Source organism: Glycine max, chromosome 5, assembly GCF_000004515.6.
Source record: "Glycine max cultivar Williams 82 chromosome 5, Glycine_max_v4.0, whole genome shotgun sequence".
Taxonomy (NCBI): domain Eukaryota; kingdom Viridiplantae; phylum Streptophyta; class Magnoliopsida; order Fabales; family Fabaceae; genus Glycine; species Glycine max.
Window position 1 is genome coordinate 5230961 of NC_038241.2, and position 72089 is coordinate 5303049.

The 72089-nt window shown below is 30.3% G+C and overlaps 4 protein-coding genes, 2 long non-coding RNA genes and 1 pseudogene across 7 annotated transcripts in view; 3 read left to right on the forward strand and 4 right to left on the reverse strand.

Annotated features, from left to right (window-relative positions):
* Positions 1-2642, forward strand: part of LOC100786175 (protein YABBY 7) — a 3345-nt gene extending 703 nt beyond the window's left edge. For both annotated transcript variants that reach the window (NM_001357799.1, NM_001357800.1), the window contains exons 2-7: positions 1-3; positions 331-454; positions 1409-1457; positions 1614-1689; positions 2054-2128; positions 2235-2642. The exon at positions 1-3 is cut by the window's left edge and continues 153 nt beyond it. In NM_001357799.1, the coding sequence (NP_001344728.1) occupies positions 1-3; positions 331-454; positions 1409-1457; positions 1614-1689; positions 2054-2128; positions 2235-2303 (396 nt within the window). In that variant the 3' untranslated portion in view covers positions 2304-2642. The remainder of the gene's footprint in view (positions 4-330; positions 455-1408; positions 1458-1613; positions 1690-2053; positions 2129-2234) is intronic.
* Positions 2643-14303: 11661 nt separating this feature from the next.
* On the reverse strand, positions 14304-19030 carry LOC100788318 (monocopper oxidase-like protein SKU5). Its single transcript, XM_003525754.5, has 9 exons — positions 18367-19030; positions 17969-18078; positions 17598-17868; positions 17335-17473; positions 16326-16692; positions 15570-15935; positions 15408-15486; positions 14791-14990; positions 14304-14695 (listed from the first exon to the last, which is right to left on the reverse strand). Exons 1-9 carry the CDS (start codon positions 18523-18525, stop codon positions 14593-14595), a joined length of 1794 nt encoding a protein of 597 aa, XP_003525802.1. The 5' UTR covers positions 18526-19030; the 3' UTR covers positions 14304-14592.
* Positions 19031-25946: 6916 nt separating this feature from the next.
* LOC106798760 (arogenate dehydratase 4, chloroplastic-like) lies at positions 25947-29597 on the reverse strand (annotated as a pseudogene).
* Positions 29598-36091: 6494 nt separating this feature from the next.
* On the forward strand, positions 36092-37593 carry LOC106798706 (uncharacterized). Its single transcript, XR_001388259.3, has 2 exons — positions 36092-36594; positions 37191-37593. It is a non-coding gene; the product is annotated as an uncharacterized lncRNA (long non-coding RNA).
* Positions 37594-39377: 1784 nt separating this feature from the next.
* Positions 39378-44516, reverse strand: LOC100788844 (acid beta-fructofuranosidase). The gene is made up of 7 exons (XM_003525755.5): positions 43639-44516; positions 42981-42989; positions 41059-41915; positions 40654-40815; positions 40327-40562; positions 39983-40070; positions 39378-39865 (listed from the first exon to the last, which is right to left on the reverse strand). Exons 1-7 carry the CDS (start codon positions 44018-44020, stop codon positions 39662-39664), a joined length of 1938 nt encoding a protein of 645 aa, XP_003525803.1. The 5' UTR covers positions 44021-44516; the 3' UTR covers positions 39378-39661.
* LOC102664069 (uncharacterized) lies at positions 41915-44163 on the forward strand. The gene is made up of 2 exons (XR_001388258.3): positions 41915-42829; positions 42960-44163. It is a non-coding gene; the product is annotated as an uncharacterized lncRNA (long non-coding RNA).
* Positions 44517-51465: 6949 nt separating the features above from the next.
* Positions 51466-55963, reverse strand: LOC100789900 (transaldolase). Its single transcript, XM_003525757.5, has 12 exons — positions 55659-55963; positions 55455-55533; positions 55290-55365; positions 55115-55198; positions 54891-54995; positions 54307-54387; positions 54139-54203; positions 53067-53136; positions 52906-52983; positions 52558-52655; positions 52320-52455; positions 51466-51767 (listed from the first exon to the last, which is right to left on the reverse strand). Exons 1-12 carry the CDS (start codon positions 55834-55836, stop codon positions 51621-51623), a joined length of 1197 nt encoding a protein of 398 aa, XP_003525805.1. The 5' UTR covers positions 55837-55963; the 3' UTR covers positions 51466-51620.
* Between the last annotated feature and the right edge of the window lie 16126 nt (positions 55964-72089).

Below are 72089 nucleotides of genomic sequence, written 5' to 3' on the forward strand. Positions count from 1 at the left end.
CTGGTATGTGTATATATACACACACCACCATAGTTTTCTTTTTCTCTTGTTTACTCTTTACCTGTTTGATAAATTAGTGTATGTATGTACGTACTGTTACCCTTTTATATAAATATAAAAGAATTAATTACTGATTAAAGAGCTAAAGATAAAGAGGTGATGATATGTTGATTCTCTCTCACTCTCTCTCTCTCTCTCTCTCTCTCTCTCTCTATATATATATATATATATATATATATATATATATATATATATATATATATATATATATACACACACACACACACACTTTGTTTCTTGCATGGTGGATGATATATTCCATTTCTGCAGGAGGAGATACCAAATCCCTCTCCAAATTTTCTGATGAACCAAACAAATTTAAGTGCATCAAATGAGTTCTCTATGCCTGCTAGGATTGCAGCTGATGAGCTTCCACGACCGATCATGAATAGACGTGAGATATAAAATCTACTCTTTTATTTTATATTATTATTATTATTATTATTATTATTATTATTATTATGATTATATGACTGAAAAGTAGTAACTCAGGTTTCTCTCCTTCAAAACGATGGTGCCCTTTCTTGTTCACCCATGATCTTGTTTCTTTAATAATGAAGTTATCTTTTAGATGAAAGCAACATTTGTCGTATTAAAATGTACTGTAGTTTTTCAAAGAAAAATAAAACATGTTGTTGCTTTTATGGTCAATATTTGACAGGATCGGTTCCTTCGGTAGAAGGAAAAGGGTCTTTTGAGGCTTCATCGCGAAAGTGCCTAAACCCTTCCTTGTTTCCAAACGTACATGCCCTAAAAAAGTTATCAATGATCCTAATACGTAATTAATGACCAGGTCTATATATAGAACATCACCACCCTAATTAAGCCTAGAAAAGGTTCTCAATATCTGGGAAGTTAATGAATGTAAAAGAACAGCAAGTAATACCTAGCTATTAATTTCTGATTCTAGGGCACAGTCTGTGAGGCTGTGTTTCATTTTCACTTTTATCAATAATATTTAATTTCATTTTGATTAATTTTTTTGTTAGAAGCACCGACAGAGATGAAGAGAAACGTAGGTTAACTTTGGTGTTCGTAAGTGGCATGGGGAAAAATAGGTGGTAGAGAGAGAGAAAGACATATATAGGGCAGTTTCTTCTCCCCCGGAATTATAGTTGCTTAAAGCTTTTAACACTGAGTATATCATCAGAATCAGAAGCATATATATATATATATATATATATATATATATATATATATATATATATATATATATATATATGCAGACAGAGCCAGTAATGCTCCATGCCACGAAAATAGAGAATTTAAATTGCAAGAAGAAAATAAATATAGCAACTGAAAGTCAAAGGAAATGATTTTGATATATGACTGGGGTGCCATTGTCCAGCTCCTGAGAAGAGACAGAGAGTCCCCTCAGCGTACAATCGCTTTATCAAGTGAGTATTCATTTCAAAACATTCGTTATTATTATTAATTTTAAATTTTATGAAGAACTTCATATTTATATATTAAATGTGTACATATTTCTGTTATGATTAATTAAAGGCTTTAAAGTTGAAGCAAATTTGAACGGTCCGTGTGTATTTCTGCAGGGACGAGATCCAACGCATCAAGTCTGTCAATCCCGATATAACTCACAGGGAAGCCTTCAGTGCAGCTGCAAAGAATGTATCAATCCTTTCCCCCTGTTAAATAAATAAATAAACAAATATACAGCACTATGGTTCTTTTACGTACTAGGGTTTCAGAACTTTGAACGGTTAATTATTATTTATATTTTCTCTCCAAATTTCGCATGCAAACTTTTATTAATTATCTAATCTATGCCACTATTCACAAATTGGTTTCACAATAATGAAAAAAAAGATGCATTTCTTTCTAGAAGATAACACGTAAGTTTTTTAAAATAATTTTTTGAAGTACAATATTGTGGTATTTCCTCCCACTATTTCTATAATCAAATAAATCAATGATAAGGTTTTTCTAGTTCACTTTGGACTTCTTCTGATGTATTACGTGCTTTGTGTGTCAGTGGGCTCACTTCCCACACATCCACTTTGGTCTCATGCCTGATCAGACTGTGAAGAAGACAAATGTGTGCCAGCAGGTAAAATTATCATGCACCCTCTTCTTGCAAAATGTTGCAGACAAAATAATGCATAACCCTGACTTTGATTTCTGAGTGTGTGGGTGTGTCTTTCTCTTTTGTCCAGGAAGGAGAGGAGGTTCTCATGAAAGATGGGTTTTATGCTTCGGCTAATGTTGGTGTCTCACCCTACTAATTCACCAGTCTATTTTCTCTTTCAAGAAATTATGCAAAGAGGAAAAATTTTCCAAGTTCACCAACCTTTGAAGCTCAGCAACGATCTGATTCCTTAATTAACTTATATATGCATCTATTTATGGCTCAAGGGCGGTTATGTTGATATAACTAAGGACTACTACTACTACTACACTATGATGATTAGCTCTTGGGGTTGTGCATGCATGCATGTAGTTCTCTTCTTATGATTAGACTTTAATTATTAACTTTCATGTTCTTCAATTCCCCAAGTACTACTGCAGCTGATTGCTTATCTAATCAATAATTAATTAGCCATACTTTCAGTTTCTGCCTACAAGTATGTTCCTTTAATTTGTGTATTTTCACCCGGGTAAACTTATATATATTGTTTTATCGGTACGTCAACTTGTTAATTGGACAATCCTAATTAAAGGTACACTCCAATAATGGGGTGTAAGGGTACAAGGAAAAGAAAGATGAAGAGAAAATAAAAGAAGAGAGAAATTGATAAATATAATAAATGAATGATGACATGATGAAAATTGAGAAAAAGAATGAAAAATTGGATAAAATTAAGATATTTGAGTGTATGAATATATAATAGCTTGTGTTATTTATAGATTCTAAGATGTTCTAGATGTAGTTAAAATTTGGATGGAAAGATATAAAGCCATGCCGTTTATCTTTTAATTTACACCATAGTATAAAATATTTCAGGATAATTAAAATGTGCAACCTGCATCCGTAAGTTGAAAAGGATTATTAGATTAACCTGCAAGTTTATTACGGAGATACAGAACCGACGTGGAAGAGAAGTTAATTCTAGACACAAATTGCACGAGATCTAACGTACATTTGGGTTACGTTTTTGTTTTGTCATTGTTTGTTTCTTTCTCGGAAATCCTTTGGTTAGAAAAGAGTAGTCCTCATCTCAGCATTCTTAACGACCAAAAATTAGAGTCTATGACACAACCTGTTTTAGGAATTTTCTGTTTGATGTTTATCAATGCTTTGCCATTACTGGAATTAGGAAAACAGTTGGCTATATTTAGTTATTTAAAAAATTAATCCTAACGTTTGCTTCAAGTTAAATCTAACCGAAGATATTATGCTTCATAACAAAATAAAGTTAGTTCGCTTCTAAAACTTAAGAATTGGAAATGTGGTGTAGGTAAGAATTTAATTAGTTATCAAATTCGATCATTTAAATCAAATAACGTACATTAAAAAAATGATGAAGAACAATTTTTGTAATATTATTGAGAGTATTTTTAATCAGCATAAATGAAATGATTATTTAAAGGATCGAGTACGAGAAGTACTCAAAAGACATCATCAATGCATCATTTTTTACCTGTCATAAAAAAATGGAAAATAAATACAAAATCATATGTAGATGCAATCATCTGCCCATGCCACTTTTCCGGTTAGGAGATATATATCCCTCACCTTGTTCCAGTAACAGGCTCATCAGACCATTCAAACAGAAAATAATAATTAAACAAGCACACTCTTAAAAGGAAGACACCCACAACGAACTTGATTAAATCCAAGGTATGCATGCAGTACATCCTTTACCCTTTTGGCGAAAGGAATTTCTAAATCATTTTGAATAATGATACTTGGATGCCTTTTTCTTTTAAACGCCCTAACAATATTTATTATTTTTCTTTATTATTATTTTTTATCACATCATAATTCCTACGATTAATGTTTATATTTTTTTTCTCACTAGACGTCTAATAGTAGCATTTAGGATGTCCATTCATCCTTTTCATATTTTTTTAACCTTTTAGGTCGGGTTTGCACATTTTGCTATAAAGAATAACCAAACAATCTAAAACATGTTAGTTTAGGATGGGTTTATAAGTCCAAAAAAGGTTAAAATGTTTAAATTTAAAAAAAACTATAAATAAATAATGATAAATATTTAAAACAATATATATTATATAAATCATAATTAAAAAAATTAATGTCATGTAAACAAGTCATCAAGTCATCGGGTTCACGAGTTTAAAAAAAAAATTAAAAAGAAACTCATTATATATGAACCGAAGGCCATTGGTTTGGAATGAATCAGGCTGAATTTTACTTGAACGTACAACAACCAAATCTAGATCAAATATTTGGGTGGGTTGGGTCGAATTTATAAGTTCCCCAAACTAGCAAACACCCCCTACTTTTTCATATTTCCATCTCATTACTTTTGCTGATTTCGACGATTAATAAATTAAGCATTGACTTCAGCACTTCACCTTATTTAGATTTTGCCTAACCCAACTTTATGAAGAAAGTATTTTGACTTTGACAAAACTTGCATTCAACTAATTTCTTATCTTGATAAATTATGAATCATTTAGCCAGCTATGCTGCAATCCAATCTGAGCCTTCAATCCAGCGTTAACTCCAACTTCTTTGGCTAGCAATAGTTTACTGGTAAACAACATTGTACATTTGTACAAGAGTAACATTTAGAAGCACTTTGAAAAAAATCCATACATTTTTAGGAATATTCTAATTCAACCTACATGCTGAGAGCCTAATACATGTTGGCAATTTGGAATTGTAACTGTCATGGCTTATTAGTGGCAAGTAATAATTATAAAACTTTTTGTTTTCCACACCAGGTGACTCTACAAATCAATTTTCATTCATGTGACACTGTACTCATGCGTACAAAAGCATTATACACTATATTTTACATAGTACAAAATATTCTTTGGGACTTATTGGGACATTGTTGTTTGAAGCACATATAAGTTGAGTCTAAATGACTAAGTCTATTGATGGCTCTACTTCTTTGTATAGAATTGGTACCCCTGGTACCGTGATGTTTTCATAAAATTTTACTGCAGACCAAAAAAAAAAAAATCCACCGTGCTCAATATTAATATAATAATTGAGAATGAAGTCATATATATATATATATATATATATATATATATATATATATATATAAAAAGGAACCATAGCATATCCGTTAGACGACAAGTGAAAATACTTCCATTCAATACATGAATATCTAATTTTTTTTTATATTGAAAGATATATTAGTTATTAGTTTGTCATTTTTTTGTTAGTCACCTATATATTTTTTTTTCAACCACCAAATCAATCTTATAAATTTTATATATATGTATCTAATATCTTTTCATTAACATACAATAACTCTGATTCAATGCATACTTATAATAAACTCTATTCATATAAGGGAGAAGATAAAAAACTCTTGTCATGTAACCTAATTATTAGATTTTCTGGAATGTAAAAATGAATATATATATATATATATATATATATATATATATATATATCCGTGTGAGTGAAAATTTTATATTTCCATGAGAGTATTTAAAATAATTTTTAACTTTCATTTTATTCCAACTCATAAAATCATTTATTTAACATTTTTGTTTTTAAATTAAAATAAATTTAGAAACATTCTCAAAAATTAGAAATATTTATCAAACATCTTTAAAAATCAATTAAGATTAAAATAATAAATCATATGTCATTAGTACTACTTGTGCAACAACAGTAGTTGCTGTTGGTTGATATAATGTAATTATCAATTCTTAGCCAAAAAGTCTACGGGTTAGTAGGTTTTACATGTCACAAGTTAATGCTTGGGCCTGGGCGATTAAAATGGGAATCGCCGCTGCGAATCACATTCTAACAAACTAATTAACCATGCATCAAGATTCAAGAGAGTCAAGTTCATCAGTTGATGATTTCTAACTTTATCATTTTCTTACTCACAAGCATACTTTTTTTTAATCTTTGCTATAATTTGTAACCAGGTAATAATTCAAAGATCATTTTTTTTTTAGGAGAAGCGTAATTCAAAGATCATATAATTCCCTAAATATAAAATTTTCCAATTTTAGTATTTGGAACATAGAATACAGGCCTGGTAATAATAAGAACCATCTGTTTTCAAATTTCAAAATGAAAGTTTCTAAAATAACTAATGGTGCGGTTATTTGATTATTTGAGAATATTTTTTGCCTATACTAAGAGTATCATTCAATCGACAATTAAATATTGATCTCTTTTATGATATAGAGATCACTATAACAGATTTTGTTTCTCTTAATCAAGCCTTTTCCCGTACATTTAGCTAGAAATCGAATCTTAAATTTTTTATTTTTAAATTAATCAGGGATCGAAATATTTTCCAATTATGCCTAAATTTGAAAATAAATGGAAGTGTAAATTAATAGTGAAAACTTCATTTTCTGAAATAAAATTTCTAATTTATAATGACTGTATGGTAATATATATATATATATATATCACTCCAAATCGGTCTGGCAACTGGAGCCTGTGCTTGTACATGAAGAACTGTTTTCGTTATTTGTTTGTTACAAAAACCTCCAAAAGTTAGTACAGACGAATCTGTTTGCACGAGCATGGCAGCATGTTGGCACTTAATTTCGAGGAGTCGGTTCAATAGCTGTCAGATAAAACAATGATCCAAAATAAAGAATGTGAAAGAGGTAAAGAACAGAATGGGAACTGCTCGAAGTCCATAGTTCAAATTTGAGTCGTATAAGATTTCTTTTATAATATTATTTTGTTTTATCTTTTTTACATTATATCTAGGGCTGTCAGGAAGATTTAAAAATAATAGATTCAGTTCAATGTTCGAGTTGAGTTTGATATGAATATTTTTTTTTCTCACTCAAAGTTGACTTGATTCAAAGCTTAGCTCATCAAATCAATTCAATTTAAAGTTACAATTAATTTACTAATTTTATTTAGAGAGAGTATAACATTATCTTACGTGTGAAAATAGGAGAACAACTTATAACATCTATCACGTTAAGATTAAGAATAATATATGATTGAGATTGAAATATTTAAAATTTTAAATTAAAATATAATATATTATCAAATATCTAAAAAAGTAATAAAACAACAAATAAATTTATAAAGATCTCAATTATCACTTCATAAAATATCTCAATGAATCTATCACTATCACTATCATTATGATTATCATTGTTATCACCATAATTATCATTATAGCCATCACTATTGTTATCATTGATTATCGTCGTCACCACTACTATTATCGTCAAATGTCACCACCTCCTCCGTTATAATTATCGTCGTCATTGATGTCACCATCGTCGCTAATGATTGTCATGGCGGAAGAGGTGGTGGGAACCATAGTAATGTGTTAACGATGATTGAGATATTTTAAGACAAGATTTGTTCAGTGAATCTTTAAGAAATTTGATATTTATATTAGATTTTAATTTGAATTCTTAGATATTTTAATCTTAATTGCCTATTATTTAATCTTGATCTAATGATTGTTATTAATTGTTTTCATATATGTGTGTGGATTTGCTAACCAATCATTATTGTTTTCTAAGATGAGTGAGTTAGCAAGTTATATCATCAATATATTTTAAGGTATTTTCTAATTATATCTTGTTAACACATTCATACTAAAAAATAAGAGTTTATAAGTTAGCAAATTCCACAAACATATACTAACATCCACATTCTTATATTTTGATATGAATTACACCATTATATATTTTAAGATATTCTCTAATTATAACTTACTAATACATTTACATAAAAAAAAAGTGTGTAGGGCACATATACATATATATGAGTGGTTCATAAATAAAATCCATTCAGAATAAATAAATTAATCAAGTCAAACTATACATAGTTGAAGTTCAGTTCAACTTATTTATTAAATGGATTCAATTTTTAAATCAAATCTAGTTTATTATTTGATTTTTAAACAAAGTTAAACGAATAAAATATTGAATCTCGAATTATGTTCAAATTGTTTCTATTAATTGTAAGCCTTACATCATTCATTTTATCTTAGTTTTTCCTTCTATTTATGTTTCCTTTATGCAAAGCTATTGTACCAATAACTAATATAATTTCTCTTTTAATCAAACATGTTGCTTCTGGGGCATCTGGCAGACAAGTAAAAAACAGTTGTTCGTATGCATCGGATGCTAGGTACTATAACCAAAAGAGTATTAAATCTTGATCCCCAGCAAAAGAATAATTACATAGCACACAGTTGCAATTGTAATCAAGAAAAGGCACATACATAGCCCCACATTCCACAAACGACTGCTAATAGTATTTGGTGCTCCTGTACTTTACTTTTTCTCATCCATTCATCCCCCCAATTGGGTGGGATATTTTCCTAAGAAAGCAAAAATGCACACTTTAGCTCCAACATGTTAACACGCTCAATTCTTTGCGCATGCATCCTAGCCTTTTTTGATGTAAAAGCAAGTGCAATACAATTATATGAAAAGAAGAGAACACAAACCAGTTATTTTCTCTCAAAATTCCAACATATTCAACTATATATGTACGCAAGGCATCACCCACAAGCATTATACAAGCCATATATACCGAGACTGAGACTGTATCTTTTGGTAATAGTTGGGTCCATACTAATTTTATTTCCAATATTATCAAGAGAAGGCGATCCATACTAATAATAATTGAGAAATGCTAGTATATGTTACTACCTGTATGATTTATTTTAACAAAATTCTTCGTTCTTAATATGCTTATTAATAGTTTAATTAAAATCAAAACTTTAAAGTAGGTTTTAGGATAAAATGTGTTCATCTTCTTCAACTTGTTAAAATAATGCTCCTATATACTGTTTGGTATAATGGAACGTATATAGTAAACTTGTTAATTGTGCAAGGTTGATCGAGACTCTGCTTTTCAATTATGTGTTTAAATATTTTTTCTCATTTAAAAAAAATAAAATGAATTTGCATGAACAATATACAAGTGAGAATATGTTTTTTTATATATTTTATTGAATTAATATCTCAATGTTTACGAATAAAAAATGACAAAGGGACGGAGCTATAACATGAGTTTTAACCCATTGTCACCCGTCCTATCAGATAAAAGATTAAGTATATATGTCTCATATTCACACAAATATTCATTAAGGAATGAAGCATCCTCTTAAAAAAAACAAGGAATGAAGTAGCAATTGTACTAATTGACAATTCACTCAAAGTAGATGAATTCATTAACACAAGCAATGAAGTATGAAATAGTTACACTATTCAACATTTAACTCAAAATATTTTAAATCCATTAACATATTAATCAAAATACTCAATTTAGAAGTTAATTTTAAAAGTTTTTTACTTTAATATAATAAATCTAAAAAAAAAAAGCTAAAATACTTTAATCTCATAAGTACGTAAGTAGAAAAAATTGAGAAATTTATGTGTGTGTGTGTTAATTAATGCATAGAAGACAAAGTCGTTGCAGATATCTGTTTAGCTATCCAAATTTAATTAATCCGTTATGGATTGTACACATGATAAATATTTATTTTTATATAATTAAAATTTATAATAGTAAATATTTTAATAATTTTGAACATATAAATTATATTTTGAGTTTATAAAAAATTAAAGTGATAGATTGAAAGAGATAATTAGTTAAGAAAATCAAATCCACATGAAGATAAAATAACGTGGTTTGTGATAATCAAAAAAACATTTTTTAAGGAAGATTTTTTTTTTACTTTAGTTGTTAAATAAAATTAAACATGAAATTAAACAGTTAATTTACTTAGTTGGTCTCTAAACTATTTGAAAATCTTCAAGTTGATTTCTAGAAAAAAAAATTAATTAGGTCTCAAAGGTAGGAGTGTTCATAGGTAAAGTTAATTAATAAACTTGAATTTAACGGCACTGATCCAATCATTTGGTTTAAATTTTTTTAGAATTTGGATCGAATTCAACCAAATTCATTCCTGTACAAGTTTGGTAACAAATTTTGATTTTTGAGCATGTAAATCCAGCCTATTGATTTGACATTTTATTATTATTATTATTATTATTATTATTATTATTATTATTATACGCATATTTTAAATTATAAATATTACTGAATAACAATGGTTACAAAATTTCTTGAGTATTAATTGTTTAGTAACATAAGTTAGCCATGAACTTGTCTAAAAGAATTATTTATTGTTTCACGTAAAAGATTAGTCATACAATAAATAAGTTATAATTATAGAAATAAAATACATGAAGAATGCATTAAGGTTGGTAAGAAAAAAAATAAATTCTAAAAAAATTTAAAATAATTTTAAATGTTCTAACCTGATTAACCTAATTCAAACTCATTTATTTGTTATCAAGTTAGTTTGGATTTGACAACAAAAACACAAACCCAACTAAATTTGGATAATTTTAATCAGGTTAGATAATGAGTTTAGTTCAATCCAACTCAAATCGGTCTTTGAACATGTTTAAATTAAAAAAAAATTCTTTTGATTAGTCTTTTATAAAGATGTAAGTAAGCACGAATCACCTAGTAAATCTGAATTGACCTAAATCAATCCAAATAATTTGAGATGGATAGTTTTTGTATTTGGGTCAGACCTAAATCAAACTGATTAAACCCATTAAGTTTTGGTTGGGTCACGGATTTTAATTTTTGAACCCACTAACACATTAATCTCGCCTGTTGACTCATTAATTTGTATTAAATTATTATTATTATTATATGTAATATATAACATATATTTTTAAATTTTAAAAAAATTAAATATTATTGATCATTGATTACGTAGACTTATCAACCTGAATTGAGTAAAAATCAACGCATCCCTAACCTTTAGGATTAAAGCGATAAGGATTTTATTGATTAAAGTCACTTCAATTGGCTTCTAAAAATATTTCAAATTTATTGGTTTTGTAATGTTCCATTGATTTTGGTAGAAAAAAGTGTTTGAAACTCATCTTCATTATGTTGATTGAAACTCCTTATCTCGGATATGGTATGTTTAACTTTTCATCATCTATGGATAGATAAATAGATAAGAGTTACGAGAGTAAAGTGGGTTGTGAGAGCATCACAAAAATTTCTTTTTAATAAAAAATCTAACAAAAAATAGTTATGTTTGATTTATTTAATAAAAATTTTAGCTTATAAAAAATGCGTTCTAAAAAAGAATATACAAAATTCAATGTTTTGATCGGTTGACCCAACCCAACTCAAATAATTTACAAATGGGTTGAATTTCATTTTTTTCCTTAGAAAACAAACCCAAACCAATTCGTTCATATTTGATTAGATTGAATCATAAATTTGACCAAACTCACTCCAAATTGACCTCTTTACACCCCTAATTTTTTAGCTGTTTAAAACCACTAAAAATGATAATTAATGATAATTTTAAAAACTTAGGAACTTAATTAAAAAATTAATTAATTAAGAATCTAATTTAAAAAAATAGTTTAGAGACATAGTTTAAATTTGATTAGATTGGATCATGAATTTGATCCGCTCACTCCAAAATGATAATTAATGATAATTTTAAAACCTTAGGAACTCAATTAAAAAATTAATTAATTAAGGACCTAATTTAAAAAAATAGTTTAGAGATATACTTAAAATTTTCCAAACAATTTTCGAAATAATTAAGCAATTTAACCACATTAAAATTATTTGACTCAACAAGAAAGATAACAATTATTAAAAATATTTTCATTTTAAAAAAATACTCTCATCAAATAATTAATTCTTAAAAGTACTTTTATCTTCTTAAAAAAAAATACTTTTATCTAATATAGGAGTTTAAGATAATAATGATTCAGATTTATAATAGAAGTAAGTTATGTTTGGTTTTTCGTTTAAGGTGCTCCAAATTTAATTTAAGAGTAAATTCAGTCTTGTGATATTTTTTTATGCATAGTTTTGTGATATATTTAATTACCTTCAAAAATAAGTTTACTTGTTAGAATTTTGCATCAAAACTTAATTTTGTAGAAGAAAGATTTGAATTATTTTTACAAATTTAAATTAATTAAAACTTTAATTTATAAACTGTAATAAAAAAACATGCAACAATGTGGTCTTCCTTTTGACGTTTTCCTTTCTTTTATCACCCAGAAAAGTATTTCAAAATCTTTCCAACTAAGGATCTGAATTGTTTAGTTGGCGATGGCTCCTATATTGGTCCAGTATTAGAATGTTGACAAGGTCGATGGGATAAGTAACGATGTCTCCAAATCTTCGCATGCGATTGATAAAAGGAACGTTAATTTTTTAATTAAATTATTCCTTAAAATGAGGGTTTTAAGAATAAATTTCTAAAATTTTGAAAAAATAATTTTATTATAAATAATATTTTAAAAAATTTATTTTTCATATTTAATTCAAATAAAATATTTTAAAAATGTAATCCAATTCTTTTAAAAATATCCACATTAAAATGAAAAATACTGAATAACTGAGTTATAATATATGTGACGAGAATGACAATTGAAGTAATTAAAATGGTAATAATAAGAATAGAGAAAAAAATTTAATAATGATAGTAATAATAACAAAAATTATGACGATAATAATAATTTATTATTTTAAAAGAATTTAAATAAATTGAATCTTCTCTTTTTAATAGAATTTACATAAAAGTAATTTAATAACTAAAAACATGTTGATGATATTTATATTCTTTCATTTATCATATTGCATAAAATGAGAAAATGGGATAAAATGAATAGTAATGATTTTTGCACCCAAAATAAATTGAGAACTTTTTTTGACAGAAAGAAATTGAAAACTCATGCATGTCTTATTAAAAAGAATGATTACCTTTTATTCTTAAAAGCAATAATTTATTTGGCACAAAAGCAATATTTTTTTAAAAAATAATTAAGGAAGAAGCTATACCAAAAAATTAAGTAGTTGTAGAAAACTGAGACAAATGAGCAGATCTGGTGGAAAATAAATTAGTTGGGTGCTAAATAGAAACCTTTGCCCCTCTTTGTTATATATAAAAAATAATCAGTATGTTAAAAGTTAAAGATTGATAATATTTTAAAATTTTACTAGAAAATAAAGTATTTAATTTGGATGAAGTTTTATATATAAAAAAAAGTGTTAAATGCACAACATAAATATGTAATATTTTGTCATTATTAAGAGTGAAATTAGCAAAAGAGTTGAGAGTTCTAACTACAATAAATATGACAATAAAAATGTAAATTATATTAAAAATATGTACTGTAAAGTGTTTAACGTCATTAAAAAAGTTATTATTTATGATTTTTAACTATAATTTCATTAAAAAGTTATTATTTATATTATTATTCTTAATAAAGAACACTATTAAGGAAGGAATTGTAATAAATGATGAATTAATAGGAAAAAGATTTCATTGTTTTTTTCATTTTTTTACATATTTAAACAATGTGTTACATACATTATATATTTTTTTTACTTTTCTAAATCTTAAAAACTATTGTATACAATTAAGGAAGAAATTGTATAAATTGGAGCTTATGAGTATATTTGTTAAGATATTTCCATAACTTAGCTTATAAACTACTACTTTATTTTGGCAGGAATGCTGAAATAGAGAGGAAGTTGTTGTGACACTGTACTGCCGACAAGATCCGCAAGTGTCGTGCACATATTTACAATTTGTACATGCATGTTAAGCATGGCCTTTTCCTTTCCTTTGTTTTTTCCTCTTTTTTTTAGGGAAAAAATGGTCCTTTTCAATAGATGTAGCAACCTAAATTAAACTTTATCTCTGAAAATTTCCGACGAGTGCTGAAATTGTGATTGAAAATTTATGGAGTGTCACTTTCAACCTCTGAGGGCAATAAAAGTGGTAACGGTCCCTCAAGGACAAAAATTAGTCATAACAAAAATGAAGAATATAGAGGAAAGTGGGGGAGGAAGATTTTCAAAGCTAAATGTAGCATCTACCCAAGCTCAATAAGGCAAATCCAACAAATTTTCTCCATGCAAACTTGCATGTGCAAAATATTCTGTTTGGTCATGTCATTATGTCAATTTGTTATTTTCCTTTTTTTTTTCATTTTTTTTTTTTTAAGATATGCTAGCTAGATCATATCTGTGAAACATCTAGAGAAGCATCAAGCATCTTCATCTGGGTCCATGCATCTTGACCTTGCATGATAGGCTACAAACTACACAAATATAAAGATGAAAGTAGGAGTCGGCAGGTAAAGTTACATGTATCAAGAGTATGATTAAATTGTGATTACTACATCAATTATAGGCATTAAAAGAATCACAAGTCCCAATAAATTAAACATGGAACCACAAGCATAAAGCTAATAGGAAGAAGAATACAAGTCAAAATCACTGCAAAAGATCAATAATTTATAAACAAGACTTACAAAACTAATAACTCAATCACAAAACCTCACCAACAAGCCACAAGTCCACTTGAAGCAACTAAGAGTAGATGACCCAAAATGTGCTTTTTACTGGAAAATGTGGATCCATGCCCATACAACGAGCCAAGTGAAGAGCAGCTTCAGTTTGTTCCCAGTGATTGATGGTGCATCTGACGAAACCTTTTGAGGCCTGAAAGAAAAGAAAACAATTGACCTCAAAATTTAGAACCATACACAATTTCAAGTTAATGGTGGTTAGTTGGGAGAGAAGGATTTGTAGCTTACTTTTGCAATTTGCTAAGGGCACCACAGAAAAGGGCATTGTCTGGAATGGGAAGCTCAGTTTTGTTATTGACCTCTGGGTTGACAACCCTGACATATGTTTCTTGACCAAGATACCATGAATCAAGGTTTTCTGTTCTGAGATTCCAAACTCCTACGTTGTCAAGGGAAACCAAAATTGCTGTCCATGCTCCGGGATAGACCTAAAATGATAGGCATTAGGAAAATGGAAACAAACAGATGTGAGATTGAGTTTGAGATTATAACTTCTATGAATCATGATTCATTGACATAGAAGGTCAAATCATTAAACAATGAATATAGAAGCAATGAGGATGGTAAAGAACACAGACTATCCATATATGTCAGTCAGCAACATGAGAAACAGGAATTTATTAAGTTTACAGTTGCAGCAAAAAGTTCCAACATTTCAAATGCCTTGAAACAAAGAATTCATCAAGAACATGAGTGAGAACTTGAAATTGTTAACAAAAAATTATTGACCTGTGATATGAACAGAATTGAGGTTCTAGTGATGCATTTGACATTTTGGAAAGCATGAAAGTTTCAATGATTTTAGTGTTCAGGAGGAGCCAAACATATCTAAGATAAAAATATACCTGTGCTGTAGTGCGAGCTATTCCATCCCACTTGTTATATGTACCCCTGCTATTCTCAGACCAATCACCAAAATCCATCCTGCAGCCAACAAAATCAAGTTGTGTTATTGATTCCTGAAACATGGAATGGCACAATATAAAAGAGAAGGTATTAGCCAGTACCCGACTACAAAAAATGCATATCCACTCATGTGATAAGTATGCATCTTAGTATCATTGTTCTGCAGTATAACTTCCATAAATCCCCTATAAGTTCCATTAATGATTGATGTTTCTGTGCGAGGTGATCCGGTAAGAGGCTTGGTGGGGAAATCAAGCTTGTATACTCCCTTTAGTTTGTACTGGTCAGCAAGCCTGATTGGAGTGGAAGGATTGACAAAAGAGTTTCCACTGAGTGTTGCTCGCTGCTTCCCATTAATTTTCTCCAGTGGCTTATTTTTTAATACATAAATATCAGTCACATTGATGGAACCATATCTGAAAGACCCTTGTGGGTTAGGACGAGCACCACTTGCTGATACATTCCATCTACACAGTTAACCACAGAAATGGAGTGAGTAATGATTTTTTTAATTCTCAAATTTGAGAATCTAATCTGCATAAATTCAAGAGGAATTATTATTCAATAATACATTAAAGTTTGATACTTGCAACACATTTAAGATGTCCGTCCATGTAGTTGAGACACGGTGACATACATACAATCCTTAGCTGAATGACACAAAGATGTTGGTTTAGTTTGACACATTGATTATCACCATATCCAAAAACTCCTTAAAATAGTTGAACCTCCAAAACAATACAGAAACTCAATACCAAGTATAGTTGCTTAATTTGACACTATTCCTTAAGATTGAAGATTTAAGTGTGAACAAATATGTGTAGATAACAGAAAATGCTAAAAATTGCAGCACTGACCTGATGGATCTTGCTTGGTTCATTGAGTAAGTTTTGTCAAATTGATCATCAGGACCCGGTGGGAGAGGACCACGGGCCTTCCCCTTGGAATTTGTATAGCGCAAGATAGCAACTCCAGTAACTCTTTGCCAACGTGATTCATTCACAAACCTGGCACTTGCTACAATGTAGTAATCTGTACTTGCATTTTGATCTGTGCTTAACAGAAAAGAATAAGATTGTCCAACATGAATATCTAAGCTAGTGTAGTTCTGTTGCACTGTGTAAGACCCTTCTGTCTCTGCTAGAAGTAAGTTGTGACTCTGGATCCTGAAATTCAGACTTGTTGATACTCCAACATTATGTACACGAAGTCGGTAAGTTTTTCCTGTTGAACATCATGTGATAACCATTAAAATCATTTAACAGGTAAATCATTATCAAATATGACATAACACCAGACCCAAAGTCATCCAAGGAAATAAATTATAATGAATACAGTTGTGAGAACCACAAGAAGCTTTTCTTTCTAATAGAAATCTTCCACCCTACACAACAGATCAGATATTAATCAATGTACCAATGTCCTGTTGGATAAACTTTTCCATAAAAACTTGTTAGGGAAAAAAAGAAAGAAAAAGAAGGTAAAATGAATTGAGCTTTTCCCATAAACTAAAATCAACTTATACATTTCATCTTTTGGAAAAGTTAAATGAGAAAGTTTCTATAAAAGTTAAGTGTATAAGTTGCTTTTAGCTTATGAGAAAAACTCAATTCATTTAACCTTCTTCTCCTTGTAATAGTTGTAGAAAAGTTTGTCTGAACATGCATAATGCAGTATGCAGTATACAAGACAGATTTTGCTTGTTTTCCATAACTTTTAAGTCTATTGTTTTTCTCACAATTCGGACAAGCGTATTAGTCAAGGATTCCATGTTTCTATGCCTAAAGAAGCCTAACATAAGACAAATTATACAACATAAGTTTCTCACTTTGTCCGATAGGAATTAAATTTCTTCCAAGAACTTACCAGGATGAACTTCAATTGTTTCATAATCAATGCCATCAGGAACAAGGGTGTCATTATATCGGTAAGGACCTTTCCCGTTGATGAGAACACCATCCGGCATGCCAAGATCTTTTCCATCATCAAGAGCCTTCCTCAAATCCTACATTCCAAAGCAGAACCAATATCAAACAGTTTGCCCCATGTTATTTACAGTATAAATTGAATTGACACTTAGCAGAAAACAGGAGTTCCCAACTTCCCATTAATTAAACTATCACACTAACCGTATGATTGCGGGTGTACCAATCTCCAATGAAAACAACAATGTCCCCATGTGGGGTATCAAAAGGAATCGGAATGATGGGTCTGTTGTTTATGATGAAACCCCCAAATCCACCAGCAGCTCTCTGAAGATGAAGGGAAGGGAAGTAGAAAAAGCTTCCAATTTGATCCTTCACCTGAAACTGGTAAGTCCAGTTCCACTTTGCAGGAATAGGACAGTTTGTGCCAAGAACACCATCTTGCCACGAAGTCCTCCTTTGCTGAATCCCAGACCTGTTTCATATGAAAATTCCATAACTTTTCAGCTCACTGAAAACAAATATTTGTTTAAAATTGAGGTTTTTGAAACTGAAGCAAGCAAAGCACACTCTACCAATGAATGAGGAGGCTCTCGTCCAACTTGTTCCGAACATTGACAGCAACGTTGTTGTTTGTGGTAACATTGATAGTAGGACCTGGGAACTTGTTGTTGATGGCAATGACCTGCAACAGAAACAATGCAGACGAGACATGAGGGCCATAACCAAAAACCCTGTACTAGTGTTAGTGTAGCTCTTTCTTCCTACCCACCAACCAAACTCTTACTAAGTCAAACAAACAAACACCTCATAATGACATTCACAATCACATGACAACCTTTCACAAGTTTCAAGTGTTGAAAAAAGGTATAACATTGCTATCTAATAGTGTCCGTTGATGCAGATCTGCAAGTAAAGCTTGAGACTTTACATGAACACACACACACCCAGATGGAGAGAGAGAGAAAGGAACCTGCTGAGGAACTCCAAGAGGGGAGGCAGTGATGTAAGAGACCTCAAATTCGTAGGAAACGAATGGATCCGCTGCAGAAGAGAGTGTGAGGAGCAAGGAGACGTTGATAAGAAAGAAGAAGAAGAAGAAGAAAGCTCTAGAAGAAGAAGAAGAAGACATTGTGTGGAACTTTTCAGGTTTTCCTCAAAAAAAGAAAGGTTTAGAGCCAAGTTTTTAGTAGCTTTTTCTTTTTCTGTGATTTTACATTATCAAGGGAATTAGAAAGAAAGAACTTGGTAAGGGTTTTTGTGTGGTAGAGAGAAGAGAAAAAGAAGGAGGATTTGGAGGAGAAGAAGAAGAAGGGGAAGGGCTCTATTCCAGCACTTTTAGCTGTGGTGTGAAAAAAGCTCTATCCGTAGTGTAGACAGACACTGGAAGAAGATGAATGAAGGGATGACAGCCAGTAGCCAGTTCACACCTTCTCATTTGTTTGTTGGCTACTTGACTATTGTCTCTCCTAAAATAAGTAAAATAATACACAATTTCTTCCTTTCTTAAGGTTACAATTAACGTAGCCATGTCATGGGCTTAAAGTGCGGCTGCAAATTGCATGGTTACAATTAATTTCAAATATAAATTTCGGACATACTGTAAATATATGTGTTGTTATTAAGTTAACAATGAAGCTACAATGAACACATAAATCAACTCAGAATTTTCTAACACAATCAATCAATAGTTTCAAATTTGAGTTTAACCCACGAAAATATAAATGTATCAAAGCATCCTCTTCGTTTTTTTTACTTTTTTTAGTGCATTTTAAAACTCTTCATTAATGTGAAAATTCACATTTACACCAAAAAGTAACTTTCATTTTGTTTAGCCTTTGAATATGAAGAGAGAGAGAGAGTGAAGATGCATTTTAAATTTAGTTTCAAACATGCAACTCAATAAATAACATGTTTGATTTCATATTTTAGACGTTATTTTTTACATTTTAAATATGATTTTAAAAGGTTAATAGTTTTGATATTAACATTTAAATGTGATTTCTTCAATCTTAGTAAGTTTCCAAACATGCACAAAGTACATAAATTAAAAATTTATGTTATCAAGATTTTAACAGAAAAATAAACATAATTTAAATATTAATGGAAATTTTTTTTTCACATGATGGTCTTATTTAACTCCAATTAGATTGTATACTGTGAAAGATATATATAATTTCTAAAAGGTAATAATGAAGCTCTCCTGTAATGTATTATTTAAATCTATAGTATCTTTTTTAAAATCAAATCTTTGAAATCCGATTTATAGGTAATTTCTTACGTAATAAAATAGTCCATATAGCCGTTGTTGGCACCATAGCATTCTTTCTTGCTTTCTGTTAGGGTACTGTAGGATTCTATAAAGAAACAACAACATATGCATTGGCAATTTGTTTTATTCGATTATTAATTAATTAAATTTGGTGTTTGATGGATGGGTCATTATCCCTTTTGGTTTGATAGGGGCAGCGGCGTAATTTGCGTTACAACGGTCGGATCTCTGCAAAAAGCGCCACATGCTTGCCAGCCGCGAGCCATTTTACAAGTGGGGCCCACTACTCCAGGCCGTGTGGGGCCAAGGCTGTGCTCCGCGTAATTACCGTCGGATCGTTTTGACTCATCTCAACGGTTCGTGATGATGATGCATAACCACGTGAGTCCAGCCAAGTAAAGTGTTCAATTACAGCCTCAATTCCTCTCAAAACATTTCCATTTTTTTTAATTCTGATTAAGGACAAACTTTGATTTTGACACAATATACCACTTCTGTGCCAGTTAATCAGTTAAAACAGAAAACGGTTTAGCAGAAAAGTAGGAGCATAATGGTTAGTAATAATCATGTTCCCTTAAAAATTCAAATCTTAATCACGTTCTGAAAGATTAATTCTTAATTTTCGCTAAATCTAATCCACCGTAGGTTCTTTTTCTGTCTTTGACTCATGGTAGAGTTATTAAACTAAATTCTCCATAATAATTAATTAAAATCTTGATATCACTCAAATTAATAATATGTTGATTTTAAACTAGGGTTTTATTATTAAGTTCCTAAATAAAATTTCAGACATTATAATTCACTTTGAGTACTAATTAGTCTTGACCATAAAAACAAAAACTAATCAGTCTTATGGCAAATTTGATCACAAAGGAAGTACAAATTAAGGTGGCATAATTGTCGTTTTCAAAAAAAAAAAACTGGCATAATGAAACTGTCGTTGAATGAATTCCTTGCATAATGAAAGATAAACACTGTCAGTTTGTGTATTTCGGCAGTGATAAATAGGATTCATTTTTTTTTTTTTTTATCTTTTGAATGTGAAAATGGTAAGCATGCAAAATTAGAAAACGTGTCGTGATTCAAGAGAGGTTTAGAAAAGGAAATAAATACTTGTGAGCCAAAATGGAAAAAAAAAAAAAAAACTTTGGGTGGAACTAGCTAGGACCCTCATCCAACTAACACCATGATCATATCCTGACATGGTCCTTTCTTTTCTCTAGGAGCATCTGACAGAGTTAAACATTCTTGACACCGCAAAAAATACGAAGCAGCTCAAAATCTTCAATTACTTGTGCAAAACAAACATGTATATTGATAATATGAGTTATAAAGAATAGTAACCTCACCCATCACCCATGTGTCCTATAATTAAGCCATTCGATATGATTTTTACTAATTTTACTGATAAAGGTGACATTTCAACTAACTTTGACACTTGTCTACGTACAATTAGCAAAAACAATTTGAGAAAAGAAAGCTGAGATTCAAGAATTCAGGAAACATGGCCTGAATTTATAATGTGGATTGTAAGACTGACAAAAGATTTTATGTATGTCTTTTTAATTAAAACCAGCCGTATGCTTGCATAATATTGTATCATTAGATGCCCAAGCTGTAGGATAAATAAAACTTGTTTTAAAAAATTATTAAAAAAAAGCCTTTATTGTATTTTTTTTTATTTCATTATTAATTTATTATGGTCAGTTTATTTCGTTAATAACTTTTTATTCGAACTAATTTTTATTAATTATTATATTAAAATTTTCTATCAACTTTTCTTCCTACATAGAATCTTTATATTCATGATTTTTTTTACTTAAATGATAAAAAATTATTTAAAAGATTTAGGAATTCAAAAATTGTGAAAATTGGAAAAAAAAATTATAAGGTTCAAATAAGGTTATGAAGAAGCAAATTTTGAAATTTTAAATTTAGATAAAATATAATAATTCGATTAGTTGATTTTGAAAGGGAAAAAGGTTTAAAATGCTATGTCTGCTTTAATTCATGATTAATAAAAAAGGAAAAGTTAAGAATTTTAAGTACAGAAAAATTGATAAAAAAAACTTAATTGTAACAATTAAAGGATAAATAAAGAGGTGTTTATTAAGTAAAAGTAAATAAATAAAGAATATCGTTACATCATCCTATAAATTTTCTTAATACTTTGTCAAGAAAATATTAAAAAATCTTGTACAAAAAAATAAATATATGTCCTAGAAACATTAAAAGTGTTGAATTCTTTATCTATCTAATTTTACTAAGTAAGAAGATTTTGATTGTTGCTAAATTTTGAATTATTCATAAATAAATGGCAGTTGCTGTTGTTGGAGCCTGAGTTAGTAATTAACGCTGCAGTGGTAGATAGCATGTGGACATAATTATGTTGATGCTTTTTCTAACCAAGTAAGTAATGTGTCTAAACTCTAAACATAAAAACACAGTCCTTAATTAATAACATGGGTTATATAATGAAATAATTTCCCTTCATTGTGTCGAGAGCCAAGGATATTAAAAATTATTCAATGGATTTGAATAAGTCCATGTTCTCTATCCAATTCCAATCCATGTTCCACCTTTTAATGAATTAATAATCGGGCCAAAAAGTAGTTCCTATACCTCCACCGAGTAAAAATAAAATGAAATGAACTTGTAAAAGTTTTGATTCAAACATAAATTAAGATTGCCATTGCGTACAAGTTTTCAATAGTACTATATATTTCGGTCTTGCGAGGAACACTAGTAGCAATTGAAGCCACCTCCCACGCTCATGTGATTGTGATGCTATTGAAAGCGTATTGACATGGGACACCAGACTGGAAAGTGGGTGGGTGGGTGGGAATTATAAAAACTATTCTAGTCGCGCAATTGGCAACATTCAAGGACAACGTACCAATCTTCAAAGATTGATAATTGAATACTAAAAATAGGTGTTATATTAATAAGGGTGTATTCGATTTCTGCGGTCAAAAACATAAAAAAAAAATAGAAAAACTTGTTTGATGGATGAAATCAGATTTGTCTTGCGTGTTTATCATGTTCTTTCTTCATCTACTTTGTAACAAACCATATTTTCTATTGATAAATATCTTGGTTATAACGTAGAGTACAGACTTGAGGTAATATTTTACATCAGATAAGAATGAAATTAAAGATTGAATATCATATAAGTGAGAATAATACTCATAAATCTAAGTTTTAAGATTTTGGATTAAGGTATAGGTTATGTTCACTTATATGGTTTGTTAATGACCAATTGGTTAAATCTCACTAGTATTTACTCTCCTCAGTTATGTAACAATCGATATTAGAACTTAGGTTGACTTGCTGACCGACTCATATGGATATAATAAAATTTACGGTGGATTCATTAATATGAGGATTCCTTGTATCGAAAGTCTCTTTCTTGGATAAATCCATGCATGGAGGCCAAACAACATGTCCCACGAGTGTTGCGGCGGTACAAGATATTAGAGCATATTAAAAACAATGATTAAGCAAGTCGTGATAGTCACGGTTAAGCTCTAAAGGGCCACCATTGAATGCTAGTAAATAAAAATGACTTCCATTCAAGGGAGAGATTATCACATGGAAGAGACTCACATTTAAAGAAGAAAATATTAAAATACAAAGTATGAGGTGAAATCTCACATTGGATAAAAATGAGAAAATTGAACACCATAAGTGAAAATAAAACCCATAAACCAAAGCATGACCGTGTACAGACATTTTGGGGCCTAAGGCGAAAATGTTAAAGGGGTCTTTTTTTTACAAGAATTTTAAAGAGACTTAATATATTGTATAAAATATCAATTTTTATATTAATCTTCTAACTTTTTTAGCTGCAAAATCATTTATCAGAGTTTTATAATCAAACAATTCTAACACTTCACTTTCAATAGATAAAATAGCTAACACATTCTATCTATCTAGTAACATTGTTGATTTTAGATATGATTTAAGCAATTTTAATTTTGAAAAATTTCTTTCAGCATTAGCAACTATTACAGAGATTGTCAATAAAATTCTATATGCAATGTAAACATTTGGAAAAGAATCTAAAATTTTAATATAACTCAATATTTCTATTGGTGTGCTAATTTCTTCTCTTAACACTTCTCTTAGTACTTTCAATTCTGAAAATAAATCAAGAACATCAATATTAGAGTATTCATTAAACCTTAAAAACTTTTCAAGATTAATACAATATTTTTTCAATTCATCCTCATCTAAAGTTTTAAGTTTTTTGGAATCAAATAAAAAACCAAAAATAGTCTCATATTGTAAAAATTGTTCAAATCGTGTAACAGTTGGCCTATATATGTTCTAGTCAAAGTCATATATATGTTCAATTCATTCTCAAATAAAAAAACAAAAAATAGTCTCATATTGTAAAAATTTTAAAAATAGTCTCATATTGTAAAAATTGTTCAATTCATTCTCAAAATAGTTCAGAAGGGTCATTAGCCTATATATGTTTTGGTCAGAGTCGTATATAAAGATTATAAGATCTAAAATAAAATTTACTTCAAATTTTAATTTAATACACTTTGTTAATTTTTTAAAAAAAAATTGTGAGTTGCTATTTTAAATATTATTCAAATTTCAAATTGACTCAATTAAAGATTTAAATTAATTTATATATACAAAATATCAACATGAAATAAAATTTTAACTAAGTGTGTGATCTTATAATTAATATTTTTTGCAAAAATATCTTTTTTTATATATCAACCATAGACATTAAATTTAAATTTTATACTAATTTTAATAGATTTTTTTCAGATAAAGGAGAGGTTAAAAATAAAATAGATATGAAATAATTTTCTTTAATATTTTGAAATAAAATTAAAATTTTAGATAAATGATTTAACCATTAATTCATAACTTAAGATTATGTAGTCTTATTAATGAAAAAATGATTACAAATAATAAATCATATCTTAACAAAATTTATCACTTAATAATTTAAATTGACAAAAAAATATTAAAAATGTAAAAAAAAAAACTCTTGAGGGCTTAAGACAAAGGTCTCATTGGCTTTTATGGTTTCCACGACCCTGATCCAAAGTCTTAAGAGTTTTTGTCAAAGTGTGATATCAAATTCAGCTTACCCTCATACTCCAACATTTCTTATGATAAATGAAAAAAGAATAAATGAAAATTCATTTTATCCACACTTTACAGTTTATGCCTTATGATAAAACAATAAACAAATAAATGAATAATCGGGACAAGAAGCTTGTGCTCTCTCTTCATCTTAGAAGCATCTCCAAGTTATTTTTGTATTTTAGTTTTTAAAACACTTGTTTGGGAAACAGTTTTCAAAACATAATAGATTTCAGACGATAAATTGATTGATTAATTAATAAAGTAGAATTGTTTTAGAAAATAGTTTTTATATAAAAAAAAACAAAGTTCAAATTTCTACACCTAAGGCTGTTAAAAAAGAAACTAAATTGAATTGGTGTCTATGCCAAAAAAAAAAATTGAACTGTTTTGAATAAAAAGCTGAATTGAATTTTTCCATAGTTCAGTTTTTAATTTTTAAAAACTGAATTGATCTAAAATCAAACTGCTTGAACGGAACGGTAACATATGAGATTAAAAAATGTGAGAAATTTACTCTAAAATAAGATATTTATTGAGAATAATTCAAATAATTTGGAACAGTTCAGGATAATTCAGAATCATTTGGAACAGTTTGATTTAGTCCGAACTATTACCTAATTCAGTTTAGTTTATCTGAACTATTTTTACCGTTCAGTTCATCTATTTTGTCCATTGGTCCCACCCGTCTATACCAACTTATAATAAGAAATGTTCCGGAGACATATTATTGTGGCTTGGTAGAGCAGTTAATGGAAGAAAAAATTCGGGTGGCTTGGTCATTCATTTATATTAGTATGCTATAATTCAATAGAGTCATTTTATTTATATATTTGGGTGACTCAGTTCGCATTGCAAATCCTTTTAATATGAAGGGGTCTAAAATCTAAATGAAAGTTGGGTTACGGAACCAATAGTCCAAGAAAATAACACAAATTTGAATCTTTCAGCACTATCTTTATCTGCGGTTGAAAGAAAATAACACAATGACGACGCCTGTAGCAGCATTCACTCCACTGTCAAAACAATGATATGATGAGACTCCAAAGCACCTCCTTAGGTAGATGAAAATAATTTTGAATTAAAGATGAACCTCTGATAGAAGCTGTTTATATTATCAGTAAAATGAAACAACATTGACTGTTGCTCCTAGTTAAGGCACTGAACTTCTATAATACTGTATCCATAATTGGATAACAACCAAGAACTCGAAGAAAACTAGCAAATTCCTGAAATGGAAATCAAATAAATAGACAGATGTTACCAACAATTAGATCTGGCGTTTGATTTGAAAGCCACCTTTTGAAGACAATAATACATTAATTTAATACTTTTTATTTTTATTTTTTTTGTAAAAACACATTAGTAAAGGAATTTTAACAATGTGCTAAGCAATTGATATGGAAAAAGAGTTAAAATTAGTGAAGGCAAAAGGCTTTCCTAGCAGGATTGTGAATATGTCATCGGGTCAAGCACATAACACTTAATCTACAAACAATTGTGAATTTGTGATTGTGGGTATTCTACGTATCTCCATATATAGAAAAGCTCAGACATTTTATTCTACACAACTTATATTAGTGAATGATATCCCACCATTAATACTTGAATACTCAGATCAATAGGATTAAATGTGGTATGATACACCAGAGCACTTACTCGCTTTGAGACATTTCATCTTATCTCCTAATCCTTTTTTGGTACATACATTTTTCTTTTTGTGCATATCTTATTTCTTAATCTAAACATCCTAGAGATAAGATAATATTCTTTTAAATCTAAACAATATCCTAAAAACTTAAAATTTAAATTGTTTTCCAACATTCTATACAAATGGTCAAGAATTAAACCTTAGGTTAGCATGCTCAAGGGACTAAGTGTGTGTTTGTATAAGCATTTTAACCTCTTGTTGAATCGGATTTCACACATTCTCAAGCACTAACATGACTGTAAAAATTTAAAGCTTTTACGTTGAATGTGTTAAGAATCAAAAACTGAAATGATGAAGAAGAGAAATAATTTGATTGTATAGTAAGAAAAGAATAAAAAATAAGAGAGAAAATTAAGAATTTTCCTTCATAAAAGATTTCTCCCTTTACAAAGATTTAATACTCAATTTATAATGACAATCAATCTGTCTCTCTCCTATCCTTTTTTCTCCTATTTGTATCTAAATAAATTTTTCTAACTAACTAACTCATTAATAATCTAACTATCTTAACTAACTCTCTTTTCTCCTTATATCCAAACGGAATGACATTTCAATGTGTATTCAAATACACCCTAAGCTATTTACTAAGGGTTTTGTTAGTCATGGATTGATCTCACACTAATGTTTGGTGGAATTGGATCAAATCAGGTTCAGTACTGGATATTTGGTTCAGATCTAAAGACTAATGACTAAGCAAGTTGGCGGAGCACAGTGGAGGTGATGGATATAGCAGTAGTGGAGTACTTACTAGTACTCTAACGCACAAGTAAATGTTTATGTGAAAGAGAGTACATAATTTGAGTCAGAGACAAATTCATACCTAAGACTTTTCTTATTTGAGCACTCACATGAAGTCACGCGTCTCAGACCTTTTCCCTTGTTTGTGACGATGATCCGGGTAAATATAGGACATCTCTCGACTCAAGGAAGTTACCAAGATACTACTCCAGTACAACTAATTAGTTAGTACAACGTATTTTTTTTATTCTTTCCTTTTTATCATCTAATTAAATTACTTTTTACAAAAATTGCATCCTTGTGTTAGTTTCTAAACTCAATATTGTGTAATTAGCTCATTGTTGATCAATACAAAATATGTGACTCAAGAAACAAAATATTAAACTCGAGTTGCATAGATAATGGGCAGACGTGCAACACTCCTAAAGCATGTTGTGCACGAGGTTCTGCCATAGAAGCTTCAATATCAATGTAGAGGAGGTAGTCAAAGTGCCTGCCACCAGAAAAGTTTTATGCCTAACATCATAGTTTTGCAATACACTTCTATACAAAATACAAGAATCCTATGATCATAGTTGTGAAGTAAAACTAAACCCAATCTGAGAACTTTCTCCTTTCAGTTTTTGAATCGAAGACTTGGAAATATTTTTATCAGAATAAGCTATATTATATTAGTGGGTGCTTGGAAGAGTTAATGGACAAGCTTAGTAAAATAAGTTATTTTCAACTTATTTCAGTAAATTTCAGTGAGGCTCTCAACTAAGTTCTTATTGAATAAGTGTTCAATTAAACTATATATCCATGTTCAATTACCCAAAGACACCTTTGATAACCTAGTAATGTGAATTTCAAAATGAATTTCAACATATCATGAACTATATCATATGCCCTCACATTTTTATTCTAACAAGCTTCTGGCCCTTTAGTTGTATCTCCATCCAAACTCCCATTATCTTCATAAATATTCACAGGATAAAGTAACTATGAACCATTGGTCAATTTGCATTTAAACTAGAAAAATTACACCTTAAATTTTACTACTACAAATTGAACAGGGAACAAAAATACAAAATTACTTACATGACACTCCCTTGATTTGAATCATCAACAACCCTTAAGGGATGTTGCTTCAGTGGACGACTCTATGTCTGAATTTACATAAAAAATTATAAGAGAAATAATCCTTATACAACAACTTGTACAACAAAGAGAGAGAAAGGAAGAAAAGTAAGAGAAAAGAGAAAATTTTAAAATGTAATAAATGATATGAAAAAGAGAGACAGACAAAAAAAATGGTTGATATATAAATTGTTATAAGAATTGTTATAAGTATATCATATTTTAAGAAATAACAATAATAAATGTGTTTTTTAATTTCAAAAGTCCAATATCAATTAAATATAACACACCTTTGACAAATTAATATCTCTCAAAGCAAAAGCTGCCAAGGCAAAAGGCTTTTTCTATTAGGCTGAAAACGATGCTAGTATGAAAGAAAAGACATGAACTCATCACCAAGTTCATAAAAGGATAAATGTAAAGAATAAATTTGTATACCTTATGGGGCCTGTCAGTTCCTGCAATTATAGGCTCTCTGGCAGGGACCAAGAAACGAGTAACATTCACATTATCATCCTATGAGAATTGCAATAAATTAGCTAGACTTTAATCTTGACTTCACCAGCAACAAAAAACATTTTTGTTTTCTACTTTTTTGTGGCTACAATAAAACATATAGACCCAAAAAGGCTAAAAATGAAGGGGAATATTCCCCGGACCGGAAGCATAACTTGAAAGTTGGCATGGTGAGACAAGCCATTATTACATAGCAGAACAGTAAATATGATTTATGTAATCCAATAAATTATACTAAAATTTTTATTATAATATTAATTGCACTTTTCTATCAATACCTCTAATAAATGTCACTTTAATGTTTGAATCTAATATTAATACTACTTTTTTTCATTTATTTAATAAGGTTAATTTTATAAAATTATTATTTTTTTTCATTTATTTATTAATTTTTTTTTATCTGTTTAAAATAATTTAGAATGATACTTATTTTGAGAAGGAGGGAGGAGTACTACTATAAAACTGCTGCTATCTTAAGGTCGAATCATCCATAACAAGCCACTTTGTTCAAATGGGAAACATAATGCATCATATTCATTCAATCTTAATTAATTTATCACAATGGAAAACATAGAAAAGAACAATGTGCAAGACTCACAACTACTTTGATCTCCTCCATTTTCACATTAGGCAATCCTAAAAGGCAGTGGTTAACACGCAACTTCACCTCCCCAATCATGTGCAGCCTATGGCGAAGAAGTAAGTCATAATTACGGTGGATGCTTCCACTGACCATAGTTCAACTGCCTGAAGAAAATACAAATATATCATCAAATATAACTTACTAGTCAATGCATCAAATATAGACACAAACAGAATAAATAATGAAACAAGAAAGGGAACCTTAAATGCATCTTCAAAATTGTCATATGGCACAGGCTCACATTTTGGATACGCTTCCAAAGCTACATCCTCACTATATGCCCCTGGAAGCTCCTGTATTGGCCAATTGACTAGTTAGCAAAGGCGACAATGTTATGAATTTGAAAAGAAACTATTAAGCTATCATTCATCACATAGAGGCTCTGCAATTAACCAAGTTACATAATCGTGATAAAAGGGTAGAATTAAATAGCAAAAGGAATTACATCACTTAGAGGATACTGCTAACAAAAAAAAAAACATAAATTGCACCTATTATATTATGAATATCATTTTGTATCTGCATGCATACACATGCGTACGCTAACACGGGTGCATGTTTCATACTTTAGTGTGTATTAATTAGAATAAAACATCAATTTAATTTACTATAAGAAGCAATAGCAATATGAAAATTAATTATTTTTCATGATTTTTTTAAATGAAATACAAAATGGAAAAAAAAAAACTACGTGTACAGTAAAATAATGAAAGAGGAAAACAAAGAAAAGAAGAAAGCGAAAAAAGATAAACAATATAAACAATGACATGAGATGAGGAAGAAACAAGATCGTAGGGAGCAATACTTGTACAAAAAATTAATATCGATCGATAGCAATAATTAAAAACTAATGTAAAGTGCAGTGCAAAAGTGAGCTAACGTGAACTTTATATACTATTCGCATTTATTGGTAACAAGTATGTATAAAAAAATTACTAGATACAAAGTGAATTGAAATAGCAAGATATGTTTCATGCATATACAACATAAAATTAATGATGAAGAGAAAGAAGAAAAAAACAGTGAAAACGAGATCTTTTTTTATTGCTTCCTACACGTATTGGCGTGTTACTGATGGTATTTAGCACTGTATCCGCCAATTGTAGAATTGCGGTATCAACAGGGAAAGGAGGCAGAAGATTTTTTATCCTTTTTTTCTGTTATTTTTTTTCAATCGTCAAATATTAATTGTTGATATTAGTAATTTTTGTTAGAAGACTTCCACCTTTCTCATCATTTCTTTTCTTGTTTATCACCAAATTAATCTTATATTTTTTCTGTTTTTTATCCGTCCAGGTCCAGTTCCCCGTGAAAGTGAGGTATTCTCTTAGAAATTACTAACTTATATTTTTTTTCTTTTCTTTTGACTGGTTCACTCCACAAATCCTTACTTTTAGGCACAATTAACCAACAAATATTCCTATGTTCTTTCCACAAGTGATCGCTGTAGGGTCTGCATTCATGCGTGGCAGATGCTTCACTTCTCTACTATGGGAAATGATAGCTGATCACTATGATAGAAAACCCGTTGTGATTTAAGTGTTATCTCTGTGTAAGTATATCTAGGTCAAAGGTCAAGGTGCATCGGTGCATGGATGCTTTCTCTCAAGCTACATAAACTATGATAGCTGATCACTATGATAGAAAACCCGTTGTGATTTAAGTGTTATCTCTGTGTAAGTATATCTAGGTCAAAGGTCAAGGTGCATCGGTGCATGGATGCTTTCTCTCAAGCTACATAAACTATGATGCTTAATTTGTTAGTCTCCAACTTATCTTCTCTCCCTCTCAAGAAAAACTTAGCTTCTCTCATTTTCTGATTTTTTTTCTTTCATTGAATTAAAAAAAAAATGCACCACCTGGATAAAACTGGTTATTCATATGGACTAATATTTATTTTCTGTAAAATTTAATATTAAAATTTTAATTTTACAAATATATAATTAAAAAATTATATATGGTGAAAAATTGTATTGTCCTATCCAACTAAAAATCTGAAATGTACCAAGTTTCAATTGATTTACCCAAATAAAAATTTTAAAAAATAAAAAGATATTTAAATCCGAGCAATTCAAATTTGATGGTATTTCAAATTCTCTAAAATTTTAAAATTTCTCATCTACATAACTTAAAAAGTAATATCAATAATAATTTACTAATATTTTAATTTAATTATTGGTCAATTTTAATATCTAAATTTTATGGTTATAAAAAAATATAAATAATTATTTGCATTACATAATTAAAATAAATAACAGCTAATAAAACAATAATCTATAAATTATAAGAACAAATATTTACATCATAAAGAAATACAAGTTATACCTAAATTATATATCCTATATATAATTACATAATACATATTTATATTAAAAGATGAAAACTTTACACATAAAAATATCAATACATAAATTTTGTATGATTTGTCTCTAAAAGATTAATTAGTTTATAATGATAAATATTTACAATGTTATAAAACAGATAGAGAGAGGACATTTCAGGTGATAGCACTATATTATTGTCATAGATGAGAGACAACCATTGGATTAAAGTAACTTTCCAGATTTAATCTACTGTGAAACAGATTTCACGCAGCCTATTCTAACATGCAACGCATCACTCCGAGTTTATCCCACGTTTATTGCTTCTCATTTTCGTGCCTCCCGCGCAAAATAAATAGAGTTCAGAAATTCTACGTGAAATTGATATACCAATTCTTTCTCTGCAACAACGTGATCTGATTCTTAAATTACTTGATCTGGAATTGTGATCTCATTCTTTATTTACTTGATCTGCTTATGATCCCATTCACCAATTTATAAGTTATCTCATTCACCAAGTGATCTACAGCAACGTGAAATTGAATTCTTCTGAAGGTCTACACCCGAACGTCTTCACCTCCTTTTGTAAACCCCACACTCTCCCTTCTGAAAATTAATGGCCACTAATTCGGTATCTCTGATTAACTTGTTAAGGGTCCACTGTTAAATTGAACTCATTGAAGATAGGACAAGCCCTTCACTCTGTGGTTGTTGTGACTTGTGAGCAACTTGTGAGAAGAACTAACTTTGAATACTGCACTTTTGTCAATGTATGCAAAGTTGGGTAGTCTAAAAGATTCAAGAATGTTGTTTGAGAAAATGCCTCAGATGGACATTGTAGTCTAGAACATAATCATAGCATACGTGGGGAATGCATGCCCAAAGGAATCCTTGGAATTTGTATACTGTATGGTTAGATCAGGTTTTAGACTTGACTTGGTCATGACAATCCCTGCAATTTTTCGATGACATAGTTAAAGTATAAGGAATGGCGAAAGCAAATGCATGCTCATCATGTGATAAGAAATGGTTCAGATTATCAGGTGTCCATTCACAGTTCTCTTATTGACATGTATTCTGCATGTGGTTTAGATGTTTTTAGTTGTACAGCAAAATGAAACTCTCAAACATTAAACCAGACCAAGTAACATTTCTGCGACTGCATGTAGCTGTTTGGTGTAAGAACACTTGAATGTGTAATTTGATCATTGATTTGTACTATTAAAGAGAACTTTATATTTGAGAAGGCAAAGTTGTGTAAGACTCTTAGTACTACACATGTTGATAATTGTGAATGAAGACCACAACAAGTAACTACTAGACTTCAAGACAATTTCTTCTACAGCTTCTAATGCTGCCAGTACGATATTATTTTCTCCAAGATAATTTCTTTATTTGATAGAATATCCTAGTCTTTTTCTCCATAATTCACTTCCCTCATGTGGTCTACGACTTTCTTTGATTCAACTATTTTTCAAAGTTTTTTCTTTTTCTTTCAGAAGCTGCAACTAAAATAGCCTAGTAAACATGGTTTCTGGTTTTTCTTTTTCTCTAAAAGACATATAACTATTATAATTTTTTTAAACAAGTCTTTTAATTGATACTATTATTAATTTTTTTAAAAATCCTTTTAATTGAAAAATTACATTTTCTGAAAAATACAAGAAAGGATAAAGCAAATGGTCCACTGTTTGCAAAATTCTAACATTGCAGAACATCAAATGTAAACATTCAAAACCAAATAGAAAAACTTCATATAATTTCCCCTTTTATTAAAAAAAAAAAAAAGACATCCAATTAGTGCGGGTATAGACTTCAAAAGATGATATAAATTGGTGAGGACATGTGATAGCAATTCAGCAGAATACCACACAGGCCACAATACAGAAGCCACTTACCTACAGGACTTCAAAAGAATTCAATTTCATGTTGTTGCTGATCACTTGGTGAATGAGATAATGTTATAAATTGGTGAATGAGATCATAAGCAGATCAAGTAAATAAAGAATGAGATTATTATGTTGCTGCATGAGATCACATTATCAATTAATGAATGAGATATCAATTGCAGATCAAGTAAATTAAGAATCAGATCTCGTTGTCGCAGAGAAAGGATTGGTATATCAATTTTACATAAAACACAATCTATTTTGTGCGAGAGACACAAAAAGAGAAGCAATAGACGTGAGATAAACTGAGTGATGTGCAGCGAGTTAGAATAGGGTGCATGAAACCTGTTTTACAATAGATTATATCTAGAACGTTATTTTAATCTAATGGTTGTTATATAAGCTTCTCATCTCTCACAATAGTATAGTAGTCTCACATTCTCACCTGAAATCATCTCATATATATAAATAATAAAAAAAATTATTAACTTATACTGACTTATCTTTTAGAATAAGTAAATTAGCAAGTTATATATACATGAGTATATTTTTAAAAAAAATTATAATTATAATTTTTGCTAACTTCTTGATTCTAAAAAATAAGTGGATGTAAGTTAACAAAACTTAAATGCATTTGTTAACATATATCTACTACTTTTTTGAAGAAACAAATTAACAAGTTATACTAAAAGTATTTTAAATAAATTTATAGTTATAATTTATTAATTTATTCCTAAAAATATAAGTGAATGTATGTTAGCAAACCTCATAATAAAAAATAAAACAAAATTTTAGTTTAGTATCTAAAATAAACATTATCAGTGCCCTACTTTTATAGTCAATTAAGAGAAATGTAAAATTGTTATCCTCTATTTCAAATTTAAAGGAAATTTAAATATAAGCAATTCAAATTTCATAATGGTTCGAATTCTTTGAAATTTTAAAATTTCTCAGACATAGCTTAAAAGTAATATCAATTATAATTTATAATTAATTAACTTACGGACATGAGATTGTTTTTGCACACATTAATTAATGGAAGCGGTGATTTTTAGTCGTCACAGTAATATTTTTAAATTATAAAATTAAAATTTTCTTTGGGAACATTAAAAACTTTGTACCTAATTTCTCTCCTACAGCTCTGTGAATCTTAAAATTGATTGAGAGCTACTTTAGATTGATACATTGTAATCAAAACGTCCTAAAATTTTGAAACAAATCGATGCTTAAATTAAAAGAATTGAGCGGATCATGTTAAGCCGTATTGCACAAATGGGTTTTTCCAACCCGGAAAGTTGACATAATTCGTTCTTTCTTAATCAATTGTAGAATATATAAACTCAAAGTATAGATTGAAACAAATTAAATGGATTCAGTAAAATCTACGACATTAAAATATTTTATTCTCATACGTGCTTTAGTGAAATCATTTTATTTTTAACTATATTGATTGAAACACACAGGCTAACAGAATCCCTGAATGAAATTATTCATAAAATTGTTTGAGACAATTGAGCACAAAAATGTTAACGTTATTCATTCACAAATGAGTTTTTAATTTTAAATATTATATGACAATTAAAATCTGTCACTATGTAATTACTCGTGCGAAAACATGTCCAAACAATAAGTATTGTTTTGTCATAATTTTCAATTGTCATTATGTTAAAATCAGACAAAGTTAATTCTAAACTAACAGCAGAACTTGAATCAAATTTAAAATATTAAAGACCAAATTAAATCTAACTAAAAAATAAAAGATTAAAGATTAAAAGTATTATTTAGCCTATAAAAAATATAATATATAATAGGCTAAAATATGTTTTCAATCTCTATAAATATGAAAAAGTTTGATTTTCGTCCTTGTAAAATTTTTTATTTATTTTTCGTCCTCATATTTTTTAAATATGTCATTTTTTTGGCTTGAAATCAGATTCAGTTATATTCAATTCTAAGTGACATATTTTATTTTAAATTTTAAAATACGAATTATGGGGGTTAAAAGTCGTCACAAATTGTATAAAAACTAAAAAAGTACTATATAGTTTGTGGCATTTTTAAACCACCACAAATTGTAAATAAATCACTACTAGAAAATAAGTTTTCAACGTTATCATTTTCACATCGATTTTCTAAAAATCGATGTTCTAAAAATCGATGTTCAAAATAGCATGACTACATAATTATAAATAAATTAAGTTCATTAACATCGATTTTTAGAAACACGAAGTTGTGTGTTGATATTAACATCATTTAAAAAAATCGATGTTTTTTTATCAATTGTTAAAAAAACATGTTTGATCAATTGTTAACATCATTCTTGTAAAAATCAATGTTGTTTATAGATCGCTTGGACAAAAAGTGGTGTCTAAGTTTTATGTTTAGTGACCTCGCTGTCTCGCATAGTCACACTCTTAATTGCACTGTTACCCCCAAATTTCAAACCCTATCTCCCAACCCTAACACAACCTCATAGTCTTGCACTTTGCGCAGCCGCCAAGACTCGAGTTTCAGCCACACCCGCTGCGGGAGACTCAGATTAGGTGTTTCCTAAGAAGAATAGTTTCCATCGAGTCTCAATTGTGGGTGGAACTTCAAAGATTTGTACACATCATGGTGCGGCATCAGAGAAGAAGGTGCCACCAATTGGAGATGGAGTATCGAACAATCCTTAAGTTTCATGAACAAGGAAGAAACTACTGTTCAGTTTTCTCATCCTTGGCCCAAATGGGTCCAACTCATGAAGTGCTTGCTTGACAATGGATACTTAAGTCATGAAGAGGTAAAAATGTTTCGCAATGTTGGTATGAGCATGAAGGATTGCAATGTCATTAGAATCATGTGCCTCAATTTCTGTAGATACCACTTTCATCTTTTAAGGTAAAATATACATTTTAAAAGAAAATGTTACTTGGATTGCTTATGCACATGATATAATTTGTTTGATGTTTAGTTATTCATTGGTTTGGTTTGTTCTGTTTGTACAAAGGTTTTTTTGTGATCTGAATTCTATGACAAACTCTGATATCCAATTGGACACGAACCTAGGCTTGATTTATACCATTTTTATATTCCATATTTGAGTTTGCACCTTCATGGAAACTTATTTTTATTGTTAAGAAACAATGAAGTATAGCTCCTTATTATTAGGGAAATCCCTCTCAATTGCATAGTCTGGAACGTATAGGTTTTGTATCTTTCTTTACACAACTGTAAGCTTAACTGTGAGCTTGTATAATATAATATTCAATTTCTTCTCTTTAGGCCTAGGTGTTAAGTTGTACGATTTATGGCTTTTTTGCCTGCACTCTTGGATAGTGTTGCACATACAGGAGGTGTAATAGTTTCAAGCACTTATTGTGCTCTTTAATGATATTTTATTGTTGGTAAAAAAAACTATTGAGAAAAATGTTCCTTTGTTAGAAATATCAAGTATGCATGTGTACTAACAATGTTATTATATTTGATGCATGTAGTTCATATAGAAGCAAGGTGTCCTTATAACTGCCACTTCCAATAACCATATCGAGGCAAGTATATCTATGGACTTGCTCACATTTTGTTTGCCTCTAAATTTCATTTTCACCAAGTTTATTCCACGTACTACTAAGATTCACAATGTTAGTAAGTTCTTTTTTTCGGTGTAATGGGTCAATATGTTTTTATTATCATGTTTAAGTTTAGTTTATTGGGAAAAATTATTGTCTTAAAGAAATTTCACATTTAGGTTTGGGACATAGACGAGAAACAGTCGTCTAATGTGTATATAGCTAAAGAAGAAATCACTTCCTTTGCAGTCATTATGCCTTTATATGTAATTAGTAAGTCTAATTTGGAACAAACTATGCGATAAAGAAAACAAGAAGCAAATTTGTTGAACAATCCATTTTTTTTATAATAATATCATTTCTATATATATGAATACTTTTTTTTTTCTACAAGTGTAGTTGGAGAAATTTATCTAAACAGGTCCTAAGTCTTATTTTTTATGAAGGAATTGAATGAGTGAAAGATAAGTTGTTTTAGTCCCTTAAAGATAGATCATGTTTGTAATGTACTTATGATATCTCCAGCTTTGCTACTTTTGATTTGGGGGTTTATTATAAAAATTTATTTATACTTAATATTTGATCCAATGGCTAGTCAAATAGTGAATTTGAAAATCGTATATTATAATCATATTTATAAGTTGGTCAAATTAAGTTAGATCATATGTGTTGCAACTGGACATATTGAAAATAAAGTGTCAAAGTTTGAGTTGAATTGTGAATTAATAGTTATTAGAACATTAATTAGCTCTTGCTATCATAACAAAATATTTTTAAAAAATTGCAAAAAAAACATCAATTGGTCTAAAATCGATGTTGTAAGTACCATACAACATCCATTAGTTCGGCCAAAACCGATATTGTATGGTACTTACAACATTGATTTTTCCAAAACTGATGTTGTTTTTGTTTCTTTTTTTTGTCTATTTGTTATTATACTACATTGGTTTTGGTCAAAATTGACGTTGTAAGTACTATACAACATCGACTTTGATACAATCGATATTGTGTGGTACTTACAACATCATTTTTTCCAAAACCGACGTTGTTTTTATTTTTTTGTCTATTTGCTACTATACCACATCGGTTTTGGAGAAAGCCAATGTTGTATAGTGGATTTCAACATCAATTTTTATAATTGATGTTAAAAATGGCTTACTTTTAACAATGGTCATTTCAACATCGGTTCAAAACCGATGTTGAATGTCCAAAAAAATAATGTTAAATATCAATTTTGTAGTAGTGAATATAAAACAAACAAGCTACCACTTGAACCATCACCATGACACTTGAACTACCATCACCACTATGTCCAAACCAAACAGCCACCACCTCCAATCAAAAAGCCCCAAATCCTAACTCCCAAATTAGACATCCCCTACCCCCAAATTTGAAATCCTAACCACCATCACCACCACACCTGAACCAAACAACAAATCAATTACGAAAATGAAACACTCACTAAAATCTCAGCGAGAAACACTTTGAGATTATCAATGCTGATTCTAGAAGCACCTTCGGCCACCGTCACCTTTGGCTTCTTCTGCTTGGCCTTTTTTAGCTCCAAAACGGTGTTGGCTTCATGCTCTGCATCACCGTCGTCTTTTTCATTGGAAAGTCATTTTGATCTGCTGGAAGTGGTGGCTGTAGCTAATTCAACCTCGATGTCGTTTTCAAAGTTCAAACCCTTGAAAACCCCATTGGAAAAGAGATGAAGCAAAGGGCAAGAGAGAGAAAAACATGTCGCATTTCTAGAGAGAGAAAGACGAGTTTGAAAAAGGTAGAAGGAATTGATTCTAGAGAGAGAAAGTATGGTGAATTTCTAGAGAGAGAGAACAGAGGGACAACCAACATTATCGACTACGACGATGATTACCTTGACGATAAAGAGGATGAGAGGAGGCGTGAATAGAAGAAACTTAAGCTCAGGGCAAAGCTGAACTAGGATGGCAAAGAAGAAGAAATCAAGATGACACGGAGCAAAAATTTTAAAATAAAAAATAATACCATTTAGGATCGGATATACTGAACCTAATTCTGCGCCAAAAAATGACACATTTATAAAATATGAGAAAGAAAAGTAGACCAAAAATTTGACAGAAACAAAAACCAAACTTTTCCATATGTAAATATTTTTAGCATAGAATTGGATAACATTAACATCATATTTCTTTGAACAGATTCTCTTGTAAGCATCATTTCACATGATATGATAAAATTACAACAAAAATTCTGATAAACATAACTGGGCAAAAATGAAGGAATGCGCTTTGAGCAAGAACCATAACCTTATGTCGGTTATTCAGGGGAGGACATTACAACTGATAAGTACAAATTGCCAACCCAAGATGTATTCCAATCCTTTGTGACTATAGCTCTTCTATCTCCAATTCAAATTTTTAACTCTTCTGATCAGGGTGGAATGGGCGTATAAATGCAGAATTCATTTGCCAAACTTTTAGTGAGGCTGTCACAGTGGCCTCGGTAGCATTGTTGAACAAGAACAACCTAGCAGCTCCATAGATTGCCTTTGTTGGATAAACCCGAGATGTCACAACCGTCCTTCCACCTTGAGCAAAGCTTTCAACAATAGAATGGTCCACCTAAATTATAATTAAGATTAATTAATTAGTTAATTAATCTGGTTAATGTGCACAAGATATGCACTTATTTGAGCAATAAAACTATAGAAAACTAAAAGGCTCGACTCAATTAATTACCAGTATCCGCAAGGAAAACTTTTCGCCTTTAAGAACTGGAACAGCGCTGCCAACGATTTGCTTGCGGACATCATTTGCCTGAGAAGACCTACAAAAACAATGTAACAAATTCAATATTGAATTTAGTACAACCTAATGCAAAAACATTTTGTCTCTAATTAATGTCTATATATTAACAATGTAACACAATCATTTAATTATAAATTATCATTTAAATTATTTTAAAAATTAATAAATTTATCATACATAATAAATTATAATTTGATGAATGTATAAAACTTTTTACATAATGATAATAATGTATGGATAACTTTCATGTTGAAAATTAACGGATAATCCAATACCTTGATTGATCAGCACAAAAGGAAGTCTTAAGATTTCCATTGCTCCCTTTAATGACATAAAAATACTGAGGAGTATACTCAGAAAGCCCCTCATCTGCCAAAACCAAAAGACCAAAAGGTCCTAAGGCACCACGTTGTTTAGATCCACCACTGGTGCTGCACGTGTATTCCTCGTTGGATTGAGGAATTTTGTCAAGGGTTTCCTTGTCTATCTCAAACTCGGCAACAATGTCCAACTGATTGGTAGATAAAATGTCATGTAATTTAGCTTCACATTTTTATTCATGTCTACAACTTTAGAAACTTGATGATATCATGAACACAAACCTGCGTGGCTGTTTCAATATCTACTGACACCACTGACCCTGGTTTAGCCTTCAAATTTTTAAATTCATCACTTCTCAATCTCAAACTCTCGATCTCAGCAACAGGCCACTGAAGTAAGTTGCTGCCAGTCTTCCTATCAAGCTCCACAGTTCTAGGAATACTCTGTACAATCGAAATTTAGCAATTCTGTTACTAACAATAATAGAGTTAGAAAACACATTACACATTAAAAAGAAAAAGAAGTTTTTTTTAAAACTATCATTCAATCATAAATTGTCATGTATGTTAAGTTTATTAATTTTTTTATACTTATCCAAAATGTCTTACATATCATGATTTCTGATTTCTGATTAATTAACGGTGTAAAAAAAAATTAGAGACACTATAAAAATTAAACTCTTATACCTGAACTGAAGCCCAACCTTTGGCCACATCAGCATATTCACTGTCAGACTCCCCAATCCAACCCCACAAAACTCTCCTCTCCTTATTCTGATCATAAAACGTCTTGGATGCATAGAATATCCCATAGTCATACCTCAATCCAACGCCAACATCATTCTTAGCATCATCTGGTGTGAACAGAACATTCTTCTCATCATAAGTCCCAATTGAATAGTAATCATGTCTATCATCATCCAGGCTCACCTTCATCACATGCTTCACCTCAGCCCCATTAATAGAAGTATCCAATCCATTCTCATTCTCCTTGGACACAGGGAAGAAGTCCACACACTCCCACATGCCGGTGCCAGCGACAGCACGAAGCAGCCCCTCCTTGAGCTCATAGTTCTTGAAGTCCTCAGTGTCATAAACCAACGCAATGCCGGTTTTGTTGAGCTTGGAACCTATGGTGATTCGCCACTTCCCTTCTGAGGTGAGCCACGCTGTTGTTGGGTCACGAAAGTCCTTGGCCCCAATGCCTGGTGGTGGCACCAAAACGGGGTTCCCAGGGTATTTGATCCAATCCACAAGGAGAGGGTCAGAGGGGTTTGCAGGGTATGCAAGGTTTTGAACCTGCACTGACTCGTTGGTGGAACCTGTGTATAACATGATGATTTCACCATTTGGTAAGATTGTGGCTGAGCCTGTCCACACACCTTGCATGTCATACCATTGATCAGCCACCATTGCCAGTGGAAGGTGAAGCCAATGGATCATGTCCCTTGAAACTGCATGTCCCCAAACTATGTCACCCCAAACTGCACCGTTCGGGTTGTATTGGTAGAAAAAGTGATACCATCCCTTGTAGTACATAGGACCTGAAATGCATAAATTGTAGCAACCATGTCAAGGAGGTTCTGACTAACTGTTGAGGATTCCAAACTATAGCATTATGTGATTGAACAGAAGAAGTTAAAAGTTATGTTTGGATTGATGGAAAGAGATCAAATAAAGTGAAGTTGGAATCTTTTTTGTTGAAATCATTTAAAATGAAAGGACTTTGCATATGGTAAAGTTGTGCCTTAGTGACTTGTTGGTCATGGGTTCGAATCCGGAAACAGCCTCTTTGTACATGCAAGGGTAAGGCTACGTACAATATCCCTCCCCCATACCTTCGCATAGCGAAGAGCCTCTGGACAATGGGGGTACGAAGTTTTTTTATTTAAAATGAAAGGAATGAATTTAAATTTAATAGAAAGAGATTTTTTTTTACAAGAGTGACACTAAAATTAGAACGTGTGACTTCATGTTTCATTTTTTTACATGAGTGACATTAGATGAAGTGAAATACGATGAAATTAGATTCTTTTGTTTAAATTATTAAAATGAAAAGAAATTGAAACTAAAAATTTGTTTTTGGTACACACATTCCATTAAATATCCTTTGTATTCTCCTAAAATTAAAGGTGAGAGAGAAAATATGTTTTATTTATTTATTCTATTATAAAAATATTTTAACAATAAAATAACTATTTAATTTTTATTTCATTTTATTTCCCTGTATTCTATTCCATCTTATTTTATTTCATTTTGTTATTCGACTCAATATCAAATATTCACTGATCATATGTGGGTCCCTTTTTAAACTTTTATGATGCCATTTTCCAATATTGTCGGAAAAGTTAATTGCTTCTAGATCGATAATTTTGTGAGGCTGACTTAATTTCTGATACTTATATTGCTAAACCAAAATTTCAGGGTGTCAAAATCAAATTGAACTGCCTAGACCCAGGTCAGTTGTAACTCGGTCCCAGTATTTAAATGCTATTTATTTATTACAATAAACGGAGACAATTCAACCCAAAATTAGGCAAATTAGAAGAACATTAGCAAGAAATAAAACTGATTTACGCAAACTTTAGACATGGCAGAAGTGTCCTTACCATTGGGATCTGAAGCAGAGCAAACCAGGTTTCCCAATCAGTCCAAGCCACAGCAATCCAAAGAAAAAAGGGAAAAAATTAGCTTGAGATAATAAAGAATTGGTATCGGTAGTACAGCACCACGTGTCAAAACATTCAGAGGTAATCACATTTTATTTTAATTAAGACAAATCATTCTAACAAAACGTGGTTTGACACCCACAGAAAACTCGTTTTAATTACCCTTTTCCTTTTTGTTCATTATAGGATCCTTTTCCAAGTAGAGAAACCAACAAAATCCTAATCCAACAATACGACATCTCTACAAAGCTATCAAACACCAAAATGGAGGTTTCATTGGCAGTTCATGTAAACTTTGTCATTCTAAACAAAGAGTGAAAAATCACTGCAGTGTCTAGAATTATGTGATCTTACCGATTTCTAAGTGATATGTAATCATGTTTGTCAATCTAGGAGAAAAAACTAATAACATAATGAATAAAAGTTGACAAAGAAAATGTAGCTGTGAACAAGGTTTTAAAAAACTGCGATCGTGATTTCAGCCAAAACATCAAAATAATTTAATTGTCCATAATTGTAAAGGCACCGTAATTAGAATACTACATCTGCCAGTCATTTGGGAGCAGATCAATTAATGAATAAAAAAGCATTACATTACCGTTCATCCAGTTTTTCTCTGGTTGGAAATGAAAAGCAGTTCTCTGCCAAGACAACATGCTGTTGTCCCATGGAAATGCCTTCGAAGCTCCATCTTTAACCGCAAACAACATGCTTGATGACTTCTCTGACACCCCGGAAGAAACACCTCGCGAAACCGGGTACCATTTCGGAGAAGGCACCGATGTCGGACTACGTTGCTCATCGTTCGATGTTGCCGATGCCACGTCGGCATGCGGCGCGTTGGAGGCCCTGTACCCTCCAAAGGCAACAAGGGAAGAGAGTAATAGCAAGCCGCAAATAACTAGAAGAAGGTCCTTGCGAGTGTGTGGATTTGGAGCAGCATCAGAGGAAGTGGGTAGCAATGGTTTGCGATGATCCATGGTGAGTGTGTTTTTGTGTGAGAGAAAGTGAGGATCAGAGGCTTAATAAGTGGTTGTGATGGAAAGAAAGAATGGTAACAATGGAAATGTTATGTGACTTGGCACTTTGGCAGAGACAGCATGCATGTGAGGATTGGATGGGGTTGAAAGTGTGAGTTGTGAAGTGAGATGCTATGGCTCACATTGGCACATTTTATAGGACCCAGATCCCAGTGTCTGGAGAAATCCAATGGAGTGAGGGGATGTGGTGACATGAAAATTGAAAAATATTATGAAGCATTACATTGTGAGGAATGGATGAGGTGGATCAGAGGGGACCCGGTGTGTGGAGGTTCAGACACAGACATCTATCTGGGACATCACATGCATTATTGGGGGGTGGGGGGGTTCATGGCCCTACAGTTTTCAAATGCAATGATTCCTTTTGTTTTGTTGTTTGTTGTTCATGTGTAAGGATGGTAATTAGACAATTTTTTTGCTTGTTTGTTAAGAATTTACATATATCCCTACATTGCACTTAATACTTACATTTCTAACTTACAAATATAATTTTTAGACACCAAAGTCCTTGTTGACACATAGTAAGAGATAAAAAGAAGGAAAGTATAGATATCACACGTTATATGATATGATAAAAAAATAAAATAAAGAGAAGTGAAGTGGGTTGATTACGTAATTGAAAAATTGGAATATGTTTAAAAATCATTTTCTTTTATTAACTTAACTATGCTCTTCTAGTCGTATTTAATATAAATATCATTATTATATTACTAATACTAATGATGAAAAATAATAGAAATTATTAAAAGTATGGTATATAATTTAGTTAAAATTTTAAAATAGTTTTAATTTTTAATTATAAAATATTACAAATATATTTATTTAATTTTTCAATTTTTAATTGTGGAATAGAATCAATAGATTACATGGATATAGGTAAGGATAATTATTATAATATCTATACCTGTAAAATTTTATGAACAAATATAAACATACTCATTACAGATAGTGTTTTACATTTAATAAATATCATTCTTAAAGATATTTATCGACTAAAAATTATCGCAAACTACCGATACTGATTTCAATTCTCATGCATAAAAAAAACTCATAATTTCATTGAATCTTGTCTCAGAAAGGATAATTTCTCCCTCTCAAGATTTTATTCATATTTAATAAAATTAAATCTATTTTATTTAGAATTTACCATTTTTATTTCCTTAAACTTTTCTGAAAATTTGCTTTTAGTTGTTAATTTAAATTTTGACCGGTTAAAGTTTTTGAAATCTAAACTTAGTCCTTGAATAATCCTATTTAACAGTTATAAAAAAATTTCTGATACACTTCTTCTCAGTAAGGTTCCATGCTAAACCTCACAAAATTTAAAGGAAAAAAAACACACAAAATTTCGTATAAACAACTTAAGGGTCGCTAGCACTGTAGGACGGTTCAGGCAATAGCACCGGTAATCCTGAAAAGTGATAAATAATAGCCCTTTAAGTAGTTCTCATGGGCCATAGCCCATAGGTCCCCCTCAATTTCTTCCAACCATTAAAATTAGTATAAAAGCCGGAAAAAAAAAAAGATTAAAGGAACTCATAGAGCTTCTTTGATAATTTCTCGCTCAATAATAAGTTTTCTTTTCTAATAACAGTGGTGATAATGAAATATAAGACATGCTGGTGGTGAAGATTTTTCGGCTGATTTTTAGTTTTTTTAATAGTTGAAAAATTTGTTTAATTGTTCGATAAATAAGTTTTTTTTTAACAGATTTTATCATCTTTTGAAATTATATTTTAATTTTTTATGTTTTTTTCACTTTTATTCTTAATATATTTATTTAATTTTTTAATTATTTTTTAAATAAATCATAATTTTTTTTATTATTTTATACATTTCGACTATTTTAATAACTAATTTTATTGAATTTTTATAATTTAATAGGTTAATTTTTTAACTTCTAGCTACCCACTACCAACTAATTTTTTAACTTTCAACTAATTTTTCTGTTAATTTTTTTCAAATATAACCATAATCAAAACAATTAAACAAATTGCAAAGTGTTTATTTCAATTTTTCTACATTTAGGATCATTAATGTAGATACAATTTTTTTAATTTATATTTTATTTTAACCTCGTCATAATTCTTGTAACAATCAATCAAATTTAGGTATAGTAAAAAGAATTAATCTCTCACAATTTGTCAAATCAAATTTCTAATTTTTACCAGAAGAGTATTCAGATTTAGTATTTGATCATTTCTTTTTCTTTTTACTGAATTTGACAATATCTTAAACACAATTATCTCTCTTCTAAAAAACCACAATTACCTCTAAAAAAATACCCATGGAAAAACAAAATGTAACAAATATTCCAAATATACATTTGAAAGTCAAGTCATGTTTCAATTTGGCAATAGATTCTTTTTAGAAGAATTTGGCAATAGCTTATTGGGGGTAGGTGAGTGATTGTAATTATTTCCATTAAGCCATAGCTTTCTCGAGTTTTATTCCCAATTTACTATATTTATTAAGAAGTATATTACATATTTTATTCAAAATATTATAATTATGTGATTACATAACTCAAAATTTTTTGGTGAATAATTAAATAACTATTAATTTTTTTTATATTTTTGTATAATAATCGTTTTTATTCAATTTCTTTATTCTGTAGTACTCTTACGTTAATCTCCTAAAAAAGACGATAACAATTTTCTTTGCATTATTACAATTGAGCCGCCTAAGGTGAGGTGATGCTTGACGTTACTAATAATTTGCATTATTTTCACCAAACAATTTATAAGAGAAATGCTTAAGTACGAATGCTATATTTTGCACCAATGACGTGATGTCTCATTTTACTCTAATTGTCTGACCTCTATCGTGATTCTCTAGCTCTTTCATTTTTTTAGGTTAAATTAGTTTTTTTTCTTTTAATTTATTTTTTAGATTCAATTAGGTCTTTTAATTTTTTTTTAATTCAATTTGATCTTCTAAATTTTTTAAACGATTTAATTTAATTCTTCATTGTGAGAAATCACATCTTGTAATCATTCAAAATTGTTACTAACTACTTCTAAATTATCATAAAATACATATCTTTTTAAAATGAATTAATTTTAAAAATTAGAAGATGAAATTAAATAAAAAAAAACTAAATAACCAAATTGAATCATTTTAAAAATTAAATGAACAAATTGAATAAAAAATTAAATGACTAAAATAAATCTAAATAATAAATTAAAGGATTCGAAGATTAATTTAACTTTTTTTAAGCAATCTCAGTTCCAATCAAAGGAAGTCCAGTCATTTCACATACCTAATTGTCACACCAAATCAAAACTCCACCCCCATTCTCTCCCCAATGCTATCAAAAAGTTTGATTTTTAATCTCAATTTTGTTTCCCAGGTTTCGTTTCAGTATTACAGGATAAAAATTTCCCACTGCAATTGGGCTGGAGTAATAAACAAGGTTTTTTTTTTCTCTGTCATTCAGGATGTAGCTTTTGTTGTTGATGGTGGGAAAGCTTCACAATGAATAGTTGGATACTACGGTAAAAACGTGATTAGTGGGATACTGCGATTTGATTTTAAAATCTCTCGATAATTTAATTTATTAATATTTAAAATTAATTACACATAAGGTATTCGTAGGTTTCGTACTTAACTCATTCCTACCATACATCACTACTCTTATAAGAATGACCAATAATTAATTCGTATATTCATAACTTCATACATAGTTCTGTCAAAAAAAAAATCTTCATATACAGTTCAATTCAAATATATTTCCATTTTACTCTAAAAAAACATATTTCCATTTTGGGCAGTCAGTTTCCTTATTACTATTGTTCTAATTAATGATTCGATGACAAGTGTCACCCATTGCTGAGTCAGATTGAGTTGGATGGTCCTTGCATTTGGGACCAGTCATATTTCTCTACATACAATAATGCAACTACAAAATGCCAACACACATTGCCGTGGCTTTTCTGTTTACCAAATATTTTTGCGTCATTTTTAGGCCACATGTGAATGATGATAATGTTACCACTTCCCATTGGCTCATTAATATGAGTTGGTTCAAAATTTTCTCCTTATTTTTTTTTCTTTGACGGTTGTGGCTGGTATTTTTTCGTCCCTAGCTCCTATCCCATCCAATATTGGTTTTTCTTTTTTGTCAGCAATAATGTTTCATGTTTCATTATTGAAAATAAGACGAAAGAAATTAAGCAGACAAGACCTAAACCAGATCTTTACGTTTGCATTAGAACTAATGTGACTGATATGCCCTACCAAGCTAATTTAAAGATAATGTGCATGTTTACAAAATCCACGTGCAGCAAATGGGTGGTGTTGCCGACTCCACATGCCCCTTGGAAATTACGATTCGTTATGATTACATTTATTCTCAATAATGTTTGATACAACGAATGAACGACTGACTAGTTGATTCTGGTCATATGCACCTCTCCTACCAAGCTAATCACGACAATTTATGAGCACATAACCTGATTATTTATGCTTCAGTATCCAGATACTGTTCACTATGGGACACTGGTGTCAATTAACTATGCGTGGTCACCACATTGAACCAAGATCAAACAGCAAGGATTCAGGGGGTAGCAACTCATTAACATCGATCATATATAGGAGGGATGATGATATAAAAAGAAGTAAAGTGCATACTTTTTTAAATTAAATTTGATACAAATGTGGTGCTTTGCTGGTGTAACATTGTCACGTCATTCAAAACACGAAATTTTTTTAAAATTTATGTAACAAAATTAACATAATGTATGATATATAATTACTGTGTTCGACATAGCTCAAAAAATTACTAGTTGATAAGATGAAAAATTAATTAAAATATATTAAAAATTGAAAAATTAAGAGCTGAAAACTGAAACTTTGACAAATTATCTGATTTAATTAGGAGTGTTTTAATTCATTAGGGTGAGGCTAATGATGAGAATTTAAATCTCATAATCGTCATCAGATGAAAAAAAATAAGATACAAAGACATATACTTACAAATATGTGAATAATAACAAAAATTAAATAAATTTATATATTATTATTATTATTATTATTATTATTATTATTATTATTATTATTATTATTATTATTGGGGTTAATTAAGTTTTTAGTCCTTAAACTATGAAAATTTTGAATTTTTGTCCTTAAACTATTTTTTTAAAAAAATTAATCCCTAAAGAATTTTCTATTATCATAAATAGTCCTTACCGTCAATAATATCTGTTAAGTGTTTAATTGTTTACTTAAGTGATTGTGGATATCACCATAGATTAAAGATAAGGGGGATGAATTACTCTTTCGCGTCATAGATCTTGTCATGTGTGACTGTTGTGCGTTCATGGTCGTTTGGAACATTAGAATTCAACAATAACTCTTTTCTTTCTTTTTGCATTTTAATAATATAATATTCTAATTATCTACCTAAATATAATAAAACTAACGTGATATGTGTGTCAGTGTGTCACATACATGTAGCATTTAATCTATTTTGTTTTCATAATATTTCATCACTTAACAGAGGATATTAATAACAAAGATTATTTTTAATCACGACAAATTTTTTAGGGATTAATTTAAAAAAAATTCAGAGATCAAATATTCAAAACCCGATAATTTGAGGACTAAAAACTTAATTAGCCCATATTATTAATATTAGGAAGAGTATATATATCATAAAAAATTAAAAAGTGAAATAATTAAATATTGAGGATTTTAAGTTAATATTTTTATAGGGGTGAGGGAGACCATGGGGTCAGGTTGGTTCATGCTAAGGGAGTTTTCAAGTTCAAACCAATCATGTTAAGGGAGTTTGATTATCCTTTCTCCGTCTGGTCAACGAATACCAGTGCGTGCTTGGATACCTTATAATATGTCCAGTTATCCTATGGAGGAAGGGAGAGGTGTCGCGAGAATACACATTCATAATTTGTTTTATGATTGGCAAAATATAGTGCATGTAATTTGTATGGTGACTGTAAGTGGGTGGGATTCAACGCTTTTTGTTGAGATTGGTTACTGAACATTTAATGGCAGCTGTATTTAATGTCTAGTAACCAATTAGGAGGGGAGTTGCCTTATGTATACATGAACGTTTGTAAAGTGTAAAACAATGGGTATTGCTTGTACCTAGACCTTTATATATAATAATTTTGTCTGATAAAAAAACACAACAATTATGTTCTGTTGGTTTGATTCCTATCAAATTTTGTTAAGAACCTGAACCAAACCAATGTATTGTGCTTCGGATTGGTTTGGATTGGCCATCGGATTTAATAATAAAATAATCATAGTACTCAAAAATTAAAAAAAGAAAAAATAATGCTAAAAATAAGGGTTTTGGTTGGGACTCCACCGCACAACAGACTCAAGATTAAGCAACAAGATGTTGAAGGAAGACCTCCCATGTTGGCCATGGCAAGATGCTACAGTCACAACGATGTTAGAGGTAAAGCTGGAAAATCGATGACCCAGTCTAATTCGATCCAATGGATCAAGTATGAAAAACGAATTGGATTGATTTGGTCCATATTCTATATAATATTAACCCATTTTACTATTTTTAGTTTAAATTTAGACAAATTTAAAAGAAAAACTTTAAAATATCCAGCTATGTTTCTTTATTCTAACCTAACTCAACAGTTCCATTGAGCCATCCAAATAGGCCCTTTTCCATTTGAACCAGTCCAACTCAGCTCAACTCTCTGAAGTCCCAATAGGTCAGCCCAATCCATTTTGTCAAGTCTAGTAAGAGGCGTTGATGGACACAACTATGTGAAGAGATGTTGCATGTGTGATGGTGGCAAAGGTGCCATTAAAGTGTTGATATTTTATTTCTTTCTTAAATTAAATGACTAGTCTACTGAGAACTCTAACCGGGTTAAATAGTAGTAAGACAATCTTTTGAAGACACTCCTTCAACTTCTCAATGTCAAGAAAGACAAACTATCCCAAATGAATTACAAATAACGAAATTGAAAGTGCTTAGCATAATTGGTCAATACCCATGATAAAAAAAAAAAATTGAAATATATTTTTCATACATGTAATAATGTCTATTTTGATTTTCCTACCTAAACTTCTCCCTTTTTATTTTACTACCTAGAATTATTTTTATGTTTGATTTTACATTTCCAGAGATTAGGCACAGGAAGCAAAATGGAGGTGCAGGAAGCAATTGCCAATCATTTTATGTGCTTCGACAAAGCCAGCCCAAGTGTGACCCAATTAACTGCTGTCCAGGCCTGGTCAATAGGTAACACTGGAAAGGCCGGGTTTTGACCGACCCTACCTACGGCCTTAGTTTGTACGAGTATCCGACCTTACTTAGAGAATAACCATAGATAGACAGTCAATAAGACAAATGCAACTGCAACAAACGAAAGAGAAAAATAACAAAATGTGCATTTAGGAACCGCGTGCTTCACATTAAGGAAATTGTTCAAGACTTCATGGTTAAGAGGGAAAGAAAACCAACGAAATATTCCCTTCATCAGTCGTGTATTATGTTTATTGATCCATCAGGCAAAAGACTCTCGTGCGACATAAAGAAGTCGTCGAATCATACATTTGGTGGTGGCCAAATTTTCCCAAATAACTCTTCCACCCGCTTTGCTTGATCAGCATGGCCATCCAGTCCAGCAGCCAGAAGCTGCACAGCTGCAGGCCCCATGGCCTTTGAGAGGCTATCTTCGTCCCATCTAACAAGCTGAATACAATGAATCTAAGTTTATTAGTAGAGCAATCCGATAATCTAGCAAATCTGACAAACTCCAGAACAAGAATGACATTTTATAAAACTATCCCACTGATGACGGCGGTAGCAAATTAAACTGAATAACACAAGTGTACCCTAACCAATCATCATAAATCATAAATGGCAAGTAATACTAACATTTTCAATTACATTGACAATGGTACTGATAGAAATCTCAAATTAAGCAAACTTTCACACTGATAAAGCGAGGGAAGTTAGGGTTGGCTGATTTCGATTTTCCTGAGCTTATATTGATGGGAGATTTAATACCTTGTTGGAGTAACCACATAACAGGCAACATGCAGTTTGAAGTTGCTCCTCATCTAATTGGGTTTTGATTTACCATTTATGAGACAGAAAGGACCGATGGGCATGCCATTATGCTTTGCAATTATGAGGTGAACATATATTGATACCAACTCAATTTTTCTGTTGTAGTTTCAACTAAGAAATTTCTACTTTGTAAAGGGGAAAGGCAAATAACATTCGAGGCTGAAACCATACCTCTTCATCACTAAATGTGTACTTGGCAGCAGACTGAGGGGATAACCTCCTAACAAAAGAGTACTTCTCATCAGGAGAAGCAACAGATTCTTTGAGAGACTGCAATACCTTTAAAGGAGCTATGATATAGTCAACCCTAGACAAGGAGGAAAAAGAAAATAAATTGATTGTATATTGTACAAATAAAACTTAAATCAGGTATTAAATTGGATATGACTGAAGGGAAGTCTTTGAATACCCCAGAAGACTAAATAGGTCCTGTTTGTTGCGAACTGCTGCTGCCATCAACTTTGACTTATGTCCATATTTGTGAATATAATTGTAAGCTTTTGTCACCTGAAATAATAATAAAGATTTCAAGCATTGGTGATCATCTTAACTATTTTTAGCAAAGATCTGATCCTTGTAAGAACCAAGTTGTTTTCCACAAGTCATACCAATATTGTTGACTTAAACTGGGATCAAAGAAATGTATATCTCTATTTCTACATTTTCACCACAAGAGCTCTATAAGTTAATTTTCACAAAAATAAATTTAAATTCTAAGAATAGAGCAAAAGCATGAACAGAAGATTAAAGAACGGACCAATGCCAACCCTGGATCCTCTCCTCTTAGCTGAGCAGATTCTATCTCTGTGTCACCAGAATGATTACGTGCCCAATCCTGAAAAATTACAAAGTTTAAATAGGATACCCTAAAACCTGTTGTTCAACACTCTTTATGACTCAAATAAAGATATAAATTACCCTTATGCGACCAACAAAAATTTGAATGACAGAAGCACCAGCTTGAGCTGCAGCTGCAGCTTGAGCAAAACTGAAGAAATAGAACCGATCCATAGAAAGAATAAGAAAAAATAAAATAGAAATTGCTCAGATAAAATGGAATAACACAGCCACTAGATCCAAGGATAGAAACTTAGATGTTTGAATTTTGAAAAGGAAATGGGAATAATTTCACATCAGCATTCAGTATCCAAAGTTACAAACATGAAATTTTCATCAAAGCACATAATTCCTTTTTCTTTTGATGTAACAAAAAGCAGAACATTTCACAAAACTTCTATTAAGAGGGGGATGATGTCATGCTTCATAGCATGAGCCCTCAGACATTCCAATTGGTGGTCCAATGTCCAAAAAAAAGTGATGATTGTACTTCTAACAAACAGAAGATATTACAAAATGAAGACAATGGTCAAGATAAAATCATAACCAGACTTGCAATTCAAATTTAACATCAAGAAAACTTTGGTATTTTTTTCCAATACATAAAATTTCTGTCTTCAGAGGAAAGATGCCTTTTACTTTTCTATTTATGGGAATATGATTAGAACTTTGTATTATTTTTTTGTATTGTAGAAGTTCTGTTATGGGTATTTCTTTTCATTTATTGTTTGAAGATTAGGATTTACACATACTTCCAAAGTCCAAGCTAATATGTACAGCCTCAACCAATTACAAACTAGTTAAGAATTATCATTGCTATAGAATAAAGTTATCAGATAGGAGATTATGCAGAACAAAAGAAACATTAGATTATCCAAGCTCAGATTAGACCCTTTTGGATTAAAAAAACAACAGTGAAACTGAGTCCTTGAGGTGAACATACATGTCAGGTGAATAAAATTTGTTATTAACATAACTACCAAAAGTAATATATGTGTGATTTGCCATCATATGATTCCTCAGGTTTAGAGATAACATTTGCAATGTATTAATAGCATTCAAGACAGAAAATTTTATGTACTACATATAATGAAATGACATCCTTCATATATTAACCTCAAGAGCTTGCTGCAAAATATTAAAAAAAAACTACCTGTAGACAAAGGTCAAATGTGTCTGTATGCCTTCGGATTCCAGCAACCTTGCAGCCTCTATTCCCTAAATAAAAAGCAAGCAAGTCATCAGTACGTTAACTAAATCATCACTCATCAGTATTTCTGAATTCAGCTAGCACTACAATTCTATTTTCAATACTACTCACTTGCCAAGTGGAAGGAATTTTAAACAACAGACGTTGCGGAGGTACATTGCTATCATTGTACAACTTCAACAGGTCATGCACCTGTAAAATTTGATAACAGTACCATCAGATTTCACACAGGCAAGGCACAATACATGTGTATTTTCTCAGGGTAGTTGGATTTTATAACTGCGCTGAGCATTAAGGATTCACAAAATGTGAACTTGTTTCTGAACAGATTAACAGACACTCAAAGTTTAGAATTTACTGAGAGAGGGGGAGAACAGGCGAGAGAAAGACAGACAGAAGCACCTATCTCCTCAGTTTGGGCATTGCTCACTTGAGAATTAAGATTGATGTACAATCCGGTACCAAAATCATAATTGTTTCTTTAATAATAAAAGGTACTATAACTTACTCATGACCAGAATAGACAACTTAATAAGAACTTTATAAATCTGAACAATTAGAAGGCTTAAGTTTTGGCATTCCTGAGAAAAAAGGCATTGAAAATACAAATGCATTCAACATCACAATCTCGCTTTGAAGATGCATAGCAATAGAATCTTAACATCATAAGTAGTCAATGAAGCATGACCAAATACCTTCCTGATAATGGCATGTGTGTCATAAGCAAGCCGCGCATCCACTTCTGTCGAAACACGGCCAGGGACAAGCTTTGCCATGTCACTACCGATATTCGCGAAAGCCTACAATTCCAGGACCAAATTCACAAAAGAACCACAGTTAGACTCAAATGAGCTTCACAATTTATCATTAAACAAAAATTAGTTTTTTCCAAAAAAGAAAAACAGAAATAAATAAATACCTTGTTGACAAAACAAGACAATCGCGCGTTAGGATTTTCAAGTCCATAACACTCAGAATCAGCTAAAGCCATTTCCACAGCATTCTACAGCAAAAAAAAAAAAAAAAATGTAACACGTTGACTCAGACTCAAACCAAATGCAGGTGCTAGGTTTTTCAAAGAGTGAAAATCTGACCCTAAAAATGGTGTCTGGAAGGCCACATATTCCCAAGAGAAGCGATGAACTAACAGTAGCAGCAGTTGGAGGAAACCTGCAGCGTAGGTGCATTAATTAATTAATTAATTAATCAAATCAAAATTAATTCAAATTTCATAAAGAACAAAGCAAAAACGACGTTACTTTTCGAAATCATCGAAAACGACGGTGTCGGGAACGATCTCGCTGAAGGCGGACACAGCGTCCAGTTCAGTGGTCGAAGCTGCAGGCGAATAAACGGAAATTGCGAAATGAGAGAAAGAGAAAAGACAAAAAAAAAAAAAAAAAAGTTAAAGCGCGAAATGAATGAACTAAGAGAGCTTAAGAAGTGGTGTGTGATAAAATTACCGGCATTGATAGAAGAATTGGAAGCGCGAATTAGAGGGAGGGACCTGTGGGGATTGAAGTGAAGAGTTGTTGGAGGACGAAGCGAGAAGGAGAATGTGGTGTATCTTGTTATTGTTCTGTGAATGGGAGATGCAGAAGAGAGAGTTGTAGAAGGCGGAGTTTGCAAGGTGAGTGACATTTTCGGATGAGAGAGAGATTATGACAGCCAAACTCAATCACACTGTCACTCGGTTACATCTTCTGAATTAAATAACAGTATTAAACCAGATCTAATTACCTGTCTAAGTTTGGACACCAACAACGTTAATTTTTTGTTTTCCAATACATATTTTTACAACACTGTTTTGAAGAAAAACATCGATTACATTAATCATGTGGATTTAATTTACTTAACTTATTTTAGTACAATATCGGATGAGATGTTTAAACTTTAAAAAATATATATATAAATATTTTTTTAAACAAGTAGATAAATTTTGTTACTTGAAAAAGACAAAAAAAAATATTTATTTTAAGTAAAAACAGGTTTGTCAAATAATCAGAAAATTATAAAACTACTTATTTTATTTTAAAAAATAAACTTAAACAAACTAGTTCAATAACTTAATTTTATTGATTTTATGGGTGCAAATTTAAATTCCTCTAATGTTACTTTTTTTTCTTTAATGGATAACCTTCTTGAGGAAGATTCTTTCACGTTTAAGTACTAATTGAGTATGGTGAAATTGCTTGTAATACAAACCTCAACAATAATACCCTAAGTAGACCTCTATTGTCAGTTTTAACATGTGATTGACGTTCTATCGGTAATATTTATGTTTTCTTATTCTACCATTTTCACCCCAAAAAAAAGAAGAGAGAATTTCAATATAAATTATCATTATATTTATATTAAAGTAAGTTAAACATGTGGTTAATCTTTTTTTTTTATTTTTCTTATTTCTTTCTTAATTGTAAAATTAAAATGTATAAAAGAATTGTACAAAAAATTATCTCACAATTTTTTCTCTGTTTTTCAAACACTTAAATTATTAAGTGTATAAATGTAAAGATATAATTTATTAAGAAAACTATTTCCTTACCTTTAATATGGAAGCACCACTGAAAATAGATTAATCTTTTTTTATAAAAATGATAAAATATGATAAAGAATATGACAAATAAAAAATATAAAAAAGTGTATACGACTAAAAAAATAATGGTGTGAAAAAAGTATTTAAATTTATTTTAACTGTTTTTTTATTGTGTAATTTATTTTATATTATTCAATAAAAATATAAGTATCATTATTCATTAGTGTCAAATTAATACTTTTATTATATATATATGCGCGCGCGTGCGTGTTATGTTGAGACTTATAAATAAGTAAGACTTACAAGTCTAAACGATTCTCCACCTCTGGGATGGACTCTCCCTTTGAATTTATGTCCGTACCATTAGTGCTTCAATTGAAAGGATCGACTTCATGAATAGCATTATTCAAAAAAATTTGACCAATAAAAAAGTTTAGTAAAATATCATTCATTGATGAAGTATAAACTCTCGAACAGAAATATATTGTTATGAATTACACAACGGAAAGTCTCACCTAATAAGTAAAACTCATGGAGTTTAAGGAATTTTTTCACCCAAGAAACTAATCTTTTGGGATTGACTTCCCCATTGAACTTGAAGACAATACTTTCTTCCTAGGTGGCTATGTCAATCATATGTGATTGAAAAAATGAGAATTAATGATAGAATTACATATTCTATTTTAATTTGTATATACCAGGACTAAAATAATATAATTATTGAAATATAAATAAATTAACTTATGTTTTATTTAATAATAGAAGTAGAAAGTATCTCATTAATAACAAAATTAAAATATTATTTTTTGAAGAAATAAAATTGAAATTGCTAAACTATCATACAGAGTACGAACTCACTATAGGTTATGTTTGACCAAAACTGAAAATTAAAAAGTTGGTTGAAATTGGAAAATTAGTTAGTAGTTAGAAACCAAAAAATTAATTTATTAAATTATATATATTTGGTAAAAAAAAATTATTGAAATAGATGAAAAGTATAAAATAATATAAAAATAATAAAATCGTGATTTATTTAAAAAAATAATAAAGAAATTGAATGAATACATTAAAGATAAAAAAATGAGAAAATATAAAAAGTTAAAAATTAACATTTTAAAAAATATTATTTTAAGTAGCATTTTAAAAAATACTATAAATTACTTAAAAAAATCTTTATCAAACAGACAATCAAGTTTTTCAACTAGTAAAAAATATTAGAAATTAATTGAAATACCTTGATGAATGTAACATACTATTTTGAGGAAAATTTGGGGTTTTTATCTCTACTATTTTTTGATAGGTTTTTTTTTTGTTATACTGCATTTATCTTTACTATTGAAATTAAATCACATTTCTTTTTTATATATAAATAATTATTCCCCTTTCTTTTCTTTCTTTAATTAATGATGTTTGAGCTGTGATATCCAGGGTCCCTTTCAACTTCCACTTCGTGATATCCGCATGTATAGCAACGCTGCATTTGACTTGGAGCTGGAGCAACTCCAAGCGGAGCTGGTTGCAATTGCGGTTATTCAATGTATGCACCCGTTCATGCATAGTTATATTAAATATTGAAGTCCTTAGATGTGTTTTTCAAGACTCAAGTGTAAGACCTTTGGTGCAGCAATGACTTCGCATTTTCCAGGTCTCCCTTCACAGGAAGCTGCAGTGGCTCTACATTGAATTCCCATCTCTCCAATTCATGAACAATGAATATGGCAGCACTCTTCCAAGCAGCAGTGACAAGCTGAATTTCCTTCAAAACTTCTCTCAATTAAGTGTGTTTGTTGTCAAGTCAAGTAAATCGTGTTACTCACTATTTAGTTAGGTAGGGTGTCACGATCTCATGTTAGATAACTAGTGATTTCATGGTTCTTCCTCAACTAGAACCTTTTTATTCTATAATAGAACTTTCGTAACTTTTGAGATGGGATAAGAGAAATTATATGTGACACGGTTGTTTCCGGACCATAATCTTTAAGTGTCAACATTAACACCTGCTCATTTAAGTTTATATCATTTGATTTGATTAATTGAGCTAATTTAATTACATGAACTAATTTGGTTGTTTAAATAGTTAATATAATTGTCTTATAATATTAACCCACATTAATTATTATTAGAATAAAAATTTTAACATATTATTCATGATGAAGAAATATAAGTTGTTACAGAAACGGTAAGAATATATAGTTCTATTATAACAACTATGTTTTAAAATTAAAAATATTTTTTTATTGTTATACGATAATTCATTCAGAAGAGGAGAGAAAATTAACAGAATAAAATGGTACAATACAATCTTAAAAATAAAGCCATCAATGTGAGCCATAACACATGAGCTAATTCGGCTCACCATAGATTTAGTCTTATTGGGTTGCAAAAATCTAGCTCACGGCAACAATCTATAAAAGCTGGTCTTAGCTCACTTAACTCAAGGCTTGCCCAAGTTGAACTCGTGGATTAGCGGTATATAAAAAACTAGTAAAGTGACTCGTGCTTCAAGAGTCTCAACTTTCATATACATGTTAAAAAGATATGATTAAAAAATACTATTAATATTATCAGTCGAAAATATTCTTAGGTAGCTGAATAATTCAGGACAGACACTTAGCTGAAATGAGGTTATTATGTTTTCGAATTAGATGATAATATTCTACCATTATGAAAATTAATTGGTTCAATTTTTGAAAATTCAAATAAAACTCAGAGGATAACTGTGCCAGAGTTCAAGTTATGACTAAAATAACGGGATTATAGTAAAATCAGTTAGAAATGGGAAGATGCCATGATTTAGGAAGTGGTTACTTAAAGATCAGAACATGAGAAGTGCACCTCATGCTTGTATAGTCGAATTGCAAAGATATTAGCCAAGATCAGTTAAGAGGTCATGTACGGACCGAATAGACACGATCTAGTCTAGATTTTTCAAATATAAATAATAGTTTTAAGCATTTAATTTGTAAGTACCTTCAACCAAAAAACAATCAATACATGTAATTATATTTCTAATTATCTTTCAGTTTTTTCGCCGATTTAAGTATTTTTCTTCTAAGTTTAGTTTTTGTTTTGTTTCTTTAATATTCTATTGAGAATCATTATAAATTAAGTATTTTCTATAATAACTTAAGAGTTCATATCTAAGTCAAGAGACAAATTTTTTCTTTTAACAATTAAATCGTTTGAGTTACTTTTCAAATTTTAAAATCATGTTAAAGCTATTGTAGTTGGATTCATTTTGGTCAATAGTTAAAATTTCTCGTGACAACAAAAACTATTGAGTAAATAAAATTAATTAAATATTTTAGAAGTACAAAATTTAACAAATAAAAAGTGAAATATTTTTTTAAAAAATATGACAACTATAAGTCTAAATTATAACACTGACTACCTATATAATGAGATTAAATTCAAGTATTATGTCAATTATGAGTAGAGCCATCAATATTTAATTACATTTATAACTTATTACTGGAAACATTAGTTTACAACTGTTAAAATACATGTGTGTGTGGTGAAAAGAAAAAATGCTAAACATTTTGAAACTAAGTGTCATTATATTTTTTATGAGTCTAAATGTCATTATAGACAATGTACCACATCATCTGTAAAAAAAAATTGATATATTAAATAAAAATTCAGTAATCTGCATAATCTTAAAAAGTAAACTATATATGAAGGCAAGTTAATTGAGATACTTAGAAAATTTAAGGTGCACAGAGTACAATACAAAGAAGTTAAATTTTGCACCTTTAATAGCAAAATGTTTTGCATAGCTATGAAGTAGAAATTGGAAGGAAAATAAAAATAATTAAGTTTATATAAATTATGCTAAGGATTTAGATCGTTTGGTTGAAAAAGCACCATAATGCCTCATTTCATAACAATCTTTTTTTATTATGAATTCATAACCGTCTTAATATCAATATGAAAACTAATAATGGTATTCATGATCTATGAATATACCTGATAAGTTCATTCTCATAAACAACTATCACTATAGGAGAGAGAAAGGTTATAGATGTGCTATTTGTATACCCCTTTAGGTCCTATTTAACAATTCGAATTCTTAGCCTGCTAACAACTTGACAAAAGAAAATAACAGATTATCAACCAAACATCTGTAAAGATGAGCTTAACTAAATAACAACCGACAGAATAAAATAAAATGAAAGAGAATGAAAAGGCAATGTTTTATTTTGAACATAAAATTTAAGTGCAACTATTGTGCATGAACTTTCTTCCAAATTAGATGTTCTCCTTTTGTTTACATGAAAAGAACGAATGCAGAATTTTCTTCCTAGTATTCCTAAATACTTCTTGTCATGATGACATGTTAAGTAAAAGGGAAAGTTTGCAGACGTTATCAACATACAGCCTCAAGCACCGACTTCATCTTCAGATATGAAGTTGGGGTCTTTGAAGTTAGAAAAGCAAGAAAAAAAGCATGTTGTAAAGGATCATCGAGCATTTAATTGGAAGATGACCAATGACCTGAATTGTTTTTTTTAAAGTCAATGGGAAGCTTTATCAAAGTGATTTCATCAGACTGTACAACCTATGCACTAGATAAAACTACAGGGTCATGATTATGCCGTTGCATATGACTTTTGTAAAGAGATAAGGTATCTAAATAGTCTGCAAAGTGAAAAGAAATAATAAGATTATCCATCTTATAGATTATCAGGTACTCTCAACCTATTTATGTTATGAATAAAATACATAGCAGTTCCTACTTTTAAGTATTGTTGTTTTATATTGCTACTAAGAAAATCTTACACTCCTAATGCTTGGAGCAGGAGATTCAACTCTTTTCAAAGTATTCCTCTATATAGGTTGAATGAAAGAGACAATCAAGGTCAGAAAGCGGTGTTTATATTTAATCAATTTTCATTTGATAACTTTGCATTCTCCTTTTTTTCTTATCTACATTATCCAAACGTACTACCAAATTACCTACCAGTCATTTTGGATAATTATCAAATTAAAGAGTGCAATAGAAAGCAGAAAAGCATACAAATTTTATCCAGGAAGGAACAAAAACAACAAAATATGCACTAATAAAAATGGAAACTCAAAAGCAATTAAAAATTATAAAAAAAAAAAGAGCAGAAGAACTAGTGATAAGAGTAATACAAGTATCTATCAAATTGTATCAAATAACTCCTAATTTTAGCTCTCTCAACTATTGCAACTTGCACATTCAACCTGTATGAAAGAAGCAGGCTTATAATGTTAATCATGCATAACAAAATTTAAACATCTAAAGACATGCAACTTGGTAAATCGCAAAAAGTAAAAAACATAATGTATTCCTCTTAAGTCAAAAGACATTTATGTCTTTAGACGAATTAGAATCCTTAATTATATTGATTAGATTAAAATACAAATGTTAAAAGTCATGTCTTATGCATTATCAAATCATATCTTATGAGGGATGTATCTGATGTTTCAAGCATTAGTAGGATAGAATCATAATCTGATATGATACTAAAGATAACATTTATGCATGTGAGATCTATTTTACATAGATAGCAACAAACACTTGAAGATGAGACTTATATATACTAGAAGTTTTGAAGACATGAACAATGAATTTTATGCTAAAATGTTTATTTTTTTTTTTGTAAAAATCATTTTGTATATTCTTGTAAAATTAGAAAAAACTCTAAAAACATTTTAAACATATAGAGAAAAAAAGACTAAGTGTTGATTGTAGAATTATATTTAATACGATTATAGATTTAGTCATTGTGTAAACATAAACAACAAATTTCTTATGATTTGTTTAAAGATGAGGTAACGAAGAATACTTTATATTAATCAAATTTGGGATAGAACTTTATTTTATAAAGGAAGTAGTGACATAATACTTGTAACTTGTGAGAAGACAATGAAATTTGATAGTTTGTCACTAAATATAATCTCAATGATAAAGATAAATTAAATTAGTATAACTTCTTGTCTTTATTTGTTTTTCTTTTTGCTTTTATTTAACTTATCATTTGAATTTGTTTTTCAACATTTGATCTTTTGCTTTGCAAAATTATTATTCATGGTCTGATTATGTCAACAATATATCATTTATTTTATAAAAATTTTCTTTCAAATGAAAACTTTATTTGATGCCAAAAGGCTTTAAAAAATTTTAAAATCGCAATTCAATCTCCCTTCTTGTTATATTTATCTTTATAACTACAAAAATCAGCCGCTCTTCATTTCTTCATACAAGTTTGAATTTATACCTGCTTATTGGATTTGCCAAGTTATTGAGATAGGAAACTAGTTACATCAATACCTCCAAACCCAAATCTTCTTAAGGCAACGTGGCGAACAACCCTCAATTACGGGTGTAAATTGCAAACAATATTAAAAAAACATATTTAAAAGGAATTATGATGGGATCAAGGCATGTAGAAACACTAAGATATTTATGAGAGATTTGATGTGGAAAAAAAAAAGGTAAAACTAAAAAAGAAAGAAGAAATGAAAAAGGAAATATAAGAGGAATGGAAATGTGAAAAAAATAAATCTGTTACCTAATATTAACTAATTAATGAGAGATTGTACACTTACAAAATTGACCTCCAGCGGTTTACCAAAAAAACAATACCCCCTGCACTAACTTTTCCTTCAATCTATTATCACTCTCATCAGCCTGCATGGTTAGATATATTTTGCTCACTATTTCAACATTTTCCACCTAAATAACTACATCAACATCATCGGGTATGGATACTGAATAAAATAAATAAACATGACAAGGCATAACCAAAAACCAATTATATAAATAAGAAAAATGATAATGAAAAGGAAGATACATAATAAGAGAAAGACATAAATTTAAGTTTAACTTGAAAAGCCTCTTTCACTTGTCAATGTCATGCTATTCATCCTTACACTGAAATTAGCAACATCATTTGACCCTGCCATTTGCAAACTGCAAGTCTGATTTTCCTTTCTTGCCTCCCAAAGTATTCATCTGATCCAATAATTCATTAGAGTTGTTGGTCCATTTATGACTTTGACGACGATGAATTTGGTTGCTATAAATAACTGGAAAATTATGTAACATCATGATCAAAACAATTTATTTAACAGTGAAAATAGTGGGGGGGAAACATGTGTCAAATAGGATTTTTATGTGCAGACAAAACCGAGAGAAAAAGGGGAAGAAAAAAAGGAAAGAAAAGCATGGCTAACCTCGCGTGACGGTTGGCGGAGGCCATGACATGTCCATAATCAGTTATCACTGTCCAATACAATGGGTTTCGATGCGGAAGATAAGGAGAAAACATTAATTGGAATATCAGAATGGTTTCAAGAGTAAACACCCCGATGGCTGGTAACAACGTGAAGCCACAGATTTTTCTTGAAATTTATTAACATGGAAGAAAATGTGGGAAGCATTTTAATCGATCTATTTCGATCCATTGAAAATAAATCATCCTCCCAGTGTACCATGATATAGAATCTTTTGTTGAAGTTTCCTCTGTTTATTATTTTGAATAGGAAAAAAAATCATGACTTTTTTTGTAAAATTAATTATCAAATTGAGTGATAAAACACAAGAGGTGTCATTTAAATGACTTATATTTTTTGTTTGTCCTATAAAGAAAGGGTCATTATAATATGTTCATCCTTGTCAGCTATTTAAGTAGATGTTAAATTGAGTGAAATTATGACATAATATATGATTATTAAATATGTATTTAGTGTTGACGTCAAATACTTGATAGAGATTGAGCATGTTAGGATGGGATTTCCGATTACACACAAACAAACAAAAAATACAAAATATATTCCCCAGGGTGGTGCTTCTTATTTCGCATGTGACAAAAATCAGGTAAATAGTTTTGTAAAACACTCATTTTGATAATTAATTTTACAAAATAATTCATTTTGGTAAAAATGTAAAAAAAAAAAAAAACTGTTAATGTGTGTGCCTAATAACCGCAAAAAGAAGAATCTCTTGTGAGCACACAAAAATTCCCAACAAAGGTGTTGACGCCAGCAATGATGCTCGGTAAATAAAAAAGGATAAATAATTACTTTTGTCTCTAAATGTATAATTCGCTAATAAATATATTCCTGAAATATGAAAATAAAAAATTTAATCCCCGAAAGTATAAAAAGTGCGATAAATATATTCAATCATTAACTTTCATTTGTCACTATTAATAAAATAGCATACGTGACACAAAGGGATAAAATTGTCATTGAAATAATTGTCAATGTGGTCATACTAACTAGATTGGATGAAAATGTCACTAAGATATCATTTTTAGACATAAATGTCAATAATTTTTTGTTGGACAAAATATTTTTTTATGGAAGAAAATGTTAGTGATTTTTTTTACCTAAATGTCAGTACATTCCATTTGATCAAAATATCACTAAGTTATCATTATTTGATGAAAATGTTAATAATTTTTTATTGCACCTAAATATCAATATGTTTCTATTTGATTAATTTGTTATACCCGAAATTTTGTTTCTTTTAAGGGTAAAAAATAATTTTAAGATAAATTTTTATTATTTTTTATCGTTACAAACGTAACATTATAATAATTACTTAAAAATATGTTGAAAAAAATAATTTAAAACAAACATAATAATAACAATATAGATTATTAACCATAATTTTTTGTCACAATATAAACTATCCAACATAAACATTGCAACAATTTACCAAAATAAACATTGTAATTGTAACACCCTAAGATAGATAAATTGATGTTTAATTATATTTATTGTGTTATTTGACTATATGGTTGACTTGAATGAATTGAGATATGGCTTGAATTAGTCATGTGTGAATTTCATGATGTGAATGTTGAGTTATGTAGAGTTTTGTTGAGCTAAGTTGAGATTATGAGATTTCAAATTTTTACCTAAACCAATTTCAATAAAATTGTCATCCCGAATTCGTTAATCGTTGGATCATCTTCAATTTTTTTCTGGAGGTTCCTAAGAAAATTATCCACATCCGGACCGTTGGGATTTGAAATATAAAATCTTGAGTATGAGATATGATTTTTTTACCGAAACAGAAAAATTTGAGTTAGATCAGCTCGCCCAGGCGAGTGTTACAAGCTTCAAATACGTCCAGCAGCATAAAACAACCATCTTCTTCCTCCTTCTCTTCCCCTAAACCCTCCCCCAACACCCACAAGCTTCTCCTCCACCACCACTGACCACTAGTGACCGCCACGAACCGCCTTTGCTTGTCGTCGGATCACCGCACGAAGAAGAACAATTTAATCGGAGCGGAATCTTCAAAACTCAACTCGAGGATTCGGTAGAGAACGAAGCCTCTAATTCTTCCTTCACGGTTTCTTTGAGGTAACCGTGATTCTAAGCCTTCTCCCTGTTAATTTGAGTCTATCTTTGCATCTATTCTGACTTGGGAACCATTATTGGATGTTTTTACACTTCCTTTGAAAAACCCTTGAAAATGAGCCATTGTAAAATTTATCTTTTTATAACATTGATGTTATTTTTGCGACCTTCACTGAACCCCGATCATATTGGCGTGATCGGAATTTTAAAATGATGTCTCCTTTTAGTAGAATCTGAAACACCCCTCAGCCATTTATGTTTTGACAGGGGTATTTGACCCTGAATGTTATCATTAACCTTGTTTCTGAAATCTATACTAAATTTTCTTTAATCTAGTATATAGAACCTTGCATTTGGATTGACGAACGTGAAGGAGAGAGGTCTCTGGGCGACGTAAAGAGAAACTGACATAGAGCTCACGATAGGTGACGAGAGTTTATTATAATTTACCGTTTTTAATACCATAGTTGGGGTCAGAGAACCTAACTATGGGGATGTATGTTTGTCCCTGTTGCATGTTGGTTTCAAGAAAATAATGTTTTTGACTAATGGGATGCGATATATCTATTATTGATGAATAACATTATTGTTTTTATTTGACTTGTGTTGTCTGAAGACCTGGAAAGTGTGAATCTCATGCATGAACTATATATGTATATGCGGAGTGTGACTTACTGATAGTATTTCTATTGATGACATTAATTGATATGAGGTAACATTGATGTTTATGATAATATTGACATGAGATGATGTTGTTATTGACGACTATGTTAACATGAGTTGATGTTGATGACTATGTTAACATGAGTTGATGTTGTTATTGATGATTATGTTAATATGAGATGATGTTGTTGTTGTTAATGTCATTGAGATTAGATGATGTTGAGATGAAATGTTGATGATGTTAAAAATGCACTGTGATGATGTTATGTTGTGTATGTACATGGGGGTGCAGTGACCTTGTTGGATATCCCTGGTGGGAGAAATATAGTGGTTAAAGAGTATCTCTGGAAGGGGGATGACTTAGAATCTTTAATTATCCACGGTCAGTGCATTGATGGTGCCCATGTTTCATACGTTGTGTGTTGTGTACGTACATGGGCGGTGCAGTGACCTGGTTGGATATCCCTGGTGGGAGAAATAGAATGGTTAAAGAGTTTTAAGCATCTCTGGAGGGAGATGACTTAGAATCTTTAATTATCCACGGTCAGTGCATTGATGGTGTCCATGTTTCATACGTTGTATGTTGTGTATGTATATGGGGGGTGCAGTGACCTTGTTGGATATCCCTGGTGGGAGAAATAGAGTGGTTAAAGAGTTTTAAGCATCTCTGGAGGGGGATGACTTAGAATATTTAATTATCCAAAATCAGTTCATTGATGGTGCCCATGTTTCATACTTCATTTGACATGAAAATAGTATAAACTTTGTCAGTAAGTATTCATAGTTTTTCATGAGAAAAAAATACTTGTACTTGGGGGCAAGTCACTAGGTTTTGAACTCTCTTGAAACTCAGGCTGATCACCGCGGGGGAGGGGGGGGGGAGTTTCCTGTGCACGACAGGATGACCTCGACACTTACTGCCTAGTTTTCCTAAGTGAGAGTGTCGTGTGGATACGCTTAGACTATTTCCTTGGGGATGGTACCACATTGCATTTAAGAGTTGACGTCAAGTGCATGCATCATACTGAGCATGATTGATTGGAACCATGGACGAATGATGACTATTTGTTGAGTATGTGTTGGACTAATGAATGTTTGTGTAAGCTTATGATATTTGTTAATGTTTTCTTACTAATTGTGGTTATTTGATTTTTTTGTATTAATTTCTTTTATAATAAACTCACCCCTCGCAATTTTTGTACCGTGTGGTTGGTACCTATGATGATCGCGAACTTTTGTTTGTGGGAGCAGAATGACAGCAGTAGAGTACGAGAAGTGAGATTCTTTTGTGGAGTCGTCGAGCTGACGTGATGACGTTGAGATTATTTTGGGAGAAAGTTGTGTTTTGTTAATCAACTCCTCCGTAGTTGGTTACATAATTTTTTTTGTTGAATTGAGGATGTAAATCACAAATTTAATTATATGTATGAACAAATTTACTTTCCATTATGTGAATGATATGTACAGAGTTACTATACCTATATATATGTATTCACTTAAGTAATGGTGTGTTGTTTGGTGAATGTATATTGAGAAAAAAAATTACTTTCATTTTTCATAAGCAAATTAACGGAATTTTTATTAAAAATTGAAATTCTCACGATTTAAAATGGTGATATCGTAACGACGAGACGGGTCATTACATTAACAGTGTATCAATCATTACAATTTTTTTAAAATTATAATAATTAGTCACAATCTACAAGAAATAAAAGATAAATATATCTCTTATTTCATTTCTTCAAATCTTTACTATTTTATTAATGATGACATTATTTCAACTTCGACACTTAAATTGCAGAGATGGATGCTATCATTAGTCCTTACAGTCCATGCTATAAACCTGAGATTAAAAATGGGGACAAATTACTGAAAAATTACTAAAAATATTTTTTTAAAACATTTTTTTCAATTTATGATGTTTTTTGTTGTTGTAATTTGTAGTGTTTTTTAACTCCTAAAATTGTATTTGGATAAATCTAAACCTTATTTTAAACTAAAATTTCACATATTTCATTTTTATGAGAAAAAAACAAATAATTTTTTTAACAAGGACAAAATCTAAACTTTTTGTTTTATAAGGACACAAAATATATATTTTTTATTCATGAGAATGAAACTCTAATACTAAAGGTTTACAACAACTTGTTACTTAACTAATGAACTAGACTTGAATTAGACTCTTGTGATAGAAATTGTTTATTTTGAATGAGCTATTAAATATTTCTTTAAAGACTTAAATATGTTTTTGGTATTTATAAGTTAACGTCATTTTATTTTTTATCCTTGTAAGTTATTTTTTTAATTTTAGTTTATGTAAGCTGACATTTGTCTAATTTTAATCTCGGTAAGTTTTTAGTTCTTTTTCAGTCCTTGTAAATTTATTTTTGTTAATTTTAGTCCTTTAAAATTCTATTTTTTTTCTTTTATAATTTCATAAGTTTGCATTTATAAGGATCAAAATTAAAAAATATATAAACTTACAAAAATTAAAAATAAGTAAAATATCTTATTGGATCAAAATTAAAAAATATATATAAATTTATAAAAACTAAAATTAAAAATAATTATAATTTACTGGAATCCAAAATAAAAAGTACACTAACTTAGGTAAACAAAAACATACTTAAACCCTCCCTTAAATTGTTTTGCAATCCAGAACTGAAATATTAGCATTGAATTTTTGGGAAGATCTTGCCTATGATTATATGCTGCATTACATCATTAAGGTCCTTTGGGAAATAAACATGATAAGGTCTTTTTAATATGCTCCGACACTTGTCGAATGATGAGTTGAGATGGAGGGATAGCGTAGCCACGAGTGGGCGATGATGAGTTGTAGCAGGTTTCAAGTAAAGCGTTTTAGCTGGGCACCAATATCATTTGCTATGTTCTATTTTGTCAACGACCAGTGATGCTTTGTTTTGGTGGTAGGCCCAAACATCTCTTTCAAAATCTTGTTTGTATATGGACATTTATGCAAGCAAAAATGGAATCACACTTGGGGACAAGCCACATCCACATTGAAATCCATCAAATTGTAGTAGATGAAAAAAATTCCCAAGCTAGGACAAGTTACTCAATTTTTTTTCCTCATAATTATTCTTTGAAAGCTACATTTATATCTCCATCTTTTTTATTATTAGATTTCCTTTATACCATTCGGATAAATTACATTCCCTTTCTTTTGAGTTACTTAAATTGCACATTTTATCAAATTTGTAAGACAATAATAAAATTAATAAAAACTCTTTACTATTTAGTATAGTGTCATGTTAAGAGTTTAGCAAATTCTTTCAAAGAGATTTAATTATTTAAGTGAGAAAATTTATCTTATCTCTTCGAATACCTTGAAAAAGCATTGTTATTTTCTTTAAAAAAAACATTTATCATTCATTAAAACTAAATATTATATTAATATGATATGAGTCGACCACTTTCATTTTCATTTTTATAACTCAACCACATCAAAGCTTCGTTCACTTCTTTTTTTATTAATCATGTGTTAAAAAGAAATTTTATATTAAGGGAGGTATCCATACTTATATATAGTTGGAAATTTTTTGGGGGGGAGTATAAGAAGCTCCGCCCACTGGTCATACTCAAATTATGTGACCATCTTTGTACTAAATTACTTGATTGAAAGAGTTCTGTTTACTCCGTGCAACTTATGTTTAAGTGTATTTTAAGCTCGAAACTCAAAATATTTAGTACTAATATTTTAATTTATGCGTGATACAGAATAAATATTTGTTTTTATATAATTAAAAATTGTAATAAATAATACTTTTAACATAAAATTATATTAGAATTAAAATTTATAATATATATTTGAATTATATAAATTATATTTTACAATTATAATATATAATTTAAATTGTGATACAAAGTTATTTTTAACCATTGATACTTTTTCAAAAAATATATTAATATTTAAATTTGAAAATATAAAAGATGATAAATTGAAAGCAATAAATGGTTAAACATCCATGATTATGTTTGATAAAATTGATTGAAAGTTTATTAGTAACTGGTAACTGAAAATTATTAAATTAGCTTATTAAAATTAAAATTATTTGTTGAAGTGATTAATAATGTAAAATGATTGAAATAGACATGTTTTTGTGATATTTTTATATAAATTTTAATTTTATTTTATGAGTTATGCTAAGGAGTAGGGTTATCAAAATTTCGAATTAACTCGCTAACTCTTACGAGTTTACTAGTCCGTTTGTAGTCTGCGAGTTAAGTCTCAACTAAACTCTTTTTTTAGTAGACTCTGAGTAAACTCTATAAATTATCAGTAAACTCTATAGACTCTCGAGTTTATAATCAAGTCAACGAGTTAATAAGTTAAAAAAATTAGACTAAAATGTAAATATTTTTTGTTATTTTTTATGTGTTTAACATTCAATATATATTCATTTAGCGTGCTATTCTAAATTAGAAAATTCTTAACTTTAATAATACCCTATTTCTCTCTCTTTCCTTCTAAGAATCTGCCATTACAGACTCCACAGCGGCCAACACTGCTTCAATTTATATTTGTTTGTTGGCTTATTTGTTGTGCAGAAGACCTCAATGGGGGGTCACATATTCATCAACATTTATGTTACTTTGACGGTTTTGAACTTTGAACCACTCCCAAATTGTGCCATCAGCTAATTCACCAACTACTGGCTGGGTCACACTTTCAAGTTTTCTGTGTTTTAAACTTGGAATTAATTTTTATATTATGACGTACTAATCTTAACATAAAATGTGTCTGACATATAAGTGTTAATAGACTTGAATCTGGTTTACGCAAGTTGAAATTCAGACAAGGTCAGAATGGAAAACCAAATTAATGGTGAAAGCAGAAAAACTTCCCCTCACTATATGTGGCCATAGATTCCAGTTTTTCAACCCCAATTTTTTGTTTTATATTGGTTTTGCCAAAACAACACTCCCGGACTAGATCTGCGGTACTCCAACTCTGGCAACGATGAAAGATTCACATTTTCTCACCAATCTTAGATCTGAAAAAAAAAAAACTCGGACCTCGAATGCCGTCGATCGACTCCGGTGATGGCCGCACCGTGCTCCTCTCTGTGGTGGGACTCAGGTCGGAGCCAGGTGTTAAGCTGCCGGCGGAGGCCGGTGCGAAAGTGGACTATCGAGCCCAAAGTGGCGGTGTCGCGACAATGGGGTGAAGTAGTCGTGCGGTGGAAGATTCTTGATGGTGGGGTGGGATGGAGCGAAGAACATAGGAAAAAAATTGTCTATTTGTTATTTTTTTACTTATTAAAAAATTATTTAATTTCAATTTCCACCGTGCCATTAAAATATTTTAATAATCAATCTAAGCACTGGT

What these genes read in the sequence shown, in the direction of transcription:
- LOC100789900 (XM_003525757.5), bottom strand. Translation starts at nt 55,836, where the DNA reads ATGTCACTCACCTTGCAAACTCCGCCTTCTACAACTCTCTCTTCTGCA. An exon ending in GACCTATTTAGTCTTCTGGG is followed by an intron (nt 52,456 to 52,557) that starts GTATTCAAAGAC and finishes CTCCTTGTCTAG; the next exon opens with GGTTGACTATATCATAGCTC. An exon ending in ACACATTTAGTGATGAAGAG is followed by an intron (nt 51,768 to 52,319) that starts GTATGGTTTCAG and finishes CATTGTATTCAG; the next exon opens with CTTGTTAGATGGGACGAAGA.
- LOC100788318 (XM_003525754.5), bottom strand. Translation starts at nt 18,525, where the DNA reads ATGTCTTCTTCTTCTTCTTCTAGAGCTTTCTTCTTCTTCTTCTTCTTT. An exon ending in CTCTTGGAGTTCCTCAGCAG is followed by an intron (nt 18,079 to 18,366) that starts GTTCCTTTCTCT and finishes TTTCTGTTGCAG; the next exon opens with GTCATTGCCATCAACAACAA. An exon ending in TATGCATTTTTTGTAGTCGG is followed by an intron (nt 15,487 to 15,569) that starts GTACTGGCTAAT and finishes TGTTGGCTGCAG; the next exon opens with GATGGATTTTGGTGATTGGT.
- LOC100788844 (XM_003525755.5), bottom strand. Translation starts at nt 44,020, where the DNA reads ATGGATCATCGCAAACCATTGCTACCCACTTCCTCTGATGCTGCTCCA. An exon ending in AAGGTTGGGCTTCAGTTCAG is followed by an intron (nt 40,816 to 41,058) that starts GTATAAGAGTTT and finishes TCGATTGTACAG; the next exon opens with AGTATTCCTAGAACTGTGGA. An exon ending in AGTTTTCCTTGCGGATACTG is followed by an intron (nt 39,866 to 39,982) that starts GTAATTAATTGA and finishes ATTATAATTTAG; the next exon opens with GTGGACCATTCTATTGTTGA.